Raw genomic sequence first — 70,524 nt, forward strand, 5'->3', positions numbered from 1 at the left:
GCACTTAAGTCACTTTTCTCGTTGAGAGTGGTGCCCCCGGTTTGAACACTCCTTTTTCCCTATCTGAATGAGGTTTTGGTAACGTTCTGTGTGCATTTAAATAGTGTGTGTATCTGAAGAAAAGAGAGTAAGGTGCACGTTGTGTCCTTAAACATTTGAGGCATTCCTCGAACTAAAAACGATTACGTGGGTCCTAATCTACTGCTTACTGCTGTTGTACACCAACGGTCCAAGAGCTACCACACTAGTGCTAGCATCTGACGTGGCCGTGCCACAGTGCCAGCTGGGCGCGACGTCCTCGTCATCCGCTGCCGAGGACGAGGCGTGGCGGGGCCTGCTGTTGTGGCGCTCTAGCCTGGGCATGGCGCAGTTGTAGGCTCGGCAGCCTGACGTGGGCATCTTCCCAAGCGACCACATCGGGGACGTGGCCCCACCCGAGGACGCACACATGGCGTTGCCCGCCGTCCTGGCCGGACCCGATAGAGGGCGCGTGCGCGTGCGCGTCGTCGTCGGGGTGGAGCAGGATGAGGACCTCCTAGTCCGGCAGCATCACGGTGTCGAGGTCCGAGTCTGAGACGCGGTGGCCCTGCCCTACCGCTTGAGGAACGACGGGCGAGGTGGGCCTGGCCTCGTCCTCGTCCCTCCGGACGCCACGGAGGAGGGTGGTTAGTGGCTGGCAGCGGCATGAAGGCACGAGCTGTAGCGCGCGGCGCGCGGGCGAGTAGGCGGAGGACTCGGTGGAGGTGGTGAAGGCAAGCAGCGCGACGAGGGAGAGGGCAACAAGGAAGAGTAGGCACAGTAGGGCCTTGGTGGTGCTGCGGCGGCGCGGCGAGGGCGATGGCGGCTGCTGCATGCCTGGCGATTGGACGGAGTGCTCCGAAACCTCGCCACATTGTCGGACCTCCTCCCGGCGTTCCGTGACGAGGGGCTTGCTGCTGCTGCTCCTCAAGGTCGAGGCCTTACAAGAAAAACATGAATATATTATATTACTATAATAATATATCATCAATTATTTATTTTATTTAATAGAGATGTAAATAGAGATTAACAATTATAGCATAGCACCAAAACTTCACAAATTAACAACATAATAGTCATAGATATACTGGATATATGTGTATTTTATAGCAATTAATGGAGATATATGTGTTGATAAGACGAGTATAAATTACCCGTGGGTACACGGGTATGGGTAGTATATTCTCGTACTCGTATCTTACATATTTTTACCCACTAGTATACATGTAGGTGAAAAAAACTTCCCATACCTGCCTCTTTAGGTTTTGTTTGGATGCATGTATCCACCTCAATCCACATGTGTTAGAGTGGATTGAAATAAAACCACTTCAAAACATGTGGATTGAGATGAATACATGCGCATCCAAACAAGGCCTTAGCCTTAGCGGGTAAAACCCATCAGCTAGTTGGGTTTCGGGTATCCATTGCTATCCTGGTGATGCTCATGCATGAGCATGCTCAGGCACAGGCGCACCACGTCCCGCATTCTCCGCCTTGCATAAAGGCCGGCGCCTTCCGCTCCTGTCTCCTCTCGCGGTTCCCATTTCCGCCTCCGTCCGCGTCGAGGGACACACCACCTCCGGCCGCGCGCGACAAGACTATCCCCATTCCCCAGACATGAGCGGGGCAGAGGAGGAGGAGAGATCCGGCGCCGCCGCCACGGATGCTGGAGGGGAGGAGGAGAGACGGGAGAGGAGCGTCGGACTGATGGCCGGCCTCGTGGACAAGGCCAAGGGCTTCGTGGTGGAGAAGGTGACGCAGATCCCCAAGCCCGAGGCGGTGCTGGATCGTGTCTCCTTCCGGAGCATCAGCCGCGAGGGCATCGAGCTACACAGCCATGTCGACGTCAGCAACCCCTACTCGCACCGCATCCCCATCTGCGAGATCACCTACACCTTCAAGAGCGTCGGCAAGTACGTCATGCATGCATGTCCCTCTCCTACAATGGCCGCATTCTGATTTCGTTTCATACCATACCATGCGCGCTAATGCTATTTCTGGTTCCTGTATGAATCCTAGGGTGATAGCGTCGGGCACGATGGCCGACCCCGGGTGGATCGCGGCGAGCGGTAGCACCAAGCTGGAGCTACCGGTGAAGGTGCCGTACGACTTCATCGTGACGCTGATAAAGGATCTGGGAGGGGACTGGGACATCGACTACCTGCTGGAGGTGGGGCTCACCATTGACCTCCCCGTCATCGGCGCCTTCACTATCCCGCTCACCACCGAGGGCGAGATCAAGCTCCCCACCTTCCGGGACTTATTGTTCTAAGATAAGAAATTTAGATGTTTGGCAAATGGAATGATTTTTTTCACATCATAATCATTGCTGTATCGAAGCGATGATTGTCGATTAGCAATATTTGGGTTTTTTTATTAAGCCATGACCGTTTTTTATTGGAACGATATACATATATACATGATCAATACAACTAACATGAGTATTAGGGAAAAAAATTATCTAGAGCATCTCCAACCATTCCCACAATCAGTTTCCAAAAATATATTTTGGCCAAGATCGATGAAGATAATATTGAGTCCAACAGTACCCAAAAGAATTTCCTAGTATATTTATGCTAGCCCAAAATCCGAGCATATTTGCGCCCAACTTTTGTGCATTACTCAATCGGGGATTCCGGCCTTCTCATGGGCATTTGCATGCCCACCACCTTGTCAACTTGGAGCACAATTGGATAAGCCTCAACTCACACCTATAGCTTGCTCTAACACACACTCCAAATAACCATGTATATAGCCCCAACCAACTCAACTAGTCATTAGAAACTCGGACTACAAAAGCAGTGAGCACCGTATAATTCCAGTGACCACACTAGAGAAATCTAGTGTCGACCATTAGAAGCTCTATTTATTCAGTTGTTTCTATAATGCCCCCAAGGTGATAGCTAGACAGGGAGTGGTGAATAGCCGATTTCAATTTCTAAAACCAAAGACACTAAAAAAGCTTGATTAGAAACAAATAAGGTCCCAATAATTCTACCTGCACTAGCTATAGTTTTGCAATCCTAGGGTGATTAGCAACCTAAATAAGTCAAGTATCAAAGTAAACTATGCAAGGTTGCTAGAATCAAAAGAAAAGTAATAGAAGAGCTAGAGAACCGGACAAGAGATGACACAATGATTTATCCCATATGGTTCAGTGACTTGCCGGCCACCACGTCGATGTTGAGATAAGCTAAAGGATCCCCGCTCCTCTATCAGAAAGCGCTCTCAACACCTCTATCCACTAGAGTCACTATTTGCCTTCTCTAGTGGGGAAGAGTGCAAAGCTCCTCACAAGTCTTTCTCCAGAGCATCACGCAATGTTCATTTTTTATGTTAGTGCCACTCAATGCAATCTCTCAAAGCAAATGACTTGAATAACACCAATCTCTCCAAAAATGCAATCACAAGCAAGCAAATGAGAGTGTAGGGTTAGGTTGAGCTCTAATGTGTGTGGATATCAGCTAGGGGGTCCAAGAGTTGTGTCATGCCCGACCAAGCCCTTTATACATAGCCACACACACCAAAAGAGGCGCTACATTTTACTGGGCTAAAAACAAAAGTACTAGTGAGCTCTATTAAGCACCGCAGGCTAAGTGAGTTCTGCGGTGCACCATAGGAGAGCGTCAATGCGTGTAATGCCCCAAAGAGCATGAAAACAACCCTCTCTAGAGTTACTATATATCTCTATTGTATCTCTTCGGTGCCACACCGAAGAGTTCTAGTGAGTGAATTTGAATTTGGTAATCCCTCCTCTAGCATAGTTCCTAAGCTTCGGTGCCACCTCTCTAGTGCACACTAGAAGGTTAGGTCTACATGCTGAAAAAATGCTCGAGAGGAACACTATTTCAAAGCTCTAGTGCACATCAGAGAGCTCTGGTGAGTGTCGAAACAATTCACCAAGCTCCTTTTCTCAAACCTTTTCAAAGCACTAACTCTAATAGGTCTCCCACGGGGTGAACAACTCCTTTAACCCCTAAGTTAGCATTTTGCAAACCTTCACTCAATCCTAATAATGCATGTGCAAAGTTAGATCTCGCGGAGTGGCACTAGATAACCATTTTTACAACTTGATTTGCCCCTTTTAATAGTATCACTGTCTAACCTAAAAATCTAGCCACTTCACTCTATCACCCTGTGGCCGTTGAATGACAATGCATATACCTTTGCCTTCATTGTATCTTCCACTTCATTGCTTCTCTCTGCTTCCATCTCTTCACCTTGTTGAGCTTTTGCACCTTCGTGATCATGCCATCTCCACCATGGCCTTCATGTAGCTTAAGTCTTGCCTCTGGACTACACTTGACCTTTTATCTGAAACCATTAGTCCACAAATATTTTCATTAATTACCAAAACCTAAACATGACTCTCAACCTTTAATGTTTGGTGCATCACCAAAAATCTCAAATGCTCTCTTCTTCTCCACCACGCTTGTGCAATGTCTCTATACTGAATCTCCAGTGTTAAACTCTGGTGTCCACCTGGGAAGTACGCCATGCACTACTTCCAACTCTGCCTCGAATTGGACCCACTCCATTTCTCTAGGGCCTCACCGCCTTACCGAAGAGTTCCGGTGATCATCTAAGTGTGTTTCTTTGCTCCAATTTTCCCAAGCTTCTCTTGTCGTATGATATCTTGAGCTTCTTTATTGTCATCAAGGTTTTTTTCAATACTTATCTTTGGTCTTCATTTGAGATGTTGATTCCTTTATCTTTACCTTAGCTAGCTCAAGTCCCTCTCTTCCATTTATAAGACTAAGGGCCTGTTTGGATCAGCCCCTCAAAATGTTCTGATTGAACTCATTTTTTTAAAAAATAAAAATAAGCTTATTTTGAGTGACTTTCAACTTCGGCTCGACTTGTTAGACTTAGCTCGTTAAGCTCGATTCAAAGTTTACTCTCAAACGATTCATGATTCCATGATAAATAAGATTATGTCAATTCGAATAAAACTCAAAAAAAGTGTAGCTCAGTCGTTATCCAACATGCTTCCTACAATATGTCAATACCACTATGCCGTACAATTGCTTCTCGCCATTTTTGAATTGTTGAAGCTTAAAATCTATTACATGCCATTTGTCGTATTGTAGCTATCTAAGGGCTAGTGTGGGGGTATGACCCCGGATACCTATGGCAGACCACATGGGGTGCGCCCTCAGGGGTGGCCCAGCCCACAAGATAAATCCTTGCGGGGCACGACTTTGGTCGGCGCCTTCTGCAAGGCATCTGGAAGATATCCTAAAGATACTATGAGATTTGTTAGGATATGTATGATCTCAAGATTCCTGTAATCAATTATTACTTTCTGATTATCTCTCAGATCTAACCGACTTGTAACCCTGCTCCTCGGACTATATAAGGCGGGCAAGGACCCCCTCCAAACTCACGCAATATCATACGATAACTAATACAAACCAACAGACCACAGGAGTAGGGTATTACATCATACTAACGGCCTAAACCTGTCTAACTCATGTGTCTCTGTTGTCTTCTTGTTCTTGATCTCACGCTCCCCTGCCGATCAATCTACCTTTGTGGGATACCCCTCGAAGGACTGTCGACGATATTCTGTCGACAGTTGACGTGCCAGGTAGGGTGTGCGTGCTGTTTTTTTGTCGAACAAGATGGCTTTTTCCGTAGGCTCTTCGTCCCTTTTACAGCCCAGCTAGATCTTCACGGTCGAATCCATCTCGTGGGTCATCAATGCTGACAGAGTTGGAGAGCTCCTCGAGCCAGCGCAGATCGGTTCTACGCCGACCACCCCCGCACCTGCAACTAAAGATCCAATCTTGGAACCACTTCTGAGGTCGCCTTCATTAATGACCCGCCGCCCGCTTCCTCGCTACCAGAGGAGGCAAGTCGACAATGATGATCTGATCGAATCCATCGATCGGGTCGGTCTAAAGCTCGCCGATTGCCTCTCCATCGCCGAATTGGCCCTGGACACTTTGGTTCAGCGCTGACCACCCTCCAATCCAAATCTATCAAAGGCTACTTAGAAAACTCCAGGAGTTGCAGCTCTACCCTTTGGGCTCACCAACGTCGCCGCTACTTACCAAGACGCCCTGAGGGGAAATTCACCGACCAGGTGGGAAACGCTCATCCGCTCACCGACCAGCTCGTCGTCCAGCCTCCGCCAGCCGTCAACATGCTACACATAGGCTGGTGCCCTGGAGCATCCCTCCAAACCATTCCGGAGGAAAATCCAGGCTCCGAGTCTCAGGGCTCTACGGAGACCCTCACCAAAACCTTCACCGAGCAACTCCTTTTCCCACCCTTTTGGGGTGGCACGATCTTCAACGTCAACGTCGATAGCCCTCCTCGGAACAGCGAAACCGAGGAAGAACGTGTCGCTCGTGAGAACCAGAACATCAACCGCATGCAGTGCCGAGAAAACAAGGCAGCCATTGCGAGGGCCGAGGCTGCTCGAAATAATCGGCTCGACTCACAAGGAAGGCCATTCCCACTCCACCATAACCTCGATGAAGAGTTTCTCCGCATTGATGGCCACGAAGTCTTCAAGACTCCAAGCGCCAATCTGGCAGTGGCCGCTAATGAGCTCGCCTACCTCCCGCAGACGCTCGAGCTTGCCAAGGTCGCCACCATGCTTAAAGCGGCACACTGTCAGGTTAACGAGATTCGCGAGGATTAGAGACCTTCATGCTCCACAAGCATGATTCACCAATCAGCTGCGCCAAGATCGAATTGCCGCCCCAGTCAAAGCTATTTTGCCAACCAGTCACTGCCTCTCCAGGGGGGAGCTAGGGGACACCACGCCGAACACCATCACCAACACGACCAGGAGGTCGAACAGGATGCTCAAGTGCACCTCAGCAACCTTCGGGATGCATGACGGCGTATCGAGCAACATCGCTTTGATCGCCATGAAGATGAAGTATGCCGCCGCCAGGAGTACTAGTAGGAGTACGAAAACCCAGACTCAGCTCTCGAGCAAATCGACACCGGCAACGCTGCAGCCGACGCCGACCATAACCCCAAAGGCCCCCCAGCATTTACGAGGGCGCTCCAAACACTTCAATGGCCCCATAGTTTCAAAATCACTAGGGTTGAGCCCTACAAGGGAAGGATAAACCCAACATAGTGCTACAGGCTTACGCCACTACTATCCGCGCCGTTGGAGGAGACATCGGCGTCATGGCGAACTATCTCCCCGTCATGCTCACGCCACCCGCCATGAGCTGGTTTACTAGCCTTGCCTCGGACTCCATCGGATCCTAGGAAGAGCTCAAAAAGTCTTCACCGACAACTATATGGCTACGTGTACTCGGTTGGGCACCAAGCATGATCTCAACCACATCAACCAGAAGCTGTCCGAGCTCCTCTGCAGCTACATTCGACGCTTTTCCAAGATGAGGAATTCTATTCCCAACATCACGAAAGCTGAGGTCATCACCGCCTTCACCCGAGGACTCCACCATCGCGAGCTTCGCTCCAAGTTCAACCACAAACTGCCCATAGGCATTACTGAGATGATCACTACTGCCAACCAGTATGCCGATGCCGAGGAAGCCGAGGTGCGCTTCAACGAGGATACGGGCACCCATCGCCCACCTCGCCGCTACAACGACCGCCCCGACAACCAATGCCACAACGACCACCGCTTCGACGACCGTAGTTACCATTGTGACAGCGATCGTGATCAAACAGAAGGACCAAAGCCTAGCCAAAATCGCCGCCAGTGTTAGTCAACCTCATGCCAAGTGCAACTATGACTAATAGTACCAAAAGATCCTCGACGGCCTGTGCCCCCTTCACAAGAACGCCAAACACAAGATGAAGAATTGCCTCGGCTTGGCTAAGGAGTTTTAGGACAAAAAGCTAGAAGACGACGCCAACGACGGAGCCGGAAACTGCCGACCACCTGGGGGCAACAACAATGCTTTCTAGGACCATGACAAGGTGGTCGCCACCATCTTTGGGGGCCTCACCTCCACTAAGAGCAGAAGAGAACGAAAGCTCACCGCACGGCGGGTGCTCTGTCACTACGGAAAATGCCACCGCCAACCCCAGTTATCGCCCGTGGTCCGAGGTACCCATCACCTTTAGCAGGGCCGACCAATGGGTGGACATCCCCTACATAGGGCGTTTCCCCCTCGTCCTCAACACAACCGTGCAGAAGGTGCTTTTTAGAAAGATGCTCATTGATGGTGGGAGCGCTCTAAATCTCCTCTTCGCCGGAGCCCTAAAGGAGCTAGGCCTCGGGTTATTAGATCTCACACCCTCTGACTCCTCCTTTTGGGGTGTGGTACCTGGCAAGGCCTCCAAACCGCTTGGAGAGATCACCCTACCAGTATAGTTCGGCACAGCGAGCAACTACCACGTCGAACACATCAACTTCTACGTTGCCGACTTCAACACCGCCTATCATGTCATACTTGGTCGGCCAGCTCTGGCCAAGTTCATGGCTGTACCACACTACGCGTATCTGGTGCTAAAGATGCCTTCACCTATAGGAGTTCTGGCCCTGTAGGCCAATCTCTCCATCGCCTATGCCTGCGAGACAGAGAGTCTCGCTCTCACCAAAGCCACCGACCTATCCATCTAGATGGCCAGCGTAGTCACCGAAGCCAAGATGTTGCACGTGGATGACATGGAGATCCCAGAGCTAGAGCCCCTCGTGCCTCCGCCAAGTCTAAGGAAATAAAGGAGGTCAGCCTCGGCCTCGATGACCCCTCCAAGACTGTGAAGATTGGGGCTCACCTTGATCCCAAATAGGAAAGCACGCTCATCTCCTTCCTACGTGCCAATGCTGATGTATTTGCTTGGAAACCTGCAGACATGCTGGGGGTACCACGAGAGAAGATCGAGCACTCCTTAAATGTCTCGCCGACCGCCAAACCGATCAAGTAGAAACTCCACCGATTCACGCCAGACAAGAAGGAAGCTATTAGGGTATAAATAAAATGGCTCTTAGCTGCCAGTTTTATAAAAGAAGTGTATCATCCTGAGTGGTTAGCTAATCCTGTTCTCGTTTGAAAAAAGAATAAAGAATGGAGAATGTGCGTTGATTACACTGATCTTAACAAATACTGCCCTAAAGACCCCTTTGGTTTGCCTCGGATAGATGAGGTTGTAGACTCCACCGCCGGCTATGAACTGCTCTCCTTCCTTGACTGTTACTCCGACTATCACCAGATCTCCCTCAAGGAAGAAGACCAGATCAAGACGTCATTTATCACGCCCTTTGGTGCATAGTGCTACACCACCATGTCCTTCAGTCTCAAGAACACCGGGGCGACCTATCAAAGGGCCATCCAGATGTGCCTCGATCAACAGATCGGCCGCAACATCAAAGCATACATCGATGATGTGGTCATCAAGTCCAGGACTGCTGACAATCTTATCGCCGACCTTGAAGAAACGTTCGCCAACCTAAAAAAGTACCGATGGAAGTTGAACCCTTCAAAGTGCATCTTTGGAGTTCTGTTCGATATACTGCTGGGCTACATCGTCAGCACTCGTGGCATCGAGCCCAACCCTAACAAGGTCTCCGCCATCACCAACATGAAATGGCCAACATGCATCAAGGATATACAGAAACTTACAGGCTACATGGCTGCTTTAAGTCACTTCATATCGCGCGTCAGCAAAAAAGGGCTACCATTCTTCAAACTCCTCAAGGCCTCTGAGCGCTTTTCCTCGTCAGAAGAGGCAGATACAGCTTTTGAGCAGCTCAAGGTGTTCCTAACAAAGCCTCTAATCATGACAGCACCACGGCCAGATAAAACTCTCCTGATCTACATCACCGCTACTTCCTGTGTCGTCAGCACAGCCATCATGGTCGAACGTGAGGAGGTCGGGCATGCCTATAAGGTGCAACGTCCGATATACTTCATTAGCAAGGTCCTTAATGAGCCCAAAACTCATTATCCTCAGGTCCAAAAGCTGCTATACGCCATCTTGATTACATCACATAAGCTCCACCACTACTTCGAGTATTATAAGATCGCCGTGGTCACCGAGTTCCCTCTAGGGGACATCCTCCGTAACAAAGAAGCCAACGGCCGTATCATCAAGTGGGCTGTCGAGCTCGGCACTAACTTAATTGAATTTAGAAGCAGGCCTATGATCAAGTCTCAAGCGCTTGCTGACTTCATCGCTGAGTGGACCGAGATCCAAGAGCCCATCGCCTCCACCTGCCCCGAGCACTAGGTGATGTACTTCAATGGTGCCCTTAACATTAATAGTGCTGGTACGGGCATTCTGTTCATTACGCCGACCAAGGATAAGCTCCGATATGTTCTCTGGATACACTTTTCGGCCTCCAACAACGTCGCCGAATATGAAGCATGTCTCCACGGACTCTGTATAGCCATTGAGATTGGTGTCAAATGCCTCATGGTATACGAGGATTGTGCGCTGGTCATCAACCAGCTTAACAAAGATTGGTCTTGCTCTAGCGAGAAGATGGATGCATATTGCGCCAAAATTAGGAAAGTTGAAGGAAAATTTTACGGCATTGAGTACCACCATGTGGTAAGCGACCAAAATCAGCTCGCCGACCATTTATCCAAGTTGGGCTCTTCTCGCGCCACGATCCCACTGAGGGTCTTCGTTCAAGATCTCCTAGCACCATCCATTAAGGAAGATAAGGAAGTTCAGGAAGTTCCCCCCGCCGAGCAGCTGGTACTATCGGTACCTTTGCCGACCACCGATTGGAGGGAACAATTCATCAAGTACCTCATCAGCGCCGAAGTACCCACCAACAAGACTAAAACCGAATGCCTAATTCGTCGTAGCAAGCATTACGTGCTATAGACGGCAATTTGATGAGGAAAAGTGCTAAGGAAGGGATACTGTAGAAATGCATCATCCAAGAAGAGGGAGTGAAGCTACTTCTCGAAATTCACTCTGGTTCCTGTGGCAACTATGCGGCCTCGAGAACACTAGTCGGTAAGGCCTTCTGAGCTGGTTTCTACTGGCCCACAGCCATCTCTGATGCAGAAGACCTCATACGATGTTGTGAAGGATGCCAATTTTTTGCCAAGTAAATACACGTGCCAGCACAAGAGCTGCAAACCATCCTAGTTTCCTGGCCCTTCGCATGCTAGGGGCTGGATATGATAGGGCCTTTCAAGCCAGCGCTAGGTGGTTTCTGGTACATATACATCGCCATGGATAAGTTCTCCAAGTGGATTGAGTATAAACCGCTTGTCTCGGCTACTGTAAAAAAAAGCAGTCGAGCTCTTTGAAGATATCATCCACAGATTTGGTCTCCCGAACAGCATCATCATTGACCTCAGAACTATATTTACTGGCCATCACTTTTAAGACTTCTATGAAGGCCGTTGCATCTCCATCAAATACGTCTCCATGGCTCATCCTAGAGCCAATGGCCTGGTCAAACGGGCGAACAGCATGATCCTTGATGCCCTCAAAAAGAGACTATATCAGAAAGAAGAAAGGCACCTGGGCAGATGGCTCAAGGAGCTACCAGTTGTAGTCTAGGGACTGCGTACTTAAGCTAGTCGCAGCACCGGTGTATCTCCATACTTCTTGGTTTATGGCTCAGAAGCCATACTACCAGTGGACATTACCTTCCGAGCACCTAGGGCGAAAAACTATGATGAAGAGTAGGCTGTAGCTATTCGGACATAAGACGTCGACAGGGCCGAGGAAGACCGCCTAATCACCTATGTCCGCACAGCCAAATATCTAGAAGGCTTGCGGAGGTACTACAACCGCAATGTCAAAGGTCGTTCATTTGCTGTTGGTGACCTCGTTCTCCGCAGAAAACAAAAAAACCAAAGGGATGCACAAGCTCTCCTCCCCTTAGGAAGGGCCTTACATCGTCAAAGAGGTCACTCGACTAGGGTCTTATCGCCTGTGTGACTTAGAAGCAATCAATGTTTCCAACTCGTGGCACATCGAGCACCTCATACATTTCTATCCTTGAAACACCCTAGATATGTACTCCCCACTTTATAATGAACAAAGTTTTGGTCTCCATAAATTGTCTCCACTTTTTCTCCATTATGGTCTAATCTCCACTTGTGGTTGTCAAGCTCCATGCTACTCCATTGTGAACTCCAATACGAAATCGTCATAACTGCGCCGACTAAGTTTCTCCAAATCTCCAACGTTATCGACGAACAGTTTTCTCCAATATCGCCGAACGATTTTTCCTAGTCGCCGACACATTTTGGCCTAAAATCGCCAAATAAGTCTTCTCTAAATCACCAAACACGTCTTCTACAAATCACCAACATATTTCACCACATGTTTTCTCCAAGTCGCCGAACACTTTGCTCCAAATCTCCAAGATATGTCGCTGATCAGTGAGCAGCATCTTTCTTTTTTGTTCTCTTTGGAGAAGACCCAGTCTCCGATCTCTTCCTACACATGCTATGGGCTGCGTTATGGGCGGTCGGCTGTGGTTCCTTGGTCACGTCTGTTCATCCTACATGTCCACGGGCTCCGCGCCCGATGTTATGGACTATGGGCTAGCCAAGGCCGAGAGCTCAGCACAGAACTAATTGCTCAGACGCTACTTATACTATTTATATCTCCAAGTTATTTTGATAACTGCCGAGCAGCACACGTTTGCTCTTTTCTTTATGGAAAAAACCCAGTCTCTGATCTCTCCCTACATGTGCTACGGGCTCCGTGCTCTGCGTTATGGGTGGTCAACTATGGTTCCTTGGTCATGCCTGTTCCTCCTACACGTGCACGGGCTCCGCGCTCGATGTCATGGACTATGGGCTAGCTGAGGCCATGGGGGTCGGTAGCGAACTAACTTCTCGAACTCTACTTATACTCCGTATAAATACCTTATGGTCACAACTACGAAGATTTTTTCATTGAAATACAATCTAACTGCATGCACATGCACTTTATAACATTTATCATGTATATAAGTGTTTTTTGCGCTTTCGCGCGTTCTAACTACACTGTCCAGAAAGTACAGATGATATCCACCAAGCAGATCATTGTGCTCCGCTGTTGCCATCTGTCTCACTGAACAGGTCTATATCATCGACCAACTTCTTCGCCGAGTCTTCTACCTGATCCTCCAACTGCTGGGTCTCCGCATCGCTCAGCCCTTCGACGAACCCACCCCCTATTGCCTGAAGGTCGATAGCCGAATAATGGGACTGAACCACCGCAAGGACATGAGTAGCGACGGATAGTACGGCGTCGCGGTTGAAGCTCTTGAAGTTCTCCCATGCTGTCTTGCACCTCTAGATGATGGTGTTCGAATGTTGTCGCCTACCATCGAGCTAAATACCCGGTTCCATGTCGACGCAGTCAAGCATCGGCTTAATTGCGGCAACTACAATGTCAAAGTTATCCCTTTGGGTCTTGGCCTCCTGCACCAGCACATCAAACTGTGCCATGGCTTTATGACGGTAGCCTGCAAGCGTTACAATGTTCCATCATATAAGGAAACTACTTCAACAGTAATTCCGACCCGAAGGTATTCATCTTTCAGCTCCTCGGCCAGTTTGTCTGCTCGCTTAGACTCCTTCGCCTTCTCCTATTGAAGTTGTTCGATGGCTTGGCGCAGTTGGCCAAGCTCCGCATCTTGCTCTACAAGCACAACAGTTACCACTAAAAATATGGTTGTTCAGCAATACCAAGTGCATTCGCTAATATATTATACCTGCTTTCTGCTCAGATACACTTCTAAGCTCCTCGGATTTCTGTTCCAACTGCTCGGATGCACTCCTCAGTTGTCTGGAGACAGCAGCTAGCTGCTCAGACTAGCTCCATAGCTGCTTGGACGCAGCCGCTAGCCGCTCGGATAGGAACCCCCTCTGGTATTCCAGGTCCCACGCGTTGCACTCTGCAAGGTCTTGTTCACGCCGGGCCCTCTAGATGTTTCTCTCCAAGAGGTTCACTGCCTCTTTGAGTTTTTTGTTCTCCTCAGCGAGGGGCTCCATCCTCTTTATCAGCTGACGGTGCTACTCGGCAGTCCGCATTATCTCCTGTAAATGCACAATGACAATGTTGAAATCCAATTCCCAACATCAAAAAGGAGCATTCCAGATGCAGTACTAACCTTGATCTGCTTCGTCACCCCGATAAGGGCGGTTTCCAGTCTCCTGAACTTCCTAGTGGTGTCCTCCTCTTTGACAATTACTATGTTATCATCATGCTTTCGGAGGATTTAGATAGCTTGGGGTCAAGGCTCCTCATGCTCGATCTCCTCCACCTCATCCTCCTCTGTTGTAGCCGGAGGCACCACCTGGGGACTCGGTGGCCAGATAGCGGGTCTAACCATTCCCTTCGACGCCTCGGGGAGCGTCGTCTACTCCTTTGGCACCACAAGATTCTCCACCCTAGATTCCGGTGCGATGCTGGTAACTACAGCTTCTACGCCAGAAGACCCGACGGCGCCTGCCGTTGTCAAGGGTGCTGTGGCCGGCTCATTCACCGTCGATGACAACTATTCGCCACCATCAAGTCCACCAACGGGGACAATTGGCTCCCCCACGTGTTGATGAGTACCCGGGGACTTTAGGATGGGGTCCACCGGCATTCCCTCTATCCTAGAGCCAGCCTTCGGCTGCTCATCAGTCTGGATGGGAGGGACTAGATCCATCGTACATTTTGCTCTGCATCAAGTCAGCTCATCAGTCACCACAAAAGTTAAGAAACTCCAGCAAAGTAACTCTAAGACAAGGATACTTACAGTTTGGTCTACCGGTTCAATTTCTTGAACCGGCGGTGCCTGCCTGAGCCCCCAGGCACAGGAGTGGGGTCGACTCCCGTGCTCTGCGGGGGAGGTCTTGACTCCTCCGCAGTTGACCTCTTTTCTGTCTACTGCTCTAGGGCCCTCTTCGCCTGCTGCTCTAGGTTTACCTCCACCTATTGCTCGAGGACTCCTGTCGCTTGCCCCATAGTGACTCACATCATCTGCTGTGTGGGAACTTCCCTCGTCCACTGCTCGAGGACTTCCCTCATCTGTGGCTCAAGGACTTCTTTGCCTGCTCTTGATTGATTCCCCATGAGAGTGCTGCGCGGAGGCTCCTTCGTGCTCGGTGGAGGATCTGTTGGAACTTCGTCGTCATTCGACCAGTCGAACACAACGGTCCTCCGTGTTCAACTAGTCTGATCATCACCAAGAGAGATGTCGCCCGGTTTGATGGAAGCAGAACCCACTGTCTTCCTCCTCTTCTAGGCCGGCTCGTCTGCCGCTGCCCTCTTCCCCCGGGCTTTCTCTAACACTGGGAGAGAACTCTCTGCCTGACCAACATTCATGCCTTCAGAGTCCGACGAGACATCGATGGCACTTCCTTTAGGTTGGGTTGTTGGTCGTGCATCCACAGTGGGTGGCCAATTGCCCTTTGATACACTTGAAAAGTACACCGCCCTATCCTGTGAATGGATCTTCGCATAGGTAAATCAGTCTGCTGCTCGGCAATGAAGAAGGATAAAATGCATCAGGAATACATAACTGAGATATTTACCTAAGGAGGCAAATTTTTGCAGTTGAAGGGCCTCGTATACCCTGACATGTTGAAAGAGGAAAATGGAGCGAATATTTTTGTAGCCTGCTCTTCACAAATGTTCCTTGACAGCATCTCCGTCCTTTCCCGGGTACCGTCGGTTTCCCCCTTGAACTCGAAGGCTGGATGCACTCTCTCCTTACAGGGCTACACGCGGCGTACTATAAAGCTTGTCGCTACCAATCCATCGTTGGTTCTCACGCCCTTTATCAAGGCAAGAAGCTCCTTCACTTGCTCTATGTCAGCGCTGTTTGGCGTTTCCGACCAGCTCCTCTGGTTCTCTGGGATATGGTCGGCGTCGTAGCGGATGGCTGGGTGGCTCTATTTCATATAGAACCACCTGGCGTTCCACCCCTTCAATGATGTGTTTAGCGACACAGTAAGATACTCGCCTACCATCCCATCGCGTAGCTAAAGGTACACCCCGCCGACCACTTTGGAACCACCACCACCTCTCTTTTTCAGCCAGAATAGGTAACAAAAGAGATTAAAATGTGGGAGGATTCCGAGATATGCCTCACAGAAATGGATGAAGATTGAGATGTGTAGAAAGGTATTGGGATGAAGGTTGCACAGACTAACCACCCAAAGCTCCAATAAATCCCTCAGGAACAGATGAACAAGAAATTCCAACCCACGCCAGAAATAATCCTCGAATACCACCACTTTATCGGCGTGAGGCGTTGGGAAGGACTCACCGAGGGTCGGCCGCCATCCGGTGGTAGCACGGTTAGGAAGAACGCTAGCCTCCACCAATCTGTTAAGCTCTGCCTCTCCCGTTCGCGACGGCACCCAATCTTTATCCCGTCGAACGTCGGCGCTCGCCTTCTTAGGGCTTGTTTTCTTCGATTTGGAAGCTCCTTTCTTCGACGCCATCTCTGCGATATGATTGGGGTTTGGCGGCAGAAGCAAATGTGGAAGCGAATCTAGAAACGCGAGGATTGAGGATGAAGACGGACTGGCAAAGTGGCAAAGGTATGAATGCGGGATGTGGTGGCGCAGTTATAAAGCACTTTCCCCGCCCTCTCGCATTCGAGGGTTTTTGGGAAACCGTGCCCACAGTTTGTGCTCTTGCGAATTCTCCAACGTGGATTAATGGGCCGTAGCCTGGGTTTTCGCGTAACTGCAGCCCATGTTGCTCATTTATCGCCGCCATCAGTTGTTACTCGCCGAATTATCGTCGACTTCTCCGCCATTTATTGAGGCTCAGTAATCGTTACTGTATAGTCGCTTTTTGGTTTTTTTCTCCACGATTGGATTCCTCCGATACCTCTGCTTGCGGCTCAGGGACTAGCTGCCTGGTCGGCTAGTTTTTCACTATTACTTTGTGTCTGACCCTGGCACCACGTGACTCCGTCACCTACTGTCAGGCTCAGGGATTAAGTGGACACACTTCACCTTGCAGTAAATATGTTTTTCGGGTCTACGCCCGGGGACTGGCTATCTGCTCGTCTGTTCCTCTATTCTTCTAATTTAGACCCTAGCACCAAATGACTACATCATCTACTGTCAGGCTCAGAGACTAAGTGGGCACACTTCACCTCACGGTGAATGTGCTTGCTTTTTTCTAAAAGACTCCGTGCCTCTCGAAGTTGAACAAGACTAAATCCTTCTCTCATGGTTGGACTCTAAGTGGGCACACTTGGTCCACTGTGAAGAAATTTTTTATTCTGAACTTGAGCTCCTTACACCCTTATGGCAAGCTGTGCTTGGGTTATGTTGCTCGGCTATGGTTCGTGCTGCTCGATAACAGCACACGCTACTCGACAACTGCTCACAACTGCTCGGCAACTCATCATGTTGGTTGGACCATGAGTTTGACTGCTCGGCTTTGTTCGCACCTGCTCGGACAAGCTCAAGACGGTATTGCACAATGGGTACAAGGTGCTCAAGGACTAGCTATGGGGGTATGACCCCGGATACCCATGGCAGACCACATGGGTTACGCCCTCAGGGGCGGCCCAGCCCACAAGACAAATCCTTGCGGGGCATGACTCTGGTCGGCGCCTTCTGCAAGGCATCTGAAAGATATCCTGAAGATACTACGAGATCTGTTAGGATATGTATGATCTTAAGATTCCTGTAATCAGTTATTACTTTTCGATTATCTCTCAGATCTAACCGATTTGTAACCCTACTCCCCGGACTATATAAGACGGGCAGGGACCCCCTCTAAACTCACGCAATATCATACGATAGCTAATACAAACCAACAGACCACAAGAGTAGGGTATTACGTCATAATGACGGCTTGAACATGTCTAACTCGTGTGTCTCTGTTGCCTTCTTATTTTTTATCTCACGCTCCCCTGTCGATCAATCTACTTTCATGGGATACCCCTCGAAGTACTGCCGATGATATTCCGTCGACAGCTAGCTTTTGCATTTGTAGTTACTCGTACATCTTTGTAGCAGCAATCTCTCTAGCTTACTTCCTCAGTCAAAAATACAGTACACCTTGCTTTCCGAGAGTCATTTATTTTCAATTTAATCAAATATATAAAAATATATACTGATAATATTTATGATGCGTAATAAGTATTATTAGATTAATATTGGAATAAAATTTCATAATAAATATATTAGAAAATGTAAATGTTGATAATGATTTTTATAAATCTAGTTAAATTACAAAAAAAAACTGATTCTTACAAAAACGTGTAAGCTCCATATGGAATCTCGGGTTGCCCGTACATGCCCACATCCAGCGAGGTGTGATGCTCACTAAAGAAAAGATAACGCCAGCGAGGATCCCATGGTACATTCCTAACCACAGTTCCAAGCAACACCATGACCATGAGATCTAATCTAGGCTAGCTAGTCACCTTAACCACATCACAAAACCACGAACCCGCACCCTTCCTCGTAAGCGGCGGAAGAGGCTAAACAAGTATAGGAGTAAGGCCACTTGACAGCCAGTCAGCAACTAATCAAATCTAACCAATCAATGAGTGGATCGCGAACCTTCCTCGTAACAAAATCATACGACCGACTAGGCGACTTTTCTTCATCCACACAAAAGAGCAAAAAGAAAAAAAAAAGAAAAGAAAAAGCAGAACAAGCCCAAAGAGAGCACCCGCAGAACTTCCCCCGCAATTAACCTAGCCAGAATCTGCAAGCTGCAAATGACGATGATGCATAGCAAAAACCCGGCCCGGCCCTGCCTCGGCCTCTCGGCCTTACCGCATCGAACTCTCCAGAACCTCCACGGGCCCTTCAAAAGGCCGCGTCACCCCATCCCTCCGCCTGCCCTGCCCACCTACTACGAGTGACCTCGATTATTCTGTTCGCTCTCGCCCAACCCAAGTCATCGTCTGGTCGTCGCCCGCAGACGCCCCAAGCCGGAGGGGGCCGCCATGGCCGCGTCGGATCTGGAGAGCAAGGCCAAGGAGGCCTTCGTCGACGACGACTTCGAGCTGGCCGCCGAGCTCTACACCCAGGCCATCGACGCCGGGCCCGCCACCGCCGACCTCTACGCCGACCGCGCCCAGGCACACATCAAGCTCGGCAACTACACTGGTATGGGCAGTGCTCTTCCCCCACCCCCCATCCTTCCTTGCTCTCTCCTATTGCTCCGATAGGGTTTGATTCGATTGGTTGCGCGCTGACGTGTGGGGACAGTAGTTCGACGCGCGCGCGCGCGCGCGTGAATGTAACCGCAAGGGTCTGTTATAGCGCCGCGCGGTTTTTAGAAGGCTAGTTTGATTAGCTGTTTTGTTGTTGTGATGAGCGAACTCGTGGCGATTCTAGGGTAGGGTGTTGGAGGTCAACGTCAGCCTATGGTGTAGGCCTGGCGATGAATCATCTGATTCGAATTTCAAAGAGGCACTAGATGATTGGGGTTTCTGAAATGGTCGTGTAGAGTTAAGTATATGATTAGCCATAGTCGTGCTCGTTGTTGGCTGTTGTGTGGACAGTAGAGTATGACGATTCAGATTGCCTGAAATGTCCGGGGTATATTCCTAGTGCCCTACCTGTTGCCTTGCTGTATGCGTGATGGTTTATCCCAAGTTCCCTAATTGCTGTGTCGCGATGTGTGTTGTAAGGTATGTCCCTAGTTTGCTTGTCGTGGTGCCCCAAGTTCTTTACCAGTTTCATTTCTGTGGATTGTAATGTGTTACCCCTAGTTCCTTGTTTCATTGCTATGCTTGTTTTTTTGCTATTGCTCTGAGAGTTTAAGGTGAAATGTGTGTATACATGTGAAGTAGTAGTATAACTCAATTGGTGGCTTGAGGGTTTTCAGCAGCATGTTGAAGAAGTTGTGATGACAGAGTGGTTTGGAAGGATTTAGATTGTATTAATCTCTGTTGGTCCTAGTCTGGGTTTTCATTTTGTTGTATTACTCTCTTTAGGTTGTAGTGCAAACTAGTAGCTCATTTTGACCACATTCTGCAGTTGAATTGATAAAAAAAATGCCTCCTATTTTAGATATGTTTTGTATAGTTGTGTAGCACTATTCTAGCTTCCCCCTTATCCTAACTGTACATCCATATCAGCTGTTTCCAAAATAAGAAACTACATGTTGATTTACTGCCATTGCAGTATTTGTTCGCAATAAGAAATGGAATGCATGGCTCCTGTTACATCTGAATCAGTAGGAACCATAAGAAACGCATGGTGTGGCTGTAATAAGAAATGATGTGTAAAGTTTGGCTTCAGTTACATGTGAATCATTGTAACCAAATTACTAAAATAATAAACTACATGGTGTTGTCATTGCAACTTTCTTTGTTTGTGTAACAAGAAAGTGCACATGAAGCTTCTTTTCAGTTGGTAGTGTTATTCATGCTACCATCATTGGCTTGCATATTTGTTTTTAAACACAATAAATGTATAGCGCTAAAGGAATTAACTAAACTTGCAGAGGCTGTAGCGGATGCTAACAAAGCAATCGAACTTGATCCTACAATGCATAAAGCCTACTACCGGAAAGGGTTAGTGGCACTCTTCATTTTTTTCAATAAAAGTTATACATTAACACTCCCATAATTCCCTCTGCTCATTTTTATCTATGTACTACGTTATTTCTTGTTTACAGTGCTGCATGCATTAAGCTTGAAGAATACCAAACTGCAAAGGCTGCTCTTGAGTTGGGTTCTTCCTATGCATCAGGCGATTCAAGGTTTACTCGTCTATTGAAGGAATGTGATGAGTGCATCGCTGGTGAGCAAAATTAACTCCAGAAGTTAGTATATATATAGCTCTGTGTGTGTGGTGGGTGGGTTGGGGGGGGGGGGGGGGGGGGGGGGGGGGGTCTTGGGAATGCAATGTGCCTGCATGCTATTTTCTAATGATATGTGTCCAATTAGCTACCTTGCCTGAGAAATGCTTGAGCAGCCTTGTGTACTGGAGAATAATTATGTTTCAGTTCAATCATCTCATACTGCCTGCCCTGTTATTTGGTTTATGTGTCCAGAGGAATCTAGCCAGGCACCAGTAAAGAAGGTTGAGGCTCCTGTGGCTGCTACTGTTGAGGACAAGGAGGATGCCGCAAATATGGAGAATACACCGCCAGTGGTAGAACCCCCAAGCAAACCTAAATACAGGTAACTAGTGTAAATTCCTAGAACTCTTTGAACCACCTAGCTCAGACTGAATGCTATGTAATCAAACCACTTTACCTTTTCCCAGTACAGATTTGTTTACTGATAAGCATATTCTAATTCAGGGAGCCATACTTGGAGGAAAGCAAAATGCTTCTCCCTTACTGAAATTAATGTCAAGCATGAGTTGCTAGTTTTTTGCTAAAATTTTCTCTTAAATAATTTGTGCTGCAGGCATGACTACTACAACAGTGCCACAGAAGTGGTGCTGACAATATTTGCTAAGGGTGTTCCTGCTGATAGTGTAGTCATTGATTTTGGTGAACAGATGGTGTGTTCTGCTCATATTATTATTATTATAGTTCTCTTGTCTTTTTACTGTATTCACTGATCTTGTTTCTCATTTTAGTTAAGTGTATCCATTGAAGTCCCTGGTGAAGAACCATACCATTTTCAGCCCCGTCTGTTTTCTAAGGTAATAATTGTCCATTCTATTTTGATGTTGCTTTTCATACTTGTTATCTATTAGACTGTTACTAAGGTGTAAGTTGCACTGTGTAACCTAGCACCTTGCCTTCAAGACAAGGGTCAGATACAGAATATAAATTTATTTTTGACTTCTAACTGCTGAGTCTTAATCAAAAAGGTGAAGAGTGGAAAATTTAAATAACTTTAGATTAGAGAAACAAAACAAAAACACACATATAAGCTTCACTTTACCTTTTTTCAACTGTATAAACACAGGCAATGGGGTTTCAAATCAAGATGTTGCTTTGTGTTATCTTTTAAAGAAGTAGTTAGCAGGTCTTGTGCTCAACTGTGGATGTTTGTGGTTAATATTATCCCCTGTGAAGTTCAACCACCTGAATTTTTTGTGATTTAGCTAAACTGGTTAGCTAAAGACATTTGTGAACGTTCGGCGGCAATTAAAAGTCGCCGCTGCTGGCTGCAGCTCATACAAATCTACAGTGCAATATAACTGCTCAGCGGCAGCTGCAGCCAGCTGGTAGCCTTTCATTCAAAGATTTGGGTTTATACACAGCACTGCCTTTCTTTTTTCTTCATCATATATAATGCAGTCGATACAATTCTTTTGATAAGCATAGAATGACTTGAATTTGTGAACTCCAAAAATTGCTTCAACAGCACTAGTTGATTTGTTTTTGGATCTGCTCTTGGTAAATAATTTTGAATGCTAGTATAAAATTCATGTATATTAGGTTTCAGAATGATTGTTTGTTAGTTTGTGGAAACTAAATTGATGTTGCATTTTTATTCTCTCGTTTTCCTTCGGAGTGACCTATAAACCAAATAAGACCTGGTAATGGAGTCATTTTCTTTTGGTCTTGTTGACATGGGGGCCTGTCGTTTTCCGCAAAGCATTGCTTGTCAATCCAGTTATGTTTGTGGACTATTTGTAGTTATCTGATTGGCTTACTGAATATCCGTTATTTATGTGTGAATAAATGTTTTTATATTGTCGGAAATCAGATTATCCCTGAGAAATGCAAATATGAAGTCTTATCCACCAAGGTCGAAATACGCCTTGCAAAAGCTGAGCAGGTGACATGGACAACCCTGGATTATAGTGGAAGACCAAAGGCTGTTCCCCAGAAGATAAGCACACCAGGTAATATATCTTTTAGAACTATGGCCACTCATCATGTCTGAGTCTCTATAATTAGGAAGCTGTGGTCATGATTTACTGATGAGTGAGTTTACTGGGCTATTCTCTTTCCATCCTGGAGATGGGTCAAAGCATAGTCAGACACCGTTTCAGTGCTAAATCTGAGTTGTCGGTAGGCCAGAATTCTGAATTTTCTTTTGTTTCTTTGACCATCTTGTGGTTTGCTGGATGTTTTTATATGGGTATTTAAGTATTTCTACCTCTTACCCTTCCTTTGCTCAGTTCCATATCATTCCCCTGCCCTAGATTAGTGTGCACACTGCCCCCTAAAACTAGTTTCGTGCCTGACGTTTATAATAGTGGATATCAGAATGGTGCAGTTAGATGAACGGAATGAACTGGATTATAATAAACCTGTATGATGCGCAAATGTTGACATACATTATATTCATTACTATGGCATATTAGGAAAATTATGGTCAATGGTGTATCATATCGTCATTCAAGAGGACTTTGATATTCTAACATACATGATATTCATTACTATGGCATATTAGGGAAATTACGGTCAGACTGTCGATGTCCTTTCCCCCTAATTTTTTACTGTGGCGTATCAGGGAAATTATGGTCAGTGTGTATCATAGGCCGTTGATATCCTTTGCCCTAATTCATCTATTTGAAGTATTGGTTTGCCAACAGAAGAAGCATAGGCATGTTGTGAAAACTTTTAAAACTATGTTAGCATCACTATAATACTGCCAACCAGATGTATTGTGCTTGTGGTTATGCAGCAATATTGACGGATACTCTTAGAGACCATCTGTTGAGGTGACCTCATCTTGCTTTCCTTAGCAAGATTTTGGTTTTTGAGTAATCATTATGTGAACTACCTAAATTAAGATTATGGAGTTGTACACAATTTACTTTTACAGTGTTCCATTTCGTGGTTCATGGATGGTCAATGATTAAGCTTAAGCTATCGGGATCTGTGTACATGATAGATAGTTTGAGATGAACAGCCTTCTCTGGATGATATTGGTTAGCTAAACAATCTGGATTTTTGTTCAAGTAACCGTATTGTGAGGCTACTAATCTGGGTGTAATAGATTTGTGCACACATTAGTTTTGTAGTGTGTCCATTTTGTGGTTCATGGATGGTCTGTACATGATCTACAGTTTGAGATGAACAGATTTCTGTAGATAATATTAACAAATTAACAATGTGGATCATTTCTTTCTTGAACTGTCTTGCATTTCTTACAGAGACATTTTATTTGTATATATGTTCTGCAGCTGAAACAGCCCCAAGACCTTCATACCCATCTTCAAAGGCAAAAAAAGACTGGGATAAACTGGAAGCTGAAGTCAAAAAGGAGGTTTGATCAAGATTCCCACTTATATGTGTACCAATCTTATTGCTGCAACTTGGGTTTCTTGAATATGAATGGGGCATGATTTGTGTCTGCATCAGGAGAAGGAAGAAAAACTTGATGGTGATGCTGCATTGAACAAATTCTTCCGTGACATCTACAAGGATGCTGATGAAGATATGCGGAGGGCCATGATGAAGTCATTCGTACGTAATCTTTGGCCCAGCTAATACTGGATTTGGAACCAACTATATTTTGGGTCTATATACTCACGTATCCTTGCCTGTTCCTGCAGGTGGAATCTAATGGCACTGTTCTCTCAACCAATTGGAAAGATGTTGGATCAAAGAAGGTGGAAGGGAGCCCTCCTGATGGTATGGAGCTCAAGAAGTGGGAATACTAAAGTTCGGACTGCCCGTCTTTTGTAAATCCAGGTCTTGGAAATTATGTCCTAGTAACGTCCACCCATTTGGTGCCATGAGCTTGGTTAAGTCTTCTGCTTTTGTACGCTTTCTGTATGACAGTCTAGCGTGTCTGAGTGCTACTTGCCGTAGTTTTTGATGGACATCTGGTATGCTATTCTGTGGTATCGACTGCGAAACATCTGTGGTAACAAAGACAGCAAACTATAATCTGTGGAATGCCTATTCTTTTTGGTCTAAGATGTTTTTCTTGTCAGCATAATATAGTAGTACTATGCAGTGACTTATGTTACAGTGGTTCACCGTTGGAGCAGTTGCATTTGCATCTTTTTGGTGGATGAACTGCATCTTTTTTACATGGTTCTAGGTCTGTTGCCTGGTCCATGTGCTCGGTACAGCCAGGGGGCACCTGCTCGGAGATTACGCAAGTACGCGGATATAGTACAACGGAAATTGAGCCCGTTGGTTTTCGGGATCCTGTTTGTCAGAAACGCGCACAAAAAAGACGCCTATACATAGCTTCTCTTCGAGGCGAGATCTTTCCGTCTAGATCTATTGCAATCGAAGGTTCTGATTTCTGAAGTTATTACAGCGCCCACCTAGAGGGAGAGCCGCCGTCCCAGTACGCCATGTTCCTCCACGACGTGCTCGAAATCGAAGTCGTCGTCCACGGGTGCCAAGAGCTCGTCCAGGTCCATCGCCGCAGGCCAGAACTCGTCGTCGTCGACGGCCGCTATCTCCTCGCCGCCAAACTCCCCGGCCGCCATCGTTGACGTCTCGTTGTTGCCATGCTCGCGGTCGCCGGCGCCACGGACGGTTGCTTTGTCGACCGCCTGGCCCTGCTCGTGGTGGCTCTTGGGAGAGGAGGCCGTGCCGTGGTCGGCGGCCGCGCCGGACGACGACGTCTTGTGGCGAGTAGTGCGCGCGAGCGCGTTGAGCTGCGCGGGCACGGGGTGGCAGTGCTCGGCCATGTACGTGACGATGAGCACCCCGGGCTTGGCCGGGCTGCGCTCCACCAGCTTCCGAGCCATGCACCCCTTCATGCTGCTGCACTTGTAGTACCCCCTGCGGTCACACACAGATTCCCATCGCAACGGGGGTCAGCAGCCATCCACAAGAGGTCAACTGCGAGCACGCAGTACGGCTACCGAATTGTCTTGTAGTACTACAAATGTACACGTGACGTGCAGTGCGATCAAGCTTGATGATGCCCGAGTGGCATGGCGTTTCATTCATTCTTGTGACTGCATTATCAAACTAGCTAGGACATCTATGTGAAGCCTCAAGGATGGCATTTACCCCCTTTTCTTCTTTGCTTATTAAAAAAAAGGTGCCAATAATTAAGGTGTTGGGATCCTACCAAGTTGAGTGCTCTGCAGTCAACGATCGACGATAAGTGTAACATCCCCGCCTAAATGGGCCGAATTCCGGTTCAATCGAGGCACTGTAACTGCGCACTTGAGCTGTGGTCCGAGCAATAGCTGCGGGGGCTGTAGTGGCGCAATTAGGCCGGGCCAATTTCGGGGTACTGTTGCTAGGTCACTGTAGCATCGCGAAACACTGCACGATCAGGGGTTTAGTCATGAATTCAAGAATGCCAAACCGACTTAAATAGCTAGGTCAGGGATGTATAGTAACCTTCAGTTAATCGTTTTACGTGAAGCGATGACGAAAACACAAACGTGTTGCTACGTAGGTGGAACCCAACCCTTGGTAGAGTGGGCCTATGCCGCGGGGCCTGGGGTGTTACAGTAAGGCTCTAGCTATACCGTCGAGCAGGCAGTGAGTGCAACGCGTGGAAAGTATGCAAGGCGAGGTCAAAGGCAGTTACCGTGGATAAGGCGAGCCCTTGATGGGCTTTTGGCCATACTTGCGCCACGCCCACGGGTCCGACGACGACGAGCCGCCGTTGGCCACCGGCATCTCGCGCACCACCTTCTTCAGCTGGCTCTTCTTGCTGTCATGCCACAAACCAGGGAGCGAGGAAAAGGAAAGCAATAAGCCATCGCAGCACTTCATTAAGCCTAAAATTATGCATCGCAAAATTAAGCCTAAAATGGAATCTTCCACTAAATCTGTGTCGGCATCTTCACGGTATGGTTCATGCTACACACGATGGTGGATGGAGTTTTGAGCGCACAGCATCGGTAGTCGGTACGGTACCTTCTTTTCGGCCGCGGCGTGCGCGCGCCTGGCTTCCGGCCTGGCGGCGATGCCCTCTGCTGCATCCCGGACGTGGACGCGACCCCCGCGGGGAAGGAGATCATCACCTCACGCTCGCGGCGCCCGTCGTCCCCCACGCTCGGCCTCGTCGGCGACGGCGCGACGACCGGCAGCAGGAACGGCTTGTGATCGAAATCCAGGTACTCGAGGTCGTACAGGAGCGCCGCCGAGGCCTTGGCCACGGGCGGCGGCGCCCGCTGCTCCTGTCCCCGGACAGCCACAGGCGGCGGCGGCGGCGTGGTGGTCGTCGGCTCCGGCGGCGAAGCGTCTGCCTCCGCCCTCGGCGCCGCGGCGGCGGCGGGCTCCGGCGGGTCCGGGTGCGCGACGCTGCCGCAGCTCCTGACGACGGCCTGCAGGTCCCAGTCGTTGAAGTGCTCCGCCATGAGCAGCAGCACGCCGCGCATGAACCACGACCGGCTCTCCGCTCTCGAGCCTTTGACGAGGCGGAGGGACGCGTGCGTGTACGCGGGGGACTGGAGGAGGAGGAGGGGGTGGGTTGACTTTTGGCACTGACCGTCCAGCAGGGCCCCCCGCACGCGCGCATAGCATATATACGCGTACACTACGTGTGTAGGAGTATTCGGGCGCGCAGGCCGAGGACGTTTTCGTGTTGTTCTCTTTGACTCTGCTCCAAATGTCAGAAGGGAGAGGAGAGAGAGATGGGCATGGGGCGGGACTGGAAGATTCGAGCCCCTTCTCACCCGTGTCATAAAGAAGCAGCCTGCAGGCAGGCCGAGTGAGGCGTGGGAATATTAAACAGGAAAATGATGGTGAATCGTTTTTACAGTTACTCCTACTTGCACCCTCTTTTTATTAATTATATTTCGGCCCCCATTATTATTGGTCGCGCTTGACTAGTAGGCAGGCGTCAGTTATTCTGGTTCCGATCTGACCCTGCTCAAATGTCAAAGGGCAGAGACAAGGAGTCCTGCTGCGTGGATCCCGTAGTTTTATCGCGTGGGGGCCAGGCGGCCGAGCGGCCAGGCCAATCGCCGTGGCGGTGAGTGGTAAAGTGCCGGGGGGGAGGGAGACTAGTGAGGCGCTTTTGGACACGAAAACGACGCGCGCGCCGGCCCGCCGGCCGCCCGCTAGAGCATTGTTGCCGCCGTGCGCGGCCGTCGAGTGCGCGCGGGGCCGGGGCCGGGGCCCGGGCCAGGGGCCTGGATTCCGCACGCATTATTTGTGCCGGCCCGGACGACGACGACGATCGATCTCCCCGCTTTTCTCCAACGGTCCACTGCAGGTGCCCCATGCCATGGACAGCAGCAGCGAGCAGGAGGATCTCGCGCGGCGTATAGTAGGCTGCCGCCTGCCGGTGCCGGGGCTCCGACGTTGCGGGAGCCACGCACGCACGCACGCAAGTAGGCACGCGAGTGCGGCGGGTTTTTGGATAAAGTTTGGTGTGCCGAATGCATTAGCTAAGCCGGTGCGTACGGTCCGGTCTGTCTGCCCGCGTTATCTATCGCTCCCGGCGGATGGATGGATGGCCACCACCGCACCTCCACCTTGTTAGGTCCGGGCGTGCGCGTGCTCAAGCTCAACCGCAGCGGCGGCACTGTAGCCGATCGATGGTGGATGGTTGACACGTGACGTGACTGCGTTCTTTTTCAGTAGTGTCGCGATCGGCTACCTGACTTTGATTGAAGCAACTGGCAGCAGTAGGTCCGGTCCATCTGCACTTTTCAAATGGCTGGCTAGCTCGTGGCACGCTGCAGCCTGCAGGTAGGTGCCAGGCTTCGATCTCCCGGTATTTGTATTTTTCTTCTTTGCAACGATTTCTTCTTCTTCTTTCTTCTTCCAAGGATATGGGGCTGTTTGGTTACGATCCTAGGCACAGATTGCCTGGCATGTAGCGTTTTTAGATGCTGACTCTTGTAGCCCTGGTTTCTTGCCTGTCTCGCAAAAAAGGCAACGTTGCATGGTAAAGGGATCGAGCCATAGCTCGGTTTGTGAGCGCTCCCGATGCGGAGGCCACCGGTCGCGTGTTCGAACCCTGCTCGAAGTGTCGGATCGCGATGCATGACGAAAGGCATCTGTCCTGCCAGGTCTATTCGCAGTGGCAGCCTGCCTGCAACTGCGATGCCGATCGATGGGCGACGGAGGGAGATGGCTCTCTCTCCCTGCTGTCATGATGAGTGTCTCCTGCACTGTGAGAAAAAGAAGGGTCCCCGCCGCTCCCCGGCTCCTCGCCCTTGCAACTTGCCGAGATGCGGCGGCCCTTGCACGGCCGAACGAACTCGCCGCTGTTGTACAGCGAGATGCTGTTGTAGTGCGCAGTCCTAAGTCCTACTACTGGGAGTAGAGATGAAAACAGATGGGATACGGACGGATATCACTGATATTATATTTGTTTTTATATTTCTGTCCGGATTCGGATTCGAATACGGATAGTGTCAACCATGTCGGATAGGATATGATTTAATATTGACATCATAAATATGCGATTTGAGTATTCAGATACGGATATAGTGTCGGATGTTGAATACCCTAGACTCGGATATAGACAGATCTGAACCTCTCTAAACGGATTCGGTCTCGAATACGGTCGGAAAATATCCGTACCATTTTCATCACTCACTGGGAGACGTTGCGGTGCAGGCGGGGGCGCCAGCTGATCGAGTCGCCAAGGACGCCTCGCCCAGCTTGCTGCTCGCGACGGCGAGGTTTGCATCGTCGTCAGTCGCTCGCGCGATGCAGACATGCTTGCAGTGGCGGCGGAATCTTATACTCGTGCATCACTCATGCATGCTCCCGTCAACCTGCTGTACCCCTCCCGCTTTCCAGGGAATCCTCACGTCGTCGTCGTCGTCGTCATCACCCACTACACTACTGACTACACAATATCTCTTGGCTGATCTCATGTACGGCGAGAAGGGATAAAGCCAAAGTCTATTCCATAGTGTTCTTCCTCGTAGCTAGACAGGTAACACAATGCAGCGCTTTTTGTATGGTATGGTATATATATATATATACACATACATATATATATATATATATATATGTATGTGCTTAGTGCTTGAGTTTTTTTTTTATTTGTGTGGTTTAGGCTCTCTTCGGCTGATCATTAAGCCGCTTGTACTGATTTATACGGCTAATTTATTAAGATTTGAAAAAAAAATACTGTACCATAACTGATAAGTCCAACTATAATGGCAGACGGACAGAGCCTTATTCAGTGTTCGACACGTTAGACAGCTTGTCCGAAAGCCGAAGCACCTGCTGATGGGCCAGAAATAGAAAGGGGCCCGGTCACTGTACCGGGCCGAAACTGTGTGGCCCATCCAATTAGCCTCGGCCCTCGGCCGCCGTTAGGCCTTGTTTAGAAAGTTACAGGGCTCTCTGAATTGAAGCCGCCATTAAGTACACGAGAAATTTTGTGCACGTGTTGAAGCCGTGGCCTATGTGATCTCTCGTAAGGGCAGGCTCAACAACAGAATTAGCAATAGGGCAGGCTCAACAATCGGGTGCCTAGCAGGTTTGAGAGCGGCGGCCAACATGAGGATTGCTCGGGTTACTCTGGAGACTGACACATCCCTCGTGAAGGCAGCAATGGAGGGTGACGAGTATCGACTGTCAGCTAAGGGTGGCGCAATCACTGAACTTAGTCACTTAGACAATTGATGATGACGGAGTTAGCACATGAAATTGCGGACTTTCGGGTGTAGGTGCTCAAGTGGCATTCAGACCACCTAGGATGATGTACCTCACTTTATTGACCGGTGTCCAGCGATTCTGCTGAGAACCTGAGACTGATGAGTAATGAAATCGGCTTTGCCTAAAAAACAATAGAGTTAGCATACTCAAAATACATCCACATCAGCAACAATCCTCCTGCACAAAATCTCCCGTTCAATAGTTTACATTTCCCAAGTTGTATCATTTTTTATTTCCAAACCACTTCCATTCTCATTTGGACATTCCCAACCTTTCTCTACCACCACTGGCGGCCATCCCTGCCATTGTTTCTAGCTTCTAGGGATGCGGAAATGAAATATGTTGTTTTATGGCGGAATAGTCATTTTCGTCCCTAAACTATCGTCCGAGGCTCAATTTGGCCCATGAACTATCAAATTGTCTACTTTCGTCCTTCAACAATCGATTTCGGACTCAATCTCGTCCGTTCCCCTTGACAGCACGCCATGTGGCCAGCTAGACATGCGTAATGTCTGTCCTGCTCCTCGCTCACTTCTTTACCCGTTGGTCGGCTGACGGTGTTTCCCTCTTCCCCGTTTCCTCCCTCTTGTCCTCATCCTCTCTGTTCGTCATGGTAGCTGCATAGGTAGGTTAGGGTTTTGGCTTGGGGCGGCAATCAGTGTGGGACGCGCGGATTGTTCGAAGGGGTGGAGGCGCACCCCTTCTCCTGGTGGAGGCGCGCCCCTCGTCCTTGGGCAGACAGACCCCTGCTCATAGGCAACCACGACGCAGGAAGAGGAGTGGACGTGCTGCAAAGGTGAGATGAAGTGGCACTTCACTGGTTTTGCAATTGCGTTTGATTTCCTTGTAGAATGTTTAAATTTGACCATATAGTGGATCTGTAGGCCTGCAAAACAATGTCTGAATTGGAGGTACTAGAAGTTCGATTTCATTTTAATGGGGAATTTGTTCTTGATGCGTCAAAGATGTTGTATTGCGATGGGGATTGTGGAGTGTCCTGCATAGAGAAGGACAAGATATCTATCCCAGAACTTGAAGGCCACCTATTGGATCACACAACTTTTCCTAGATCTATTAGGATGTTCTGGTTGTCATATGGTGCAGAATTGAATAGTGGAATGAGGTTACTTGTAGATGACAAGTCATGTTTGGACATGATTAATGAGCTGGGAACTGCTAGAGCTGTAGATATATACACCGAATCAATTGACATGGGTGGGAATGAAGAATCTGGAACATAGTATGCAGATGAGGATGTATTTGCCATATTTCGAGATGATAATATCATTGATTTGGATCATGTAGAACCTGTTGTTGAGGAACAAACTGTCCAAAATAGGGACAAATTTGTTCAGGGTGGTAACATGCTGTGTTTGGAAGGTCCAACCCATGGTCAGGTTAGTCTGAATGAAGAAGAAGAAGCAGAAGATTCAGAATCAGAGAGTGATGGTTGTGACGCTATAGGTTTCACAAGTGATGAAGATGATGAAGTTAGGGAGATAAGAACCAAATACAAAGAGTTTATGTCAGAAGTAAAGAAGAGAGGAGATATTCCAATGGACAACCCAATTGAGGTTGATGGCATACAAGGTGGAGATATTCCATTAGACAGTAATAATCAGGTCTTAGAAGGTGGAGATGGTGTTGAATACTTTGATTTAGATGGTGATGCATCATATGATGAGGACAGTGATGGTGCCTTTACAAGAAGGAAGTGCAGGTTCCCAATATTTGACAGTTCTGTTGATACTCCATGTCGGTGTTTTGGACCGGCGGGCCCTCAACCAACTAGTGAAAATGTACTGCGTGTCCCTAATTCCGGATGGTGATGCAAAGAGACACAATGTTTATACTAGTTCAGGCAATAGGTGCCCTACGTCCAGTCTGAGAGACCAATCTTGTATTCCTTGCACCGAGGTGTTTGTAGTAGGGGGTTATAAGCAAGGCGAGAGAGGGAGTTAGTCCTAGGTCTCTACGTGGAGCGATGTGACTTGCTTGAGATGTTGATCTCAAGCCACGGGGAAGCGTGTGTGTTACAGAGTGTTGCTTGCGCATGAGTGAGTGAGTTTGTCTGTTCCTCTTCCTATGCGTGTTCGTCTATTTCGTGTGCTCGTGTGCCTCTCTCTAGAAACGGTCTCAGGTCCCTCCCTTTTATAGTTGAAGGGGGGGGACAGGGGTGATACATGTGTTAGCTACGCGGCGTTGTGTAAACAGAGGTGGCATGTCTGAGCCCTGTAGCCTGTTACTGTGGCGGCATGGTCGATGGAGTGGTCCTACCCTTGAAGTGCTGGAGCAATGCGCCGGTCACATCCGATCCTATGTGACGTGGGAGCTCTAGTGATAGCTTGACGTAGGGCCTAGCAGGCAACGTGCCAGTCGCTGTGTGTTGACCGCATGAAGAGCCGAGGCTCAGTTGGTGCCGAGGCCGAGCCATCATGGGGGGCTCGACGAGCGCGAATCCTGAGGTTGCTGAGACCCTAAAGTAGATTGCCGAGGCATGGAGGGAGCAGTTGGTCCCGTACACTAATTTTGAGGCTATAGTGACCCAGACTTGACTCCCCACGCCACGTTGTTCCTGGTGTAGGGGTTAGGTAGCACAGTGCAGTGCGGGCGCCAGTCATGGACACAGTACCGAGCACAGTGGCCAGTAACCCCTGCCCTGTCCTATCCTGTCTCAGACAATATGGTGCTGATGCGACTTCCCGTCTCGTCGGCTGCTCTGCTGTGTTGAGCCATCATCCATCTGATGTTGCGGGAGTGATTGGTCGCATTAATTGGACGCGACGCTCTATTGAGGAGATCGGTCAAGGCAGAGGCGACGGGGTTATTGCCGAGCCGGCCTCGAACAAGACGAAGAATCGGCATCTCGTCCGAGGCTTTACGCACGGGGCCTCGGGCGAGACAGAGAATCAGTTTCCCGTCCGAGGCCTTTCGTGCGAGGCCTTGAGCGAGGCGGAGAGTCGGTGGCCTCGATCAAGGCTAGGGGTTAGCCAATAGTTTGTCTCTTGTTATTGATTTTGATAGGGTCTAAGTGATTTTTCTGGTTGTTGCTTAGGGGAACTCTTTCTATGGTATCCAACAGTAGCCCCCGAGCCTTAGGGAGAGTATGAGTGCTCTTCCTAAGGTTTTGATGAGACTCAGCTCGCGGTAGCTCCTGGCAGGATGATGTTTCATACTCGAGGCCTCGGTGGGTGTGCGCGAGCGCACCCACCGAGTGTAGCCCTTGAGGCCCTGGAGGAATGGATTAATTCCTTCAGGGGCTTTTCTTATGTTGTGCGAGGGATTTTATTGCATTTGTCGAGCCCATGAGTGCGAGTTTGGATCGTTGAGCCTCAGTTTGGTTGCAGGATGAGCCCCTGAGCCTCTACTCAGAGCAAGAGGGCGATCAGGGGTTTCCCTGTCTTTTTTGTGCGGCCCTCACACATCCTTTTTGTTTGGAAGGAGGGGTGGAGGGTGTCATGCTACCCTCGGTGGGAGCGAGCGGTGACACCTCCAGTGAGCTGTTATCGGGTAAGTCCGAGTGGAGGCCCGTGCCCCATTCGATAGGGGTAGGCTAGCGGTCCAGAGATGCACTCCAAGAGTACCAGAGGGCTTCTCTAGTGGGTGCTGAGGCCGTTCGATGGGCCTTGGTGGCTCAGTGCCTCCCTACGATGGGATCCCATTCGGAGACCTCCCTGCCGATCTCGGACACGACTTAGGGCGTCCTAAGCGATCACTTGCTCGGGCCTTGGCCTTGCACGGGCTCGCCCATAGTTGTCCCTGACTCTGCTGCCCTAGGGCGGCTATTGAAACCCTTGGGGGCCCAGCCTTCGAACCCCTAGACCGTAACGAGCTCGGTGCCCTTTATCGTGTTTTCCCTACGAGTTCAGGTTGCTTGTCTTCGACCTGGTTGCAGGAAGAGCCCCTAAGCCTCTGCATGGAGCGAGAGGGTGATCAGGGGTTCTCCTGGCTTTTCATGCAACCCTCGCATGTCCTTTTCATTCGGATGGAGGGGTTGTTTGCCGAGCCCTCGCATGCGAGCCTGGGTCACTGGGTCTCGGCAAGTTTGCAGGAAGAGCCCCCTAGCCTCTGCATGGAATGAGAGGGCCATCAGGGGTTCCCCTGGCTTTTTGTGCGTCCCTCGTGCATCCTTTTCGTTCGGAAGGAGGGGTTGTTTGCTGAGCCCTCGCGTGCGAGCCTAGGTCGCTGGGTCTCGACAAGTTTGTAGGAAGAGCCCCCTAGCCTCTGCACGGAGCGAGAGAGGCCATCAGGGGTTCCCCTAGGCTTTTTGTGTGACCCTCCGGCATCCTTTTCGTTTGGAAGGAGGGGTAGAATATGCCAGGCTACCCTCGGTGGGCGTGAGCGATGACACTTCCGGTGAGCTAGTTATTGGGTAAGTCCGAGTGGAGGCTCATGCCCCTATTCGATAGGGGTCAACTAGCGGTCTAGAGATGCACTCCAAGAGTACCTAGAGGGCTTCTCTAGTGGGTGCTGGGGCCATTCGATGGGCCCCTGGTGGCTCGGTACCTCCCTACGGTGGGATCCCATTCGGAGACCTCCCTGCCGGTCTCAGGACACGACTTAGGGCATCCCAAGCATTTCGCTTGCTTGGGCCTCGGCCCTCGTATGGGCTCGCCCATAGTCATCCCTGACTCTATTGCCCTAGGGGCAGCTGTCGAAACCCTCAGGGGGCCCAGCCTTCGAACCCCTAGACCGTAACAGGCTCGGTGCCCAGTTCCTTCGTCTGAAAGGAATTGGGTGGGGAATATTCCCCCCCCATCGGCTTGACAATGGTAGGCGTGCCTTTTGAGGTGGTTTTCTCGGGGAGGCGGAATGACCCTACCGCTGCAGCGGTCGGACGCGACGCTGTGTTAGCGGATGGGACATAACTGTTCACGCGATTAACAAGGAAAAGGTGGGTTCATGGGCGGTAAAATCGGATCTGGATTAACTGTACCAGATTTGGGGGAAACTCCCCTGATTTCATCACCCGTCCGCTTCATGCCCTTCCTGCATAAATACGCAATGAGCCTCGCCCCTCCCCTCCTTACCTTGCCTGCATTCGCCTTTGCCACCCTTGAGTCGTTGCTAGGAACAGAGAGCACCGGGGAGAAGAAGGGAGAAGGGCAAGGTAGAGAGGGAGAGGCTTACCGCCGTAGTCACATTCTCCACCGCACTCATGGCCGGCGCTATTGTCATTAAGGTGGATGCTTGGGGTTGGTCTGACATATCTGTGGAGACGCTCTAGTCGCTCATCGATGACGGCCTTCTCTATTCGGTTACCGACCCCAACAGGCCAAAGTGGATTGCTCTGTTGGGCGAGTCGGAGCCGAGGCCATGCGATGGCTATGTTGTGAGCTTTGTGTCCTTTCATGAGCGTGGTCTCGACCTACCGGTGGACCAGTTCATGCGGGTGCTCCTGCACTACTACAACGTGGAGCTCCACAACTTCAACCCCAACTCCATCGCGTAGGTGGCCATCTTCATCGTTGTCTACGAGGGGTACCTGGGGATTGCCCCCCATTGGGAGCTATGGCTCCACCTCTTTCGGGTGGGGCATACCACCAAGCCGATAGGCATGACGGGCATGAGGAAGGTGGTGAGGGCCAGCGGCTGCACTCTCCAAGTGCGCCAGGATCAGCAGCACCTTTACATCCTGGCCCAGCTCGCGTCAACCAATCGCCGCTGGTACACTAGCTGGTTCTACCTCTACAACGACGATGGTAGACTTCCCCCCTACATCGAGTGGGTCATGGAGAGCCAGTCGGAGAAGTGGAGGTATGGCGTCCCGAAGGAGGATCAGCCCAAGTTGTAGTCGCTCCTAGGAGGGACTGGAGAGGCTGCTGCGGCCGTGGCCTCATGGCGGCTATGGTTGTGGCTGGCCTTCCACCATCGGAGGGTGCTACCGCTGATGGCTCGGTGGCGGCGCCTATTCGAGATGAGACCAGGATGAGCCGATCGAGGGCATACTGGATGTCCACCTTCGCCCTCTCCGACGAGGAGATTCTTCATCGAGTGAGAGAGATGGTGGAGGGGTGGCTGAAGATTGGTGGTCTGACCCTATTCATGATGCACCCATCATGGGGGTACCTTTCTCTAGTAAGTCACACGCTGTTGCGATCCTCGAGGCCTCCTTGTTCCTCACTATTTTTTGGTCTCTTATTTGTGTTTGTCGTTCCTATAGGGGATGAGAGACGTGTGAGCCTCCCCGCCGCCCATTTCCGAGGACGCAGAGCAGCGGGCGGTGAACTGGGCGCACACCGAGGCACAGGAGAAGCGAAAGGATGCCGAGGGGGCAAAGCGCACAAGGAAGATCCTTGAGCGTGAGGGACTGGAGAAGTGCCGTCGATAGCAGAGGTAGGACGGTCTCCTAGTGGAGGCGTCTCCGTTGCCGTCGCTGTCGATGGACTCTTCGGGTGAAGATGATGAGAGCGAGATGGGGCAGGGTCCCCTGGGCCATCTCCCCGACGTCGGTGAGACAGCGCTTGGGACATCAGTGAGTAGCCCGGCGCTTCCAGGAGGAGGAGGAGAGGCTGCCTCAGGGCCGGCGACCGCTCACCCTAAGGCCAAGGCCGACACGCTCAAGGCACGGGCATTAGGAAAACGCACCATTAGCCCAGTGGGCTCGACGGTAGAGGTGGAGCAGGTGACGGCGGGGGCAATGCAACTGCCCCCGTAGAGGATCGAGGGGGCACCGGAGTCCGGCGAGGGCCGGCCGGCACCAGCGGATACGAAGGTCGTGCCATCGCCGCCTGCCATCCGCCTGTTGTAGAGGAGGGTCGTAGTGCTGAAGCGGTTGCATCCCCGCTTGAGGTGAGTGTTTTTTCAACGGAGTTCGTATCGTCTCCCATTTACTTTACGGTCATATGCTGACCAAGTGGGTGTTTTGCCTTCAGCCGGAAGCATCAGGTGGAGGTGCCTACCCTGGCACCGCGTAAGTCGCTCAAGGTGAGCACGGGCTCCACCGCTCAGTAGGTGGTGGAGGCGTAGGCCACCGTACAAGCGTGGCATAGCAGTCGGCGAGGGCTGACCCTAATGAGCTAGTCACCCAGGGGGAGGCTACCGAGGTGGCCATAGAGCGAGCGAGGGAGGAAACACCTATGCTCCAGCGAGGCTAAGGCTCACGAGTCAGATGGGGCCGAGGCGCCCTCAGTTGCCGAGGCCACCGAGGGTGAGACAGAGGCCCCCTAGACTTCCGAGGCTAAGGCGATGGAGGCCGGGGCGCCCAGGACCACCGAGGCCAGAGTGGCGGGGACCGGGGCCCCTGAGACCACCGAGGCCTGGGTGGCGGGAGCCAGCGTGAGCGCAGTGAAGCCGGTGGCCTAGGAAGTGGAGGCGGAGGCAGGGCAAGCCTCAATACCACCACCGGTCCAAGGCCTGCCGCCGTTGCAGGAGAGCGCTCGGGAAGTGGAGGTCCATTCGATCTCCTCTGACGATACCTCCCAGGTGAAGGGGGTGGTCGATGCTGAGGCAGCCGGCACTATGGAGCAGCCGACTCTGACCTCTGGCAAGGGAAGCTCAGCCCTCATGCGGGTATGACCCGAGCCCCACGGGTGGGATCACCCGCGTGTCTTGTGGTAGAGCCGGGACAACCCTAAGGGGGAGCCTCTGTTCGCCCTCAAGGACGTGGCCGAGGGGGGGGCGCTGGGACACCTTCGAGCAATACCGCCAGCTAGCAGAGCGGTCGCTACAGACAACGCTGTCCGTCAGTGGTCGATGATCTGCCTGGGGTCGCCTAGGTTCACGCCTTCTTTTCTCATGTGGTGTTCACTTTTTTCTGAGTTTTCTCACTAGTGAATGACCCCTATTTTACCTATCTAGGAGCTCGAGACAGCGGTCTCTCAGGGAAGTCATTATTCCTCCAACGGGAGAGGGATGTCTGAGACAAGCTCCAGCAGCAAAAGGGCTTGCTCGCTGATGCCAACAAGCTTCTATCAGCACGGAGCATGGAGGTGGAGGACCTCTGCCTTTGCTATGCTAATATGAAGGTCGAGGCAGGCCACAGCTCAGGAGTAGGTCACCCCTTTGGTGGCACGGGTCAAGGATGCTGGAGGAGGAGCTGGCCCGTGTGGCCAGCGATCGGGACGCCTTTAGGTCTCGGGCTGAAGAAGCGACGGACCTCTGCTAAGGCCCTCGCTGGGCAGCTGGGTACGGAGCAGGGCTGCGCACCTGCTGATGAAGGGTGCCCTAGGCAGAGGCCCTCAAGGTGGCTGAGGCCTCCCAGACCGAGGCTGTGGTCTGGAAGGGAAAGGTCGAGGGTGAGTCATGTTGCCCTTGTTTTATTTGTTTTTCTTGTGTTCGACCCCTAACTCCCTGGTGTGATGCAAAGCTAGAGAAAGAGGCTTCTAGGGTGGCCAAGGCTTCTCGGGTCGAGGTCTAGGGGTGGAAGGAGAAAGCTGAGGCCTCTCGGGTTGAGGCCTAGCGCTGGAAGGAGAAAGCCGAGGCCTCTCGGGTCGAGGCCTAGCGTTGGGAGGAGAAAGCCGAGGGTGAGTCCCATAGGCCTCCGCCCCTATTTGGCTCATTTTCCTTTGTGCTTAACCCCATTCCATTTGTTTTAGCATAGAGTTGGAGAAGGAGGTCACCCGGGTAGCTGAGGCCTCTATCGTAGTGCAGATGGTGCTCGAGGCCGAGATCGGGGAGCACAACATGCTGTAGAGTGCTGCCCATACCATGTGCGAGGCCGTAGAGGTTGAGGGGTCCTAGTTAGGTAGCTCCCATAGGAGCCGCTTGGTCACGTTGAGTGGCCAAGTGCACGAGCGACTCCGGGGGGCGCTGCATGCGGGCGTCAAGCGCGCCCTAGCCGTTGTCTCCTCGCACTACACTGGCGTCGACCTCGAGGCCATCAGTGACGGCTACATCTTGCCCGAGGATGAGGAGGAGGCCGATGAGGAGGTCGTGAAGCTAATGGATGCAGCTGAGGGCCCTGGCACATCGTTGGCCAAGTTGTTTGAAGATGAGGTGGTGCCTCCCCCACCGTCCGCCGATGCTGGAGACCCTGAGCCTTAACCTGGGCCTAAGAGGCCATGTAAATAAATTAGGGATTACGTTACCGTATCATAACGCTGGTGGCCATCGAGGTCTTTTTAAAGTACTTATGCGTCTACGCTTCTTAATTGTTTTTATTATCTTTCTGAGCCTCTGCCCTCTGTCTTGTTTCTGAACATATTGCTTGCAAAAAACTTCCTCGAAGCCTAAGCTATCCCTAGGGCAAAAAGGTGGTGAGGGAGTGCCATAGCCCGAAGGCGTAGGCTATCTCGTGACTCGGCTGGCCTTTTGGCCCTGAGATAGACTTTTGGTCCTTAGGTCTTTTACAATTGATTTGTTAGAGCATGATAGAGAGTTTGGCGTAGAATTTTTTTTGAAAAACGACTAAAAATGGTACATGGGACTTAGGGGGGGAGTCCCCCCCTTCTAGCCCCCGAGGGAGGCTCGGTTCTGTAGAGGCAGAGCCGTGTCTCCCTAATGGAGTTATCGTATCGCTGAGGCCCTTGATAGGCTCGGGGGTTTCTCGAAAGATTAGAACAACTAAAGAACGCTTCTTTATTGTATTTCGAGAAACAATGTATACAATGCTTGGAAATTTAAGGGTAAAAGCGATATAGCTGTTCTATATTCTAAGCGTTGGTGAGGATTTCACCCTTCTCATTGGCTAGCTTGTAGGTCCCGGGCTTTAGCACTTGGGAGATGATGTACGGTCCTTCCCATGGCGGGGTCAGTTTGTGGTGGCCCTTGTTGCTCTACCTTAGCCTCAGCACCAGGTCGCCCACTTTCAGGTCTCAGCTTCAAATGCGCCGGGCTTGATAGCAGTCGTAGGGCTTGCTGGTACTTGGCCGAATGTAGCAGCACAACGTCTCGGGCTTCCTCCAATTGGTCGAGGGTGTCTTCGATGGGTGGTGCGGTTACTTTGCTCGTTGTAGGCCTGTAGCCTCAGGGAACCGTATTCCAAGTCAGTGGGGAGGACGGCCTCGGCTCCATAGACTAGGAAAAACGGTGTGAATCCCATGGCTCGGCTTGGGGTGTTCCTCAGGCTCCAGATGACCGATGGGAGTTCGGCAAGCCATTTCTTACCAAATTTCTTCAACTGGTTGAATATTCTTGGATTAAGGCCTTGTAGGATCATGCCATTGGCACGCTCTACTTGCCCGTTTGTCCTAGGATGTCCTACGGCCGACCAGGCCACACAGATGTGGTGGTCATCGTAGAACATCAAGAACTTATGGCCAGTGAACTGCAGTCCCATTGTCGGTGATGATGGTGTTTGGAACCCCAAACTTGTGGATGCTATCAGTGAAGAACAGCACCGCTTGCTCGGACTTGATTCGATTGATCGGACGAGCCTCGATCCACTTGGAGAACTTATCGATTGCTACCAGTAGATGGGTGAAAAGCCCTCGAGGGCCTTTTGTAGAGGCCCAACCATGTCGAGCCCCCACACTGGCAAATGGCCATGAGATGGGGATGGTTTGGAGAGCTTGGGCCAGGGAGATGCAGTCTACCAGTGCGTAGTACTGGCATCCCTCGTAGGAGCGTACTAGCATGGTGGCTGTCAATAGCATGTTGGCCAGTAGAACCCTTGGTGAAAAGTGTTTCCGACGAGCGTCCGAGGCGTTGCATGGTGCCCGCTAGGCTCCCGCGTGCAAGTCCCAAAGTAGGGCTCGACCTGCCTCGGTAGTGATGCATCGTTGGAGGACGCCAGATGGGCTTCACATGTACAATTCGCCGTCGCTGAAGAACGTAAGTCTTGGCCCGTCGAGCAAGCCGTCGGGCTTCGGTCCTATCAGCAGGAAGCTCCCCTTGGATGAGGCAATCAAGGAACGGGACTCGCCAGTCTGTGCCCTCGTTGACCTTGGGAGGCTCCGTGTTGACTTCCATGACCTTGGGCTCGGCTGAAGGAGTCTCGATGACAGAGGGGGCCTTGAGCCCTACAGGGGGCTCGACTGCTGGGCCCTCTTCTGCTGCTGAGGCGCAGTCGATGGAAGGTTTGTGGAGGTCTCTAGCGAAGACGTTTGGGGGGACTGGGGCCTGTGCTGATGCCATCTTTGCCAGTTCATCCACGGCCTCATTGAATTTACGCGCGATGTGGTTGAGTTCGAGACTGTCGAACTTGTCTTCAAGGTGATGTACTAGCTTGCAGTACGCCTCCATTTGGGGTCATGGCAGTTTAACTCCTTCATCACTTGCTCGACAATGAGCTACGAATTGCCCCGTACGTTGAGACATCGTACTCCAAGTTCGATGGTGATCTGCAAGCCATTGATAAGGGCTTCGTACTTAGCTATGTTGTTAGAGGCGGCGAAGTGGAGCCGAATCATGTAGCGCATGTGTATTCTAAGGGGTGAGATGAAGAGCAGACCCATGCCTACCCTGGTCTTCATTAGGGACCCATCGAAGTACATGGTCCAGTATTCCGCCTAGACTTGGGCAGGCGGCAGTTGGGTGTCGGTCCACTCTGCCATGAAATCAGCTAAGACCTGAGATTTAATTGCTTTCTGAGGTGTGAAGGACAGAGCTTCCCCCATGAGTTTGATGGCCCACTTGGCTATCCTACCCGAGGCCTCCCGGTTATGGATTATCTCTCCCAGGGGGAAAGATGATACCACGGTCACCTGGTGGGACTCAAAGTAGTGACGCAGCTTGCATCGAGCCAAGACCATGGCGTAGATTAGTTTCTAGATGTGGGGGTAGCATGTTTTGGTCTTAGAGAGCACTTCGCTGATGAAGTAAACAGGTCATTGGATGGGTAGAGCATGCCCCTCTTCCTGCCTCTCGGCCACTATGGCCGCGCTGACCACTTGGGTCATTGCGGTGATGTAGAGTAAGAGGGCCTCGCCCTTGGCCGATGGTACCTAGGACTGAGAGGATTGGTGAGCAATGCCTTGAGTTTGGTGAGGGCTTCTTCGGCCTCGGGGGTCCAAGAAAAACATTTCAATTTCCTCAAGAGGCTGGTATAGAGGCAAGCCTTTTTCGCCAAGGCGTGAGATGAAGCGGCTCAGGGCCGCAAGGACATCCCATAACCCTCTGTACTCCCTTGAGGTCTCAGGATCGGCCCCATGTTGGTCACGGCTGAGACCTTCTCTGGGTTGGCTTCGATGCCATGTTCCAAGACTATGAATCCTAAGAGCATGCCTTGGGGGACCCCGAAGACACACTTATCAGGGTTGAGCTTGATGCCCTTTTCCTTGAGGCATCTAAAGGCTATTTCCAAGTCACTGATGAGATCACAGGCCTTCCTGGACTTGACCACGATGTCATCCACGTAGGCCTCGATGGTCCGCCCGATGTGCTCACCAAAGACATGGGTCATGCACCGCTGGTATGTGGCCCTTGTGTTTCTAGAGGCCGAAACGGCATAGTCACATAGCAGTACATGCCAAATGGTGTGATGAAAGAAGTCACGAGCTGGTCGGACTCTTTCATCTTGATCTGATGGTAACCGGAATACGCATCAAGGAAGGATAGGGTTTCACATCCCGTAGTGGAGTCAATGATTTGGTCGAATTCGAGGTAATGGGAAAGGGACTTTTAGACATGCTTTGTTTAGACCAGTGTAGTCTACACACATTCTCCACTTCCCATTATTCTTCTTAACTAATATAGGATTAGCTAACCACTCTAGGATGGGACACTTCTTTGATGAATCCAGCCACCAAAAGCTTCTGCACCTCCTCGTCGATGGCCCTGCGCTTTTCCTCGTCGAATCAGCGCAGGCGCTGCTTCACATGCCTAGGAGCTAGCCCAGGATGTCCAAGGCGTGCTCGGTGACCTCCCTTGGTATGCCCAGCATGTCCGAGGGGCTCCACGTGAACATATTGACATTCACACAAAGAAAGTCGATGAGCACAACTTCCTATTTGATGTCGAGGGTGGCGTTGATCCTCAGCGCCCGGTCATCAGGGCAGGTGGGGTCGACTGGGACGAGCTTGATGGCCTCTGCGGGCTCAAAAGTCCCGGCGCGACGCTTGGAGTCGGGCGCCTCGCTACCAAGTCGGTCGAGGTTGATGATGACAGTCTCGGCCTCTATGATAGCCTCAGAGTACTCGATGCACTCGATGTCACAGTCGTATGCATGCTCGTACGTGGACTCGACAATGATGACGCCATTGGGGCCTGGCATCTTGAGCTTGAGGTAAGTGTAGTTGGGGATCGCCATGAACTTAGCATAGCATGGCCGCCCCAGGATGGCATGGTATGTTCCCTTAAACCCAACCACCTCAAAGGTGAGGACCTCCTTGCGGTAGTTGGAGGGAGTACCGAAGCAGACGGGTAGGTCAATGCGTCCGAGAGGCCGCGTGCGTTTCCCCGGCACAATGTCGTGGAAAGGCACGGCATCACCCTGGAGCTACGACTGGTCGAAGCTCTAGGAGCTCCAGGGTGTTGGCGTAGAGGATGTTGAGGCCACTGCCTCCGTCCATCAATACCTTAGTGAGCTGGGTGTTGCCGATGATGGGGTCGATGACAAGTGGGTACTGCCCGGGGTTTGGGACATAATCGGGATGGTTGTCTCGGTCAAAGGTGATCGCCTCTCGAGACCAGTTGAGGTACTAGGGAAGTGGCCACCTTCACCAAGAAGACCTCCCAGTGCTCCCTCTTCTGCTAGCATGTCCGTGAGGCACGCTGAAGGCCCACCGAAGATCATGAAGGCATTGTGCACCTCGGGGAACCATTCGTCCTTGTCGTCGTCCCTATCACCGGTGCCCCTCCTCTTGGCATCATCGTCGGAGAGCCCGAGCTTGGCATAGTAACGTCAGAGCATGGTGCACTCCTCGAGGGCATGCTTCACCTGAGCCCTGGTGGTAAGGGCATGGTTTCTTAAGCATGTCGTCAAAGAGCCCGGGACCTCTGGGGCCTCGGGGATTCTTGCGCTCTGCTGCCAGTGACTAGGTCGACCTCGAGGACTTCCTACTTCCCCTAGTGACCCTTCTTCTTTTTCTTGGGGAGGTGGGGAGCCGAGGCCCCGGGGGCCTCGTCCTTCCAGCTTCCCCTTGGCATCGTTGTCGGGGAAGATGGCCCCAATGGCCTCTTCGCCCGAGGCAAAGTTCATGGCGATGTCGAGGAGTGTGGCCACCGAGGTTGGCACATTCTGGCCCAACTCTCGACTAGGTCTCAGTAGGTGGTGCTAGAAAGGAAAGCTTGGACAATTTCCAATGTCTGCCAACGCTTGGCAACTCGGTGCATTTCTTAGAGAAGCAGTCGGATGAAGTCTCGGTAGAGACTTCGTCCTGGGCCCTAGTGACAACTCTTGATGTCCCAAGAGTTCCCAGGGTGCACGTACATGATCTAAAAGTTCCTAATGAAGACCCTTACCAAGTTGCGCCAGTCATGGATCTGCGAAGGAGGGAGGTGTTCGAGCTAGGCTCGCACTGAGTCTGATAGGAACAATGGGAGGTTGCGGATGATGAGCAGGTCATTGTCCGTGCCACCTTACTGACAAGCCAGGCGGTAATCGGCTAGCCAAAGCTCGGGATTAGTCTCGCCGCTGTACTTCATGAGGTTGGTCGATTGCCGAAACCAGGCGAGAAAATGAGCAACATGGATGGCTCTGCTAAAGACTCGAGGACCAGGCGGCTTCGGAGAAGGACTATGATCCTCCCCACTATCGTAGCAGCCACCTAAGTGCAGATGGTAGCCCTAGGTGGGCCCCTCATTGTCGTGGCGCCGTCGCCTGCTAACCACCTTGTGGTTGCCCTGCACCTCGCATCGGTTGCCGAGGCGGTCGTGCAGCAAGGGGACCCTGTTGGCTGTCGGTGCCCGAGCAGGCTTAGGACGAACCGAGGCCTCCCTATCCTGCCGTGGCAGTGCCGTGGGAAGCTCCAAGGTGCCTCCACGCTGTCGAGAGGTGGAACTCTCGGCCTGCTGAACTGCGGTGGTCTCGAGGAGATCCTGGAGCTCGTCGTGGACCCATTGCCCCTCCGTGGTAGAGGGCTTGGGCATCGTTCAGACTAGCATCGCCATAGCCACAACATTCTAGCTAACACAATTGAAGATTGGGGGTTGCTCACCCCCTTCATCGTCATTGATGCGGTGGTGGACGTCGTGGGCCCTCCATCGGGCTCCTCCACCATCACCGCGACCCACTGCTCCTGCTCGAGAGTGTCTCAAAGCTGCTGCAGAAAGAGTTGGTCTTGTTCGACCTTGGCCTAAAGCTCATGGAGCCGCTCTAGGTCCGGGCATCGAAGTTGTCCGAGGGCAAGGTTCCCGTTCTGCGGTGTCGATGGGACAACGCGTGGAGGTGTGGCGTCGCCTGCCCCCTCGTCCTCATCACCTGTGCTCGGCATCCCGAGTCCAACGTGGAAGCACTCACAAGTGGGGTCGTAAGTGCCTTCATCGTCAGAGTCAGAGTAGCCAAAGCAGTAGTCGCTCACTGGCCTAGGAAGCGGTGCATGACTTCAGGGTCGCGAAGTTCGGAGAAGTCCGCTCCGGCCCATGCCTCATCCTCCTCCGAGGAGTCAATGTAGGTGTGGGTCGAAGTCGTGGTGTCGAAGTCGAGGGCGAAGCGTTGGTGGCGTCCTAAGGGCTCTGTGTGAGCAGAAGCATAGGCGGCGGCGGCATTTCTCAACCTGAAGGGGTACGGGGATGGTGCCATCGCTAGGCTTTGCTTTGCTGAAGTCGACTCCTTAGGAGGTAGCAGGGCAGAGCTTGATGATGGGGTGTTGCCGCACGCCACCGGCGTCTTTCCCTTGTCTAGACTCAGGCTAGACAGGTCCCCAACCAGGGACCTTGTGCCAATAGCTGGGCGTGGGATATTGGTGGAGCACGGCGTGTCGCCCTGAGCTTGCGTGGTGTTGGGGTGGTCCTGCCCATGCCATGCCTGGTGAGCGTGATGAGAGCGGCAGCCTAGGCGCCGCCTACGCCTAGGCTACTAGGGCGTGATGTTGTTGACGGTTAGTGGGACTCTGGGTGAGAGGAGTACCATATCGTACTCATGTCCTAGAGACATGAACTCTAGGCTCCCAAACTAGATTATCGTGCCGAGACGCAGTGGTCGCACGGGGTCTGCCATCCGGAACTTGTTGGGATGATGAAGATGACACGCAATAGTTCCCCTACCTGGCGCACCAACTGTCGGCATTTTGGACCAACGGGCCCTCAACCAACTAGTGAAAATGTACTGCATGCCCCTAATCCCGGATGGTGATGCAAAGAGACACAAGGTTTATACTGGTTCAGGCAATAGGTGCCCTACGTCCAGTCTAAGAGATCGATCTTGTATTCCTTGCACCAAGGTGCTTGTAGTAGGGGGTTACAAGCAGGGCGAGAGAGGGAGTTAGTCCTAGGTCTTTGCGTGGAGCGATGTGACTTGCTTGAGATGTTGATCTCAGGCCACGGGGAAGTGTGTGTGTTACAGAGTGTTGCTTGCACGTGAGTGAGTGAGTTTGTCTATTCCTCTTCCTATGCGTGTTCATCTATTTCGTGTGCTCATGTGCCTCTCTCTAGAAACGGTCTCGGTCCCTCCCTTTTATAGTTGAAGGGGGGACAGGGGTGATACATGTGTTAGCTACGCGGCTGTCGTGCGAACAGAGGCGGCATGTTCGAGCCCTGTAGCCTGTTACTATGGCGGCATGGTCGATGGAGTGGTCCTACCCTTGAAGTGCTAGAGCAACGCGCTGGTCACATCTGATCCTGTGCGACTGTGGGAGCTCCAGTGATAGCTTAACACAGGGCCTGGCGGGCGACAGTGCCTGGTTGCTGTGTGTTGACCGCGTGAAGAGCCGAGGCTCAGTTGGTGCTGAGGCTGAGCCATTCATGAGGGGCTTGGTGGGCATGAATCCCGAGGTTGCCAAGACCCTAAGTAGATTGCCGAGGCATGGAGAGGCTATAGTGACCCAGACTTGACTCCCCACTGCCATGTTGTTCCTGGTGCAGGGGTTAGGTAGCATAGTGTTGTGTGGGCGCCGGTCATGGGCACAGTACCGAGCACAGCAGCCGGTAACCCCTGCCCTGTCCTGTCCTGTCTCATACGGTATGGTGCTGATGCGACTTCCCATCTCATCGGCTGCTCTACTGTGTCGAGCCGTCGTCCGTATGATGTTACGGGAGTGATTGGTCGCATTAATTGGATGCGACGCTCTATTGGGGAGATCGGTCAAGGTAGAGGCGATGGGGTTATTGCCGAGCCGGCCTCGAACGAGACGGAGAATCGGCATCTCATCCGAGGCTTTACGCGCAGGGCCTCGGGCGAGACAGAGAATCGGTTTCCCATCCGAGGCCTTTCGTGTGAGGCCTTGAGCAAGGTGGAGAGTCGGTGGCCTCAGTCAAGGCCGAGGGTTAGCCAATAGTTTGTCTCTTGGTATTGATTTTGACGGGGTCTAAGTGATTTTTCCAGTTGTTGCTTAGGGGGGCCTCTTTCTATGGTACCCGACACTCCATAGTTTGCAGTTGACATGTGCTTTAGAGGAAAGGATCAATTGAAGGATGCTATAGAGAGGTATGCACTGAAGATGAAGATAAATATCAGATATGTGAAGAATGAGCAGAAAAGGATTAGGGCTATTTGTAGGTGGAAAGGCTGTCCTTGGCTTCTATATGCTTCCCATAACTCAAGATCTGACTAGTTTCAGATTGTAACTTATAATCCCAACCATGCTTGTTGTCCTGAGCTTAAAAATAAAAGGTTATCTACAAGTAGGATATGTGAGAGGTATGAGAGTACTATTAAGGCTAATCCATCTTGGAAGGCTAGAGCAATGAAGGAGACACTACAAGAGGACATGGGAGTGGATGTGTCAATCATAATGATTAAGAGAGCAAAGGCATGTGTAATGAAGAAAATAATGGATACTCAGACTGGTGAAGTACTCCAAGTTGTTTGACTATGCTCTAGAGTTGCAGCGTAGTAATCCTAAACTAGTGTGCATGTTGCCCTTGACCCAGAGGAACAAGACCATGTGTTTTAGAGGTTTTACGTATGTTTTGATGCATGTAGAAGAGGATTCTTAGAAGGATGCAGGAGGATAATTGGGCTTGATGGTTGTTTCCTTAAGGGGCCATTGAAAGGTGAGTTGTTATCAACTATTGGCAGGGATGCAAATAATCAGATTTACCCAATTGCATGGGCTGTCGTGGAATATGAGAATAAAGACTCATGGAATTGGTTTCTTGGGCATCTTCAGAAAGACATCAACATACCTGTTGGAGTAGCAGGCTTGGGTATTTGTAACTAGACCAACATAAGGTAAATTTCTATCTATTTATGTCAATTTTATGCAGGGGTTGTTTTAATCATTAAAACAAAATGTTTAAATCATTTGTGTCCATTTTATGCAGGGGCTGCTAAGCATAATATCTACATTGTTTCCATTTGCTGAGCATCGGATGTGTGCACGCCGCCACATCTATGCCAACTAGAGAAAGAAACATAGGCTGCAAGAGTACCAAAAGAGGTTTTGGAAGATTGCAAAGGCACCTAATGAGCAGTTGTTTAAGCATTACAAGAGTAAGCTTGCTGCAAAAATTCCTCTGGGGATGGCAAGATTTGGAGAAAACAAATCCTATTCATTGGTCTCGAGCTTGGTTCAGACTTGGATCCAATTAGTGAATCAGTTGACAACAACATGAGTGAATCATTCAATAGTTGGATTATAGAATCAAGGTTCAAGCCTATTATTACTATGTTGGAGGACATCAGGATCCAGGTGACTAGAAGAATCTAAGAAAATAGGAAGTAATAGTGAGAGGTGGACAATGGCAGTGTGTCCTAACATTATCAGGAAATTCAACAAGATTAGGCATAGGACACAGTTTTGTCATGTCTTATGGAATGGTGATGCTGGATTTGAAGTGAGAGACAAAAAAAATAGGTTCACAGTAGACCTGAGAAGCAAGACATGCTCATGTAGGTACTGACAAGGCTCTAGGATTCCATGCCAACATGCTTGTGCTGCCCTATTCAAAATAGGCACTAAGAGCCTAACAATTACATACATGAGTGCTTCTCACTTAAGACATACAAGAAGACATACCAACATGTACTACAGCCAGTGGAACATGAGTCGGCTTGGCCTGTGTCTCCAAATCCCAAACCATTGCCTCCTAGAGTAAAAAAGATGCCAGGCCGACCAAAGAAAAATAGGAGAAAAGACCCTTCAGAGCTAGTGAAATCTAGAACCAATTCATCAAAAGTTGGTACTAAAATTAGATGTCGTCGCTATGGAATTTATGGTCACAACTCGAGGACATGCTTTGTGAAAATGGTGTTTACTGAATTTACTATTTTTCCTTGCTGCACTATATTCATTCCTTACTCATTTTACTAACTTGGTCCGTACTGTACAACAGCAAGAACAAGCTGGGTCATATAATCCTCCCGCCACCAATGCAAGTCACTCAAGCCCATTGCAAATTGAACCTGCACAGTCGAAGCAAACTAAAGGAAAATCCATAGCGGCATCATCAAGTAAGAGTAAGATGCCTAAGGGTTCATCATTTATACAGGTTAGTAATAATTCCGACATGTCCATGCTATAAGCCTAAGTAAATTATATATTTGCCTAAATTGGCTTTGCTGTTTATAGTCTGGCCATAAGAGAAGACTGATATCTTTTGGAGAGAGTGCTCAAGCATCTATGAAGTCAAGTGCTCAAGCATCGGCAAAGGCATCTATTGGAGGGAGTGCTTCTGTTGTCATTGAAACTAATGCTGGGACTGCTGGCTCATTTGCAAAGGCAACAATCAATGTAAAAGGTGGACGTGCCTCTGTACAAAATCCATTCGAACTTCACTTGGTCGTGGATCAGCATCAGGCCAAAGCAGCTCGTCCTAGAAAAAAACAACAGAGCTGGTGAATTCAAAGAATAAGATGATGTAGCTTGCCAATGTAGTTTCAAAGCAGCAATGCTTTGTATCACTTAGTCATAATGTCAGTGAACACTTGCATTTGTTATGTCAAAACCATGAGCATGAGACATGTTAAATTTGTATTTGCATTCATTTCTCATTGCCTCAAACAGTGGTTACACAATGAGCCATATGCCACAAGCAATTATAATGCTAAAACAAATTAAGATTACAATGCACTCTCGTTGTTCTCTAATAGTACATTTCAGTTCACGAATTTCTTGTTTCGCTCTCTTGTCGATTAGCATACATATCATCCCATTATCCAGATGAATGTTCAGTACAGCTCTGACATGCTGTGCCTCATGGAAACTAGGTCCTGAATCACCCTTTTTGCTCTACCTTCAAAGTGTTCATCGATCCAATACTTGAAATCACAAGACTGCTCAACTTGTGAGCACGCCAGGAACCTTCTTCCTGTGTCTAGACCAGACCAACAACAACACAAAATTGGGGAGAATCCATGCCGGCATGTAAGCCCTGTCCTCACCAGCATCCCCTCTTAATGTTGTTCAAGTAGTGTTTCAAGCTACACCAAATCGATGAATTTTTATCAAAAATCAAATCAATCTCCGATTCAAATCAACCCTAGCCCAAACACCAATAGCTCTACTCACCTCCACTACACGCGTAGCTTCATGAGCGCCAGAACTTGACGCTCCAGGATCTGGCGCTACTCCCCTTATTGGTGTCGACCTTCTCCCTCTCCCCTCCCTGGATCCATGCTCCATGGGGATATAGGCACAACAGTCGCCACCTCCATAATGGAGTGAGCAGATGGGGGAGCGATGGAGCTAGCAGATGGGGGATACGGGGGAGATGAATCGAATGAAGCAGACGAGGGAGAGGGAACTGGGACCCGGCGGCCAGTGGGTCTTCCTCTCTGGCGGCGACAACGAACAGAGAGGACGAGGACGAGAGGGAGGAAATGGGGAAGAGGGAAACACCAGTCAGTCGGCCAACGGGTAAAGAAATGAGCGAGGGGTAGGACAGACATCACGCATGTCTAGCTAGCCACGTGGCGTGCTATCAAGGGGAACGGACGAGATTGAGTCCGAAATCGATTGTTGAAGGACGAAAGTGGACAATTTGATAGTTCAGGGGCCAAATTGAGCCTCGGACGATAGTTTAGGGACGAAAATGGCTATTTCGCCTTGTTTTATCGGAGCTTTGTCTTTGAGGTTTTATCACATTTTGATCATTTAAACAATATGCTCTTGTATATAATGTGATTATCGATCGATAGCAACCGTATTCTATATTCATGTAGTATCAGTACCGCATTTGTTTTTTTTCATTTCTTAAAAATATGCATACGTGAATAATTTAGTTTTTTCCCACTACTTTCGAACCATTTTCATCTCTATTTGCTTCGTTTTGTTGCAATTTCTCAAAGCTGGCAACCAAACAATTGGGATATACTTCTTAATTTCCTTGCTAACCAAACATGATAATTGGATTGGAAGCCCTTGTTTTTTTATTTTCCACATGAAATTAAAATAGGACCTACTTCAATCCATCCTCACACCGATTCAACAACCAAATGACTACCATTTTTAGTTCCTTGTTATAAACATCACATTTCCTTGTTCTTTAGTGACTCAATATAGTAACATTACATTCATGTTTAAGAGTTCTTTTTTCACATGACCGGTATCACTCTGTAGGCACTTCCATACTTCCATCCCAAGTTCTCTCGCTCCTGTGTTTGTTATGTCTCCTAGCCTCCCAAGTCCCATGCTCTCCAATTGTGCGAGTACACATGGCGCCGCACTATTCAAATGCTGCCTGTGAGTGCAGTGGTGGAACCAGGGGCTATGCTCTCAACCCCCACCGCCCCCTCACCCCCACCCCCCCCACACACCCCAACACAATGATTTTTTAAAATATTTCTATAAATATTTCAATTTATAGCACACCAAGGCATCAATTCACTGTTGCTGCCTTCTCTGTACCCTTTATCCCAAATGTATTACTTTCTGATATTTTGCCTAATTTCTAAGATCTAAGCTCCTGCTTAAACTGTCTACAACAAGGAACATATATGGACACCTAAACCCAAAATCGATAGCAAAGAGATCCAAAATCAGCCTCTAAGACTAGTCTCTAATAAGGAGACCCAAACCCAAAATGGGTAGTGAGAGACCCAAAATCAAGCTCCAACAGAGTACCTATACAGGAGACTTATTTTGAGTTGCCTTGAGAGATACAATCCAAATATGGGTATCCTCTCTCCTAGAAACCCATTTGCAGAAAGGATTCTCTTTTGGGTCTTGTTGTTGGAGAAGATGTCGAATAGGTATTGAACCTTTTGCCTGTAGCGCTACCCAAAGTACGAATGGGTCTTGTATTTTAGGTGGTATTGTTGGAGATAGCCTAACAGAGTACCTATATAGGAGACCTATTTTGGATTGTCTGAGAGGCACGACCCAAATATGAGCATCCTCTCTCATAGAAACCTATTTGCAGTATTAGAAATTTAGGCATTTTCATTATCAGTTTAATCTAGAAAAATAACATCAGCAGATTCATGATGGCATATATGTGCATGTGTATATCTCTAACGAACGCTACAGCATGCAGAGATGACATACAGATAAATACAGTAACAGTAATCAGAAAGATTAGACTGTACCCAGCGGATGGTCTCATGCCGAGAGCATCAGAGGCTCAATTCGCACTAGTCGACATAGTGCATTACTCGAAAGTCGGCGGACCACAGTCGGTGCAGGACGATGTTCGTAGTGTAGCCCCATGAACGGATCACTAGGAAGAAGACGCCTTGATGTTCCAGCAGCCAATCACCGAGAAGAAGATGGGTTCCAAGAGCGATCATCACCAGGAAGAAGGCGTACAGTAGACGAGCAGTCATGGATCGCTCCCCAAAAACCTAATCGCCGCACACCCCGTGCAAGGTTCTCAAGCGAGCGAGGGTTCTGGAGGCACCTGCTCTCCCGCTGCTCCATGCGCGTAGAGGTATGGGACGGGGAAGCCAGAAGGCTGCTGAGATGTGGTTTCTCTCGAGAGCGGTTGCGAAGACGAAGATCTGAACTGACGGAGGACTCGGATATATGGGTGTGACGGGAATGAAGAGAGGCAGCGGAGAATCGAAAGCTGGAAAGGACGGTAACTGACGCAATCAGTTTGCCTCCATCATCAAAGGGAGTAACTCCCGTAATTATGTGGATTAAGTGACAAAAGACTGGCCACTGCCCGCCCGATCGCCGCCTGCCTGCCGCGCCCATGGCCCGCCCCGGCCAACGGCGGCGGCAGCGCGCGCGCGTGGCACGCCTTTGTCATTTTCTCAGCTTCTCAATTTATATGAATAATTTTCAAACATATAAGCTAAGTCAATGTTCAGTCAAAATATCATGTATGGTATTAAACCTATACAACGCTTAATGTCACGTACCTTGTGCCCATATTATATCCAACATGCAGAAATGATTATCTTTTGGGTCTTATTGTTGGAGAAGACGCCGAATAGGTATTGAACCTTTTGCATGTAGCGCTACCCTAAAGGATGATTGTGTCTTGTATTTTAGGTGTTGTTGTTGGAGATAGCCTTATGTGCTTCGTAATACGAGAGATCTTGGCCCAGAAATGAGGAGGCCAACCAGGGGCGGACACAAGCAGTGGGGCGGGGGGGGGGGGGGGGGGGGGCTCAAGCCCCCCTACCTATATCGTAGCAGTGGAACCCCTGTGGAAGTCTCCCATGAATTTTTAGGCAAAGTTCTATAGTATAGGGGGGCTAAGACTTAAGATCGAACAACAGTGTTGTTCAGCCCCCTGAAATATTTTCTGGGTCCGCCGCTGGAGCCAACAGTTAATGGTGACCTATTCTATAGGCCGCAAATAGTTTTTGGTTTATAATTTATCCTTTGTATTGTCAGTGTTGGCCTTTTCTTTAATATTTTGTCAACTTTTTGACATGCAGGTACATAGCGTACGGAATCAACGAGAGCATGTCATCTTACTTCTGGCTAATATGCAAATACGAAGGAATTATCATGAGGTTTCTTTCTGTGTATATTCAGCCCTTATCTAACATTGTTCCTGTTTATATTCCTTTTTGTTTTTATAGAAGGCTTCCATTTCGGTCTTTACAAATCAAAATTCTTGTTGCAGATGGATCAAAATACGTCGTGTTCAGAAAACTATTGAAGAACTACAAGATGTGGTTCGAGTTCCATGGTGGTCAGAACAACCTATGGTCAGTGTGGCAATAGAATGATGAAAGATACTGTCAGTCATGAACTTGATCTTGATAACATGGGGTAAAGGGGGCGTTTATTTTTGTTTTTGTTTGATAGCAGGGGCCGTGCCCCCCCCCACCCCCACCACCCACACAATGAATTTTTTTAATATTCCTATAAATATTTTAATTTACAGAACATCAGGGTATCAATTCACTCATTTTTATTATAATTTTGTGATTTTTATATGAATATTAACTACATAAAAGTATTAAAAAATCGAGGCATAAATTTATGTATATATTGTCATACTTAGAATTGTCATCATATTTATCCGACCCCCTTTAATCAAAATTATCGGTTCCGCCACTGGGTATCACTAGCAGCAGCAAACCATGCAATCTTAACGAAATTCTTGAATTTCGTGGATACTGAAAATGATTTCACATTTTCTGATTTTCATGTGTCCCTTATTGGTTGCATTTACATGGACGACAACGATACCACTCCATACTAAAATTGATGAAAATTTTCGAAAAGAGGGATAACGAAATGCCCGTTCCACCAACCAGCACCCCGGTCGGCGGCCGAGACAGGCGCTGCCTAACAAAAGGCCCCTCGCTTCAAAATGAACTCACCCTCCACTTTTTCGTCCCTACCCGCAGGAGCCTTGAACTCCACTCCAAATTCAAACTTGGGGGCGTCCACACAACGTCTCGCAGATCCCAGGGTGCAACCTGTAAAATCACCCCCTCTCCGTCCCTCTCCGAGACTGAGGTCTTTTATACTCTAGTTCAGTAGGAGCCGCTCCTCCGCCTCCCGTTGTCACCTCCTCCACCAGTCCCCCTCGGCCTTCTCCCCTCCACAAGGCGTCGCCCGCTCCCCTCCCCTCTTTCGCCGGCACGGACGATGAACGGAGGCGGCGGCGGGCGGCGGCGGTACTCCTCGGAGCAGCTCCTCTTCGACGTCCCCGCCAATGCCGGTGCCGCCGGCCGGTGGGCGCAGCAGGTACGCGGCTTAGCGCTCCATCGAGATCTGCGCGGGGTCCAGGTTTTCCGGTTTCTTCTGGGACGAGCTCATCGGCGGGTCGCTTTGTGTGTGCAGCGCGGCGGGGTGCGGCGCGGGGACGGGGAGATCTTCGTGTCGGTGGAGCCCGCGACGCCGGCGCGGCTGCGCGGAGGGGACGCCGCGGCCGGGGAATCGCCGGGACAGAGGCAGCAGCTCAGTCCTGGGTTGCTCGATCTCCATGCGTTCGACACGGAGCTAATCCCCGATGTGAGGCCAATCATCTGCACTCTTTAAGTTTTTTTTCTCACCAGTTGCTGCTTCTGTTTCGGTGACCACGCCTGTTTGCGATAAATCTTATTGTTCGAGAATGCTGTCGGCGTGCTGGATCTGATGTTGCTAAAGTGAACGGGGAGGGTCATGGGATCGGGAAAACGTTGCTTTAATTTCGTTTCTGAATTGGTCATCGGCTTCCATAACACACATTTTTCCGGGTCTTCTAGGCGTGCTGATTTTTATGTACAGAAATTGGAATGCTAAACTTATATTTTGTTGGTGGAATCATGGTCGGTTGTTGAGATGGGACACCACATTAGTATGTTGATTTATCAGTCTGTTTGAATTGTTAAATTTAATCTGGTCCTTTAGTTCAGAAGATGCATCTACTTTTATCCAGTGATGATCCTTCATTCGTTCTTTAATCCTAACCTTTTCCCCGGACAATATGGTGCTGTAGAAAAAGATGCCTTGTCATTTCCGCATTGACAGTTCTTAATAACTTAATCTAAAATTCGTATTTCATGTATACAGTTTCAAGTACCAGGGATTTATGATGGTGCCCAAAAGTTTGGCTATGGAGGAGGTTTAGATGAATCTGATATGAGATTCACAGCAAACAAGCTGATGAGCAAGTCGACTGTTTTTCTTGATGGTAACTACCTGAAGGCCTTCACTGATAAAGAAAAGGCAGCACCTGTCGCAAAAATCAAAGTGGTGGTATGTTCTTTCGTTTTGTCACACACTTGCTGATAAATAGTTCTGGTTGCCTTAGCTGTTATGTCATAATCTGTCAATTTCTAATAGTTTTGATGTGACATATAAAATGCAGGTGCGCAAAAGACCACTTAACAAAAAGGAAGTATCAAAGAAGGAAGAAGATATCATAGACATTGAACAAAACTCTCTGACTGTCCATGAGACTAAACTTAAGGTTTGCATTTTCTTCTTTTGCCATTCCTGATGACAATCTTGAGAATCTTAATATCTGGCACATGATTCACAGGTTGACCTTACTGAATATGTCGAAAAACATGAGTTTGTATTCGATGCTGTCTTAGATGAAGATGTTTCAAATGATGAGGTGCCTACATATTGCAAACTCTTTGCTATTAGTGGTAGTATTGTACATCCATCCTCAGTCCTGTTTTTATCCAACCTACAGGTTTATCGTGAAACAGTGGAGCCTGTGGTTCCTGCAATTTTTAATCGAACAAAAGCAACTTGTTTTGCTTATGGACAAACCGGTACACGTCCAATCTTCTCTAGATCCTATATCCACAGAACACTTGATATCACTTGAACTAATATTCTCCACTCAGGTAGTGGAAAGACGTATACCATGCGTCCCCTCCCACTTAAGGCTTCCCAAGATATCTTGAGGTTAATGCACCATACGTATCGAAACCAAGGATTTCAGCTGTATGTTAGCTTCTTTGAGATATATGGGGGTAAATTATTTGACCTTCTCAATGATAGGAGGTGAGTTACCACAAAGTCTGTGATGTTAACGGATTGTGTATATCTATGTGCTTGCTATTCCTCACATTTTGAATCTGAATTTTTTCTTGCAGCAAACTTTGCATGAGAGAGGATGGAAAGCAAAAGGTTTGTATTGTTGGTTTGCAAGAGTATAGAGTGTCTGATGTAGAGACTATCAAGGAGTTGATTGAAAAGGGCAGTGCTACCAGAAGTACTGGCACAACCGGTGCAAATGAGGAGTCCTCGAGGTCTCATGCCATTCTTCAGCTTGCTATTAAACGCCGTGTGGATGGCAATGACTCCAAACCACCCAGACCAGTCGGCAAGTTGTCATTTATTGACCTTGCTGGCAGTGAGCGTGGTGCTGATACAACTGACAATGATAAACAAACAAGGTCACCTTTCACAATTCACCCCCTTTATTCTAGTTTGCAGTACCTCGTGAATGTATTGGCATTTTGTTTATCGAACTGTCCTTTCTGAAACGCAATGCAGAATCGAGGGTGCTGAGATCAACAAAAGTTTGCTTGCCTTAAAGGAATGCATTAGAGCACTTGATAATGATCAGACTCACATTCCTTTCCGAGGTAGCAAATTAACTGAAGTCTTGCGGGACTCATTCATTGGAGACTCACGCACTGTCATGATATCATGCATTTCTCCTAGTTCTGGCTCTTGCGAGCATACTCTGAACACGTTGAGATATGCTGACAGGTGGTTACTTACCTCCATTGTTTCTGTTACTATAACTGCTCATATTCTTATAATATGCACAACACATTCTCATTTTTCAGAGTGAAGAGTTTGTCAAAGGGAAGCAATGCCAAGAAAGATGTGTCTTTGGCAGTGCCTTTAAGAGAGTCGAGTCCTTCCCCACTGACTTCAGTTGTACCTTCATTCCCTGCATCTGAGGTTATGAATGATATCACCGAGAGAAGCAATTTTGGTTGGCCCAAGCAGCAGTATGTTAAAGAACAGCCTGCTCCAACATTCGTTGAACGAATGCCCAAGGTGAAGGATTCGGTGGAGTTCACCTCATCATATGGTGCTTATTCGATGGAACAAAGAAGCAAGGGTTGTATGGCACCAAACTTAGCTGGAGTGCCAGATATAATGTACCAGCAGGGAAGGCAACCAGCAAGGAAGGCTAAAGATACCACTTTTGGGAATAATATGAGAAATTCCATTGCTTACCCAACTAGAAGGGTTGAGCCAGATGAAGATGAGCATCTAAATAATCTTCTCCAGGTAGTGCTTCTCTATGAGATTTTCTTGTCACAACATGACTGAGGTGAATATTGACTTCGAATAATTGCTGCAGGAAGAGGAAGACCTGGTTAGTGCTCATAGGAAGCAGGTTGAAGAGACGCTGGACATCCTCAAAGAGGTTAGTACCCTACGGATCTAAATTGCCTCATTGTGTCGCTGAATCATTTTGCTCTAACACCTTTCCCTTGATCAGGAAATGAACATATTAGGCGAAGCGGATCAGCCTGGCTTCCAACTCGATGACTACCTTGCGAGACTAAGCAGTATACTCTCGCAGAAGGCGGCCGGAATTGTGGACCTACAGGCTCGGTTGGGGCAGTTCCAGAGGCTTTTGAACGAGAACAACGTGCTGCTCTATGATCAGAGCCCTTGATCGTAGTTCTGTCGGATCAATCTGTTGCCTTGATGCCACCGGAAATGGTGGGCACTGGTGATTTCTGCCAGAGTCTCAGGTGGCGGCAACCTATGCGTGGTTGCTGTGGCCTTGATGCTGCGATTGTAAGTTGTAACCCATAGGTGCCAGTGAAACGCAGAACTAGATGGCTAGTTCACAGCCTGCTGCCATGGTTCTTTGGCATGGCCGGCCCGGCAACCTATTTTGTACTAGAGCTGCTCCATCCTTGTGTGTGTCACATGAATGCTCTGTTTTATTTGTAGCTCAACAAATACATTTTTCCCCCTTTCTGATGTATGAAATTTTCCAGAGTGTATGGTATCATCCCGTTATACACTTTTTCCAAGTACTCCCTACTTACGTCTGTTGACGTTTATTGTACGAGACGCATGATACATCTGCGCAGCTCAGTTATTTGCACGGTCTAGCAATCTAATCTATCTAGACATAAATATCTTAATGATGCCACTAAAGAAATGTATCGTAATGGTGAGGAGCGCCTTGCGTTGTCTCGTCCCTCTCAAAAAAGAAGGGAAAAAAGAGCTCCCATTTAACTAGTTGTATAGTCTGATTTATTCACGGAGAACCAGCTGGGGGAAAAAAAAGACGCTCAGATTCCTATCCGGATTCAATTCCGTGTCCGATCATGACGTAGTACAACTGCAAAACAGATTTTATCACAAACAACCGATCCTTCAGACCAGAGCGCGGGAGGTCGGCCACCATGCACATGCAGTGCCTGGCGCGGGCAGTTGCACGGAGCGCGGGCGCCGCAGGCGCAGCGGTGGAGGGTTACGGCGGGCAGAGGTTTCTCGCCACTGGCCGCGCCGTCGCGAAGAGCTAAATCAAACCGAGGCCCGTCGTCAGTGGCGGATCCAGGATTTCAGTCATGGGGGTACGGACCTAAGTGACACAATTCGCTAATGATATAAACGATCTAAGTGATGCAGTTCACTAAGAGCAACTCCAAAAGATTGTATATCTTTCATATGATTTATAGAAAAGCTGGCGGAGTGTACAGAATATAGAAAGTGTTTTTCATAAAATAACTCTCCAAATGATGATTTAGAGAGTAAATTTTACAAAGACTATTGGAGATCGATGCTCTAAGGATACAATTAACCAACATTCATTTAGGAGTATACAGATATAGTCATTGCCAAGGTCTTCATAAGCATATTAGTTTCTTGCTGACTCAGGGTAGACCAAGAAATCTTTTGTGCTTTGTATATAGAGTAATATATTAAAAATGCTAGATCATTGTTTCTGTTAATACCACAATGTTCTACAAAAAGAAAAATTATTTATTTGTCGAGTAATCTACAGATGACTTTTCTTTCCAAAAATTGTCTGATTATCAAACAAAATCAAGACTCAAACTTCACAAATTAAAACTATAATGATGGTTTGGAAGGAAAAAGAGTCAACTTTTCCACAAAAAAAACTGTCCAATTAATTCGTTTTCATATTTATCTTTTTTTTTAGCAAAACTCGTTCGTATTTATCTTATACTTGTGTTTGTGCACAGGTTAACTTTGGATTCCCAGGCTTTAGAAGAAAGAGCTATAGTCCATCATCTTAGATGAGTACTTGAGCTCAAGAATTTGTTATTTGATAATGTTTTACATAATTAAATATTATAGGTACATATACTTAGTGTTTCTACAGAATTTTTGGGGGTACAGCTGTACCCCCATGCACCTATACTACATCCGCCACTGCCCGTCGTCAACGTTTTTTTGAAGTAATCTGATGGGATCATTCTTAGCAAACATGTTACTGGTCAGAAAAAGAAAGGAATAAACTCTACAATGGTATGGCGATGGTTATTATCAAAATGTAAATATTCTGAGATATTCTAGTTGCATAGCTGGACTGTATAGTTGGCAAGCTCAATGGTTTACAGAGAAATAAACCCGGCTCACAGAAAGGGAAGCCAACATAACAAAATATGTCATAGATGATGCTAGGCTTCTTGATAAGTTGACACATGCAACGTATTGTTCTCCATAGAGTACCATAAATACCTAAGGTGATTTGTATATAAAAATAAAACATTTACTTAGTGGCGATACATCAATAGATGGGCCCATGAAACGGAGCCATAAACCACATAGATGACCATAACTTGATTCAGTGGCATGTCACTTGAGCTCACGGCATGGCTGGGAGTTCCTGCTGCAGTTTATGTACAGGCCGCTTCCATCGGGTGAGTCTGTAGAACCTACGGAAGATGGAAGGAAATCAGAGTACGTATATATGATCACGTGTTAGAAATGTAGCAGAATTGCAAGTATTTAGTTTCAATGTGTCCATGTTCTGAGCATAATATGTATCCATTTGATGGGTGGAAACGTGTAACACATGGAAATTTTATATGAAACAAGAAATAGGCTAAATTCTGGTACATGAAACCTTTACAATGATTCGAAAATGAACATAGTTGCAATGGAAAACTAAACAAAAGCTACAATGGAGTCAAAGGAATGAAAAAACTAGCTGCAGAGAAAGCCTTATCAAAAGCTGTAACTGTTATCTACCTATATCATCATAGGTAAAAGTGAAAGGACATTAAATGGCAATATTTTAAGTAGTTAATTAGGAAATATGAGGGTTGCAGCACATCAAAATTCCTATCACATGTGAATTTTCAGGCAATGCTTTGTCTTGTTTTCCATTGCCAAAGATGAAAGGACAATATTAACAGAAGATCATGTAGAGAATGATTGATTTTTTGTTTACCTCCCATTGCTTGATGACAATCAGTTTGAGATCTTGCAGCCATTTCCTTAGTCTTAGATCTGCAGCCATTTCTCCGTGCATGAGTTCCTTATGAGTCCATCATCATGAGTATTCCGGATCAAGTCTCAGACTTGGACAAATAAAAGAGAGCATGCAATATTCCTTGTACGATAAAATTTTAGTTAGACAATTGGATCATTCATTATAAAATTGAGAACTGCTCCGGTGCTCCCTTTCCAAAATTTAGCACGAATCCCAGAGCAGTCGTCTTTTATAATTAATTAAATTAATATTCAGTTTACTTATGGGTTAGATCTGGACCATTCTTTCTAAGGCCCAGCCCAGCGCTCTGATCCATCCCAACAAACTCAGCAGGTCCTTCGTTTTGTGGCGGCCGTCGTATGGTTTGCCAGCGTCAAACTCCTCCGGACTCCTGTGATATGCCGGCCGCATCCCTTCCCTCCTCCTGGGTTCGCATACCGCCTTTGGCCGCGTCCTCTGTCTCCTCGTTACTCCACGACGTACGTGGTCCATGGAGCTCCCCCGATCGTCGAGAGCCTGAGTGACTACTTGATGCCTCGCTCACACGGCGGCGTGAAGAAAGAGAACGGGGAAGAAGGACGAGTTCAGAATTGGCAATTGGGTTTGGGTAATGGATGGTGAGGGTAGGCCCAGCCCGTATAAGACCCAGGTGGAATGTAATTAATAAATTGGTTAATTAATTACTGATTTGCTTTAAGATTCGTGCTCATTTTGAAAGAGGGAGTACCCGAGCAGCTGCCTATAAAATTTTACCTATCCTGTGTCAAGTTCAGGATGACATAATAATGAACCGATCTTTTAAATTCAGAGGAATCACCCTTGCGAGAGAGTTTCTCAATTTATCTCCTAGCTTGCAAAATCCAAACAAAAGCAAATGTGTGACATTAACAGTTACCTAATCTCTCAAGAACAAAGGAAGGGTAGCTCTTAGTGACTGTCAATAAACGCCGCATGGCACCTCCCTCCTCGTGAGTTGCTCCAGCTCGAGCAGGAATATGGCTGCAGCGTTCTGTATCCTGGAAGATCCAAAAAGGTGCACCAGAAACGGGGAGCCGGCGGCAGCCCCCCTTCGGTGACGATCTTATGGTAAATGTTGGCCAGTGTCTAGAACATCCGATGGTGTTCCGCCATGTTGCGGTTTGGGCCCAACCCGAGGCGGATTTGTCCAGAGAGCACCTCCAAGTCGACATGTAGGAGGCCCAAAGCTAAGAGCCTGGCTAGGGGTGAAGGCGTTGCCAATAGAGACGGTCTCATCGGAGAAGCACACGCCACCCTCGGGGCGAGGATGGTAGCCTGGGCCACCGAAGAGTGACGATCACACATGACGCTGCCCCTACCTGACGCACCAACTGTCGTGGGTTCTGTTCCGTGACAGTAATCTAAGTTGTTTGCCGTAGGTCGATGCATGAGTTTCTGGTGGCTTAAGCACTCAAAACGCACAGGGTTTATCCTATTTTGGGCATCAAAGCCCTACATCTAACAGTGTTGTTCTTCGTGTTATAATGCTAAATCGGGTTCTTACAATAGAGACAGATTTAGGAGGAGCGCTATGCTACTGTTCTAGGGTTTGCTTAGTCTCTGGATCTAACCTAGGGTTCGTTGAGTGACCTAGAGCTCGATGGATCTAATCCAAGTAAGAGTGTTCGATCGATTGATCCCTTCTATAGGAGCTCATACCCTGCCTTATATATCGAAGGGCAATGGGACTAGAAATTACACGGTTTCAGAGGTTTCCTAGGGCTTCGAGTCCTAATATTCTCTTTGTGGCGGCAACAAGCACCCTCCTTCGTCTTGCAGTGGTCGCAAACACTGCCCAACTGCCTCTGACATCTTCTGCAATCGCCTAGAGCTGACTGTCAGGTGTTGGTGTTGTCGGCTACCGTTTTGCCTTCCCCAGGTTCGCCTTCCCATGGCGTCCATCGTAACCCTAACCTAAAAAATTACATATATAATAGTAGTATGTTTCACAAATCCTAACCCAAAAAATTACATATCTATTAACGCATCTGATCCAACTTTTGCATGGCGTCTCATGTCCGGCCTCCCAGTTCGACAGTACCAGCATGGCAGCATCCGACGAACTAGCAAGGTAGAAGAGAAGACAAACAGACCAACAGAGCTATAGCTGGCGGTCATCTACGCGAGGAACAAAGGAAGGCTTTGACGCTCCATATTCACAACTGTAATGAAGAGAGCAGTCATATAGGCTTAAATGGGCTTCTTCTTATTGGGCCTCAAATACACTTCACGTTTGTGATGAATGGGAGGGCCAAACAACTATTACATACATGTATATTAACTATATACTACTCCTATATACTAAGGGATTAGTAGCATGTTAGGGGGTGCCAGGCCCCCCGTGCCCCCTTCCCTCCACCATTGTCTGGCCCTCTGCCACATTCACTTGCCTCCTGAGCTTGATTTTGATGAATTTTGGCCAAATTTTCTTGCATTCAAATACTTTCTAAGTACAAGTGGAACTAGGTCATTTGTAAACCCTATTTAACATTGATGATGTCGATTTACCTTCACTTTAGTGAAATTTTGATGGTCAAAATGGGTCTTTAGTGACCATCAACAGCACCATACGACCCAGACTCGTTTGTGTAGCGGGCGCTTGGTAGCCCTTGTCGCGTTGCGTCATGCCCAGGAGTGACCCTGGTCAAGGAGTGGTTGACACGACCTCCCTGGAGTGAGAGAACAGAGGCTTTCAGGGCCTGGTGCCCTGTGGCTCTGCTCGCATGACAGGCTCTAGATGCCTAACAGATTCTTTGGGTATATTCTCGGTGTCGGTCGGGGATCCGACCTCTTTGGCCTGGCCGAGCCCTCGAGCGTGGATGACTCGAACTAGGACTTAGCCTCTCGGTTCGTTTCCCTAGTGCTAAGGCTTCTTCCGAAGTGGGCCCTCGGAGGCCCACCAAGCCATCCACTGATGGGCTAGAGTGTATGCGCGAGCGTACACGACGACTGTAGCCCCCCGAGCCTCTGGCTGATTAGGAGAATCAGTCATAAGGTTAATCGGACTGTCATGGCGCTAATCCGAGGATTTAATCTACCCCTATGTTTGATACTCAAAAGAGCTCATCATGGAGGGAGGGGCCGCCTTCGCTCCTTCACTTGGGGCTTCTTCTCTGGCCACGCGGGGCTTCTTCTCTCAGCTCAATCGGCTGAAGAGCGACCTCGAGATTGCCCCATTCTTGGTCGTATTCCTGTCGGCGAAGGATCTCATCCGCATGGCGTGAGTTGCGACTCCTCTCAATGCGATGGCGAACGTCGTGGAGGTTATTGAGATGCCCCCGAATGTCGCCACCAGGCTGGTTGACCTCCTAGTTGGTGTTAGGATTGGCGTAGCGTGGTGGCTCATCGGGGTTAACTATGTATTTTCCCCTCGACCCTCATTGAAGATAGGGGCCATCGGCCCTAAAGCGACTGCCGCCAGGTCGCTGAGATCGAGGCTAGCATGGCCCAGTAGATCGGTTCAACCCAGTGGAGTGAGATGGAGCTTGATTATCGTAAAATTCAAAGACTTGAACCATCGCTGCTTTAAGCATGGCGGTGGCCTTGGCGAGCTCGAGAGTCTACGGGAGCCTACCTAGCTCATTCATGGCCACGACAAGGTTGGCGCTCGGTGTTGGCTGGACCTCATGTCCGTCTACCCGGAGGCACTCCTCGGCGAGGTTACGGGCGTTGCAGTGTCCTCCTTGCTGGTCGGCAACGCCATCGCCATTGACTGCGCCGGCTCTGGCGGTGGCGGTGGCCGCAGCAGCTGCTTCTGTGCTGCTTTCGTGCGACGCCTAGCGTAGTCGGTGTTCTTATTTTCCCGAGCGATGCGCTGGGAATTGGTTTCTCTATCCTGAGGGGGCCTATCACAACTGATCATAAAAAGCTCTCTAGGGAAATGCCTAGGTGGCGATGGGGTTTCGGCGAAGATGTCAGTGATAGTCTCGATGACGGTCTTGGTGGAGCCTTCTGATTCTGCTCCGAGATCTTCTTCCAAGATGGGGAGTATAGAACCTTCGCTGATTTGATGAATCTGCACCATCTTGATCGCTGGTGCGAACTGGTCGGCGCTGGACAGATCGGGCTCGGAGAGCGGGTGGATGCGGCCAATCTGGTCGGTGTAGAGATCGCGCAAGGCGCTTGATAAACGGTGGACATGTTGTCCAGCCCATAGGGTTGAGCAGCCATGAAGCCTTGTGCTGGAGCTTCATGACCGACCTTAGGCGGATCGGATCTAGAGATAGGTCGGCGCTGCACCGTGCGCCCTTCAGGAGTAGCCGAGATGGTTAGATCTATGTCTTGCCACCTTGAACGGCGTGAGCGAGCGGAGCGCTTAGCTAAACCTCCCAGAGATGTTAGAGCGGTGGGAACTCGTCGTCGTGAGGAGACCGATCTAGGACCGACTCAACGAACAACAAGTAGTCGATGAGTTTTTGGTTGACCCGATCTATGGAAATGATCAGATCGTCCTGCTAGATGGGCTTCCTCGGCCAGCACGATACCGAAGGGCGACTCACCGGTGAAGGAGGTGACCCCAAAGAGGACCCTAGGATTGAATCTACAGAAGCAGGTGTCGACGTGACCGGCGCAGGCTTATCCTACACCGGTGGGACAATCTCTCCGTCGCCATTGGCATTAATGACCTAGGTGATGAAGCCCACCGTGAAGGATTTGTCGGGCCTAGGAGCGAACGGAGTGCTCGAAAGATGTACCATCTGGCTCGCCATGGGAACAACACGGACACCCCTACCTAGCGCTCCAACTGTCGACTAAATATGCTCAGCAGTCCACCGAGGGGTATACCCACGATGGTAGATTGATTGGAGTGGTGCGCGTGAACAGGAACTAGGTGGTGTTAGAGACACAAGATTAGACAAGTTCAGGCCATCAACTCGACATAATACCCTAATCCTATGTTCTACCGGTTTGTATTGGCTATCGTATGAGATTAAATGTGTTTTGAGGGCCCCCCCTAAATGCCTTATAGAGCTCGAGGGTAGGGTTACATGCCAACCAGGTTTGTTTCATTAGGTAACAGATAATCTTTAAATAGAATCATACATTCAGCATACCCTAACAGAACCTATGCTATGTTTAGGATATCTCCAAGGTGCCTTGCGGCATGTGCCTATGTAACACATCTGGTGTTACGAACTTTCTTAGCACCTAGGTTAAGGCCTCGGGAAATGGAGCCGAACGAGTTTTTCAAATTTTAATGAGTTAAAACACACATAAAATGAAAAACAATTTCTATAAAGAGAAACAACATATAACGTGTGTATAGTGTTTATGAAAAAAAAGTGAGCAAATAGTGTAGATAAGAGTGCAACTTTATTTTTTAGGAAGTGAATATTGTTAACTAGCGTTTTTGGGAGCTCAAACATTGAGTCCAAAATTTAAGGTAGAACTTTTCGTTTAATCGGCAAGAAATTGAATTTATATTTAAAATGCCATTTTGGTGAATTATATTGAGCAAAATAGTTAAAAGGGTGCTTAAATGTTTTGCTCCTATGGTTTAGTATAAAGTATGGACTATTGCATGAAATGTTTATTGTATGAAATTAATATGGTTTAGACATATTAAAAATTGGGATGAAAGCGTAAATGGTTGTTAGGCCTAACCGGGCCTTGCCCTTTTCTAAGTCTAAAAATAATAGTAGACAATGCCATTTTGACATTCGAATTCTAACAAAATTGTTTAAACACCGACTTCATGTTCTTGTATTGTTGGTTGCGTCTAGACGAGTACTTAAGCATGGCTTAAGTGGTAGTGGTGTTGGGTGTCACGGTACCTTCGTAAAATTTTCCAAACTTTGTTAAAACGTGTCAAAGTTGTGTCGTTGGCGCTCTGTTTGCGAACTGACGTTCAGCGCGATGAGCTCATGTTGGCATTCCTCTCACTCCCTCTCTGGTTGCTCCCTAGTCATGACCATTGCTTCTCTAGCTAGCTGGTAGTGTTGACATTGAGTTCATGGAATTGGTTGAGCCTTCATCGAATCAGTGAGCAATTTTTGGCCCGCTTTAAAAAGCGTGTGTGGCATCGTTCCTAGTTTCTTGACCTTAGGCCACAGTCACCACGTGTGCGAGTGTGCTACCGATGATGAGCTCGGGTCATGGCCAGGTGGCTACTGCTGGTCAGTCCGCATGCCATTGTCATGTGTCGCTTGGTGCCGTGCAACGCCTTAGCCTCGTGTGGCCGAGTCCCGTGGGCTAGTCCTGGTGGTCGGCCGGCTGTGCACCAAGCCAGGCTTGGCCACCACCGCCCCACGCTGTGTGCATGTACTACCAAGTCATGCACAGGGCTGCACTCTGCCTTCCTCATCACCTTGCCCTGCCCTGTAGCATGCGTTCACAACCGTTCACCTCACCTACCTCGCTCTTGCTCGCACCGCCTCCTGCCGCATCGCGATGCCGTGCTGCTGTGCATGTGTGGCCACATGTGGGCACACCTTCAATGGCTACGTCCAAGTGCTAACCAATGTGCCACTCGCTCATGTGGTCATATCCCCACTATCATGCCTCATCGGGTCATGGCCGGACCATTTCTGCCGGGGCCGTTCCCCACGACGTGGTGGTGGTGGTGCATCGCTGTCCTTTCCCCATCATAACCTATAGCTCAAAGCTTCTCGGTCCAATTCCTCATGTTAGTAGGTAGCAGAGGGAGTTAGCTAGGCACCCTATTCCCAATAGGTCCAGTCGTTGCCTACCTACGACCAATTTTGCATTTTTGGCCACCGCCGGCCTTGTTTGCCGCCGAACCAACGGGTTAGGATGTAAGGCAGGTAGGAATGGTAGCAATTCAATTACGCATAACCTTGAGTTCACCTTAACTTTATCCATCCGGTGCTCACATTACTTTGGCCAGGATGCTCGACGATGGAGTGTGGACACGTCGGTACCGCGCTCAGAGCACCGCCGTGCGGTGCGGGCGCACGTGGCCAGACCGCCACAGCACTCCCCTGCTTCAACCGTCAGTGGGGCGTGCACCACGGTGAGCCACTAATGCTTATCCGCCACCTCTACTCTGCTGAGCATATGTAGGTTCATTAGAACTGGCGTGCCACCGCCGTAATTAGCCGCTCGCCACTATCGCTCGTGGCAGTGCGCCACAGAGTCCCTAACTGCCACCCATGCATGTGGGGTTAGCCGTAGATGGTGGTTGGCCCGTTGTTACTATCATAGTGGGTCTAGCTTGCCTGACATAACTGCTGGTGTGCCATGCCACCGTGCGCAGGTACACCGAGGACCGCCCCATTGCAAAGGCAACACACTCTAGGGTCTTTAATGCAAAGCGTGAGTCTATAGTAATAGTGCGTCGTTGCTCCGTGTGATTATCCAAAAACCCGAGCCCTCTTTTGCAAAACGCGAGCACGCATGGGCTTCCCAGCCTTGGGCCACGCAGGGCCATCACGACGCACACATGGCCATGACCCGCGCTGGGCTGCTGGGCTAGAATGGGTTGCTGCCGGCCCTTTTCTTTTTCTAAAGCATTTTCTAATCAGTTTCTAAGGTAAACTTGTAAATTCAATAGAAATGTGTGTAGTTGACCAAAAATTGTGAAATTAATTTTGTTAAGTTTCTAAAATCATGACCTATCTGCTAGTATATTTTGTTCGCATAGTTCATAGTATTTCCAAGAGTAATCTAATTAAATTGAAATACTTGACATGGGTAAAACATCAACTTGTAGGCATTATCGCGGTAAATCGGTAGTAGTGTTGGCTCTAGAATCTTTATAGTAAATTCCTTACATTATTAGGTGCTCACTGTAATTTTGTAGCTCCATAAGAATTAGTTGCTAAGGTAGCTAAATGAGCCCTAGTACGAATATATGTATTTAATCAATAAAATGCCAAAACACCTTGGGGTTATAAAACTAAAACATTTTCCAAAACACAAAGCCTTACTTGACAACGCGGATATGTAGCCTAGTGCGTTAGTCATTAGAGCTAGCTCATTAGCTTGCGAAGCATAATAGTGTTTTTAGAATTGCGGTTGCCATTAGTTAATTACGTTTTCTGTGCTGCATCTGTGAATATCATAATAGAAAAATGATGGATCTGGAGTCGATCGAAGTAGCAAGAAGATGGTGCCTTGGTGATCGTTTCACCATAGTGGAGTCTAAATCCTTGGTTATATCTTGCCCAGGCAGGCCCCGGTGCATAATCTCTAATATTCTACACTTTATTTTATGCTTGTGCATTAAGTTTTGAGGAGTTGAATGAAACCCAGTTGCATATATATATATATATTTATCCTATGAGTCCTACTAGTATGTTAAGATCATGTAGATTGCTATGCTATAGGATCCGGTAGAAGTCGAGTGATTATCTGTCACTCGCAAGAGATAGGAAAGATTATTGTTGTTATTATATTACTATCACATGGAATATATATGAAGGATAATTGGAGATCGGGCGGAATGGTACTTTGGATCTGGACTTGGTCAGTCATTAGAGCGAGGCTCAGATTGCACTTGTTCCGCCTATGTTGATCGAGGACCGTCCATTGCTGTGGATGGTAGTTAGGTCATAGACTTATTATCCTGATCACATACTTGCTTATGGGAGCAGGAAGGCTCATTACGCTCTTGTCGTGGCTTCTGGCTCTTTCTGGACCAACTAATTGGAGACGGGGAAAGGTGAAGGTCTAAGCACCATGTTGTGACTGGGTCTCAATTGTGGGGGCTTGGAGTCCAAGTTTGAACGGGGACCTGGACCCCATGACAGAAGTGGAATGGGTTGGTCTTATTTGTGCCTAGGGTACAAATGAGGCGTGTGTTTCAGGGCATCCAGCTAGGATACATTGGTTCACGAATCACCGTTTCCGTGAGACGGTATAACTTGGCTATAGTCTAGCACCGTAGTAAGAACTAGAACATGGAAGGTGATAAAATGGTTCTGATTGCTTACCACATGCTTGAAAGTATCATAGGTGCTTACCTAGAATGATTAGCTAAGTAACTAAAAATAATTG

General features: G+C 49.1%; 3 protein-coding genes and 3 pseudogenes across 4 annotated transcripts; 5 read left to right on the plus strand and 1 right to left on the minus strand.

The window, feature by feature from the left end:
• The window catches only part of LOC136456257 (uncharacterized), a 5,247-nt pseudogene extending 5,081 nt beyond the window's left edge, over positions 1-166 (plus strand).
• A 1,351-nt stretch (positions 167-1,517) lies between these two features.
• Positions 1,518-5,149, plus strand: LOC136458526 (late embryogenesis abundant protein Lea14-A-like). Of its 2 annotated transcripts, XM_066458474.1 has the most exons (3): positions 1,518-1,931; positions 2,038-2,188; positions 5,109-5,149. In XM_066458474.1, the coding sequence occupies exons 1-3, from the start codon at positions 1,636-1,638 to the stop codon at positions 5,121-5,123; spliced, it is 462 nt and encodes a 153-aa protein (XP_066314571.1). In that variant the 5' UTR covers positions 1,518-1,635; the 3' UTR covers positions 5,124-5,149. The 2 variants fall into 2 exon arrangements, with proteins under 2 accessions (XP_066314571.1, XP_066314570.1); XM_066458473.1 differs by lacking the exon at positions 5,109-5,149 and having other exon boundaries at positions 2,038-2,380.
• Positions 5,150-18,729: 13,580 nt separating this feature from the next.
• Positions 18,730-24,693, plus strand: LOC136456259 (protein SGT1 homolog). The gene is made up of 10 exons (XM_066456063.1): positions 18,730-19,010; positions 20,356-20,425; positions 20,530-20,654; positions 20,908-21,037; positions 21,269-21,365; positions 21,444-21,509; positions 22,526-22,664; positions 23,955-24,037; positions 24,133-24,237; positions 24,327-24,693. The coding sequence occupies exons 1-10, from the start codon at positions 18,848-18,850 to the stop codon at positions 24,432-24,434; spliced, it is 1,086 nt and encodes a 361-aa protein (XP_066312160.1). The 5' UTR covers positions 18,730-18,847; the 3' UTR covers positions 24,435-24,693.
• An 81-nt stretch (positions 24,694-24,774) lies between these two features.
• LOC136456258 (WRKY transcription factor 22-like) lies at positions 24,775-27,220 on the minus strand (annotated as a pseudogene).
• A 4,189-nt stretch (positions 27,221-31,409) lies between these two features.
• LOC136458527 (uncharacterized) lies at positions 31,410-50,113 on the plus strand (annotated as a pseudogene).
• Positions 50,114-55,143: 5,030 nt separating this feature from the next.
• Positions 55,144-59,101, plus strand: LOC136458529 (kinesin-like protein KIN-13B). The gene is made up of 12 exons (XM_066458475.1): positions 55,144-55,346; positions 55,443-55,613; positions 56,154-56,339; positions 56,452-56,553; positions 56,626-56,703; positions 56,785-56,866; positions 56,942-57,101; positions 57,194-57,496; positions 57,597-57,815; positions 57,896-58,349; positions 58,423-58,488; positions 58,564-59,101. Exons 1-12 carry the CDS (start codon positions 55,248-55,250, stop codon positions 58,741-58,743), a joined length of 2,100 nt encoding a protein of 699 aa, XP_066314572.1. The 5' UTR covers positions 55,144-55,247; the 3' UTR covers positions 58,744-59,101.
• Positions 59,102-70,524: the final 11,423 nt, after the last annotated feature.

This window comes from Miscanthus floridulus, chromosome 6, assembly GCF_019320115.1.
Source record: "Miscanthus floridulus cultivar M001 chromosome 6, ASM1932011v1, whole genome shotgun sequence".
Classification (NCBI taxonomy): domain Eukaryota; kingdom Viridiplantae; phylum Streptophyta; class Magnoliopsida; order Poales; family Poaceae; genus Miscanthus; species Miscanthus floridulus.

Bases quoted from the DNA above. Each gene is read 5' to 3' on its own strand.
- LOC136458526 (XM_066458473.1), top strand. From the start codon at position 1,636: ATGAGCGGGGCAGAGGAGGAGGAGAGATCCGGCGCCGCCGCCACGGAT. The intron at 1,932-2,037 runs GTACGTCATGCA...TATGAATCCTAG, and splicing joins ACCTTCAAGAGCGTCGGCAA to GGTGATAGCGTCGGGCACGA.
- LOC136458529 (XM_066458475.1), top strand. From the start codon at position 55,248: ATGAACGGAGGCGGCGGCGGGCGGCGGCGGTACTCCTCGGAGCAGCTC. The intron at 56,554-56,625 runs GTTTGCATTTTC...CATGATTCACAG, and splicing joins TCCATGAGACTAAACTTAAG to GTTGACCTTACTGAATATGT. The intron at 56,704-56,784 runs GTGCCTACATAT...TCCAACCTACAG, and splicing joins AAGATGTTTCAAATGATGAG to GTTTATCGTGAAACAGTGGA.
- LOC136456259 (XM_066456063.1), top strand. From the start codon at position 18,848: ATGGCCGCGTCGGATCTGGAGAGCAAGGCCAAGGAGGCCTTCGTCGAC. The intron at 21,366-21,443 runs GTGTGTTCTGCT...TTCTCATTTTAG, and splicing joins TTGATTTTGGTGAACAGATG to TTAAGTGTATCCATTGAAGT. The intron at 24,038-24,132 runs GTTTGATCAAGA...TGTCTGCATCAG, and splicing joins AAGCTGAAGTCAAAAAGGAG to GAGAAGGAAGAAAAACTTGA.